At 43.1% G+C, this 72,089-nt stretch overlaps 1 protein-coding gene across 3 annotated transcripts; it reads right to left on the bottom strand.

Annotated features, from left to right (window-relative positions):
• Positions 1–4,567: 4,567 nt before the first annotated feature.
• ST3GAL5 (ST3 beta-galactoside alpha-2,3-sialyltransferase 5) lies at positions 4,568–57,512 on the bottom strand. Of its 3 annotated transcripts, XM_065422878.1 has the most exons (7): positions 57,404–57,512; positions 36,980–37,094; positions 25,891–26,005; positions 23,804–24,147; positions 19,003–19,189; positions 12,196–12,354; positions 4,568–7,226 (listed from the first exon to the last, which is right to left on the bottom strand). In XM_065422878.1, the coding sequence occupies exons 1-7, from the start codon at positions 57,444–57,446 to the stop codon at positions 6,963–6,965; spliced, it is 1,227 nt and encodes a 408-aa protein (XP_065278950.1). In that variant the 5' UTR covers positions 57,447–57,512; the 3' UTR covers positions 4,568–6,962. The 3 variants fall into 3 exon arrangements, with proteins under 3 accessions (XP_065278950.1, XP_065278951.1, XP_065278952.1); XM_065422879.1 differs by lacking the exon at positions 57,404–57,512 and having other exon boundaries at positions 36,970–37,091; XM_065422880.1 differs by lacking the exons at positions 25,891–26,005; positions 36,980–37,094; positions 57,404–57,512 and having other exon boundaries at positions 23,892–23,951.
• Positions 57,513–72,089: the final 14,577 nt, after the last annotated feature.

Here is a 72,089-nt window from a genome sequence, read left to right on the forward strand (position 1 = left end):
TCACAGTGGAGAAGCAACTGAACATGCGCTTCCAATGCAATGCTGTAACATAAACCATGTATAAACAGGGACGTAGCGAGCGGGAATAGGGAGGGGATTTTATAGGGTATCAGTGAGATCGATTTTAAAAAGAATACTGAAAAATTGGAAACGGTGCAGAAAAGAGCCACAAAAATGATTCAAGGGCTGGAGAAAATGTCTTACAGTGAGAGACTTAAAAAGCTCAATCTCTTTAGTTTACCAAAAAGACAGAGGTGACTTGATTACAGCATATAGGTACCGTCACACAGAGAAAATACCAGGTGCTGAAGTGCTCTTTAATTTACCAGACAAAGGCATAACAAGAACCAATGGCTGGAAGCTGAAGCCAGACAAATCCAAATAGAAATTAAGCACAAATTTCTAAACTACTGTGATTGGCAATTGGAACAAATTGCCAAGGAAAGTGGTAGATTCTCCGTCTCTTGATGTCTGCACATCAAGACTGGATGCCTTTCTGGAAGATATCCTTTAGTCAGACAAGTTACTGGGTTCAATTACAGGGGTAACTGGTTGAATTTAATGGCCTATGACATGCAGGAGATCAGACTAGATTATGAAATAGTCCCTTCTGGCCTTGAATTCTATGAATCCGTACAATGTCATAGTCTTGGCACTGCATTTTCCTCACTTTGAGTCTCCTAAGTACAAACAGTTCGTCCACAGAACTTTTCAGGGCACAGTGGCCAAAGCAGCAGGTAATAGCCACAAGCCTATTATGCAAGCGAGGAAAGGATTTGTTGATCCAGTTTTTGCAATGCCGATCTGTAGCCCACTTCCTCTCTTGCCCCCAGCCCTACTTAAATAACAGTGGCAAGTTACATTATATGGAGATATTGGTATTAGCCCTGCCCACATTACAACATTCCTAACAGCAGTACTCAGTGCAGGCAGTAGGTTGTATTTGGCACTCACTTTTGATTCCCAATAAATCCTGCAGTTGTGAAGCACACCCTCCACTCAGACTGGATCTCAGCTGGGAGAAAAACCATGCTCTTCCCAGTTACACAGAGTGTGAACTCTCCAGAGTTTCTTCAAGTTTGTTTTCTCGACCACTTGATTCAAAGCACTGGTAAGACCTCATCTGGAATACTATTTACAATGCTGGTCACCCACGTTGAAGAATGATGAATTCAAACTGGAACAGGCGAAGAAAGTGCTACTAGGAAGATCAAGATAATGGAGGACATAGCAATGAGTGGAGACTAAAAGAACTTGGCTTGTTTAGCCTAGCAAAAAACATAGGCTAACAGGGGATATGAGTACGCTCAGTAAATAGATCGGAGGTAAACAGCAGCATGGGAGAAAAGCTATTTAAGCTAAATGGCAATGTTGGCACAATGGATATAAAGTAACAATTATTACATTTAGGCTGGAAATTAGGTTTTTAGCCATCAGGAGTGGAAGTCTGGAACACAATTATAAAATGGGGTTACTTGTGGTAGCAAGGCACTGGACTTGATGACCCTTTCAGGGCTCTTCCAGTCCTATGTCCTTTTAGCATGCCTGCAAGAAACATAACAGCCATGGGCTTTGGAACAATGATTCAACACTACAGACCTGTTATACCACAGGTTTATCTCCATTACAGTCCAGGAAATTAGAAGAGGGCTGAATTTGATCCTCCTTCTGGAGTATAATGCAGTGAAGAAATAGGCTAAAATTGCTCCCCTTCTAAAAAAGCACAGATGAGCCTGCTCGTGAAGGGTGAAGGAGCTTGGGTAAGTGCGTACATGCATTATTCCTTGAAGTGTGTTTTTTGCTTTTTCTTTCCCTCAAACCTCACCTCTCTCCCCGCCACCAAGCCACCTTTGTTTCCCATTTAAAAATGGCACCTGGCCCACCTCCAAATTAAGGCAAAGGCATTGACTCTTCTTTGCTTTACTGGTATAGTGTTAGAAAATAACAGGTTAGGGAACAAGTTCTAAAAAGGGTTGTATGGCAATCCAGTTACACAACCCACATCAGAACAGTGTCCTGTGCCCAGCCAGAGGTAATAAAACAAAGGTAGAGTCAGCAGGGATAGCTCAGTGGTTTGAGCATTGGCCTGCTAAACCCAGGGTTGTGAGTTTAATCCTTGAGGGGGCCATTTAGGGATCTGGGGCAAAAATCTGTCTGTGGATTGGTCCTGCTTTGAGCAGGGGATTGGACTAGATGACCTCCTGAGGTCCCTTCCAACCCTGATATTCTATTATTCCTTTCTTTGAGTGTTCAAATTTCCTTTCTTTGGCTTGTGTGGCTAGGTGTGGTGCTGCTCCATCAATGTCAGCAGCAACCTGGCATTTCCCCCCCTCACTATATACACATCAGCATTCAGTTAGCATGTAAGAATTGTGTTGAGCTCAAGAGGGTCCAGGTTTCTGTCAGAGAAATGATGGCAAAGCACCGCATGGAACGGAGGGAGTTTTCAAAAAACAATGCGAAAATTATGAGATGTGGAAAGTATGATGGGATGAAGAAAGTGGCATGGTGTGACCTTGACCCCTATCTCTAAGAAATCCTGAGACAAATCACGGCTATTCCACAAAGCACTCAAAAATATCACAAGAGGTATTGTGCCAGACAGTAGCATGGGGCACACTGGGCTATCGACTTGTGTTGCACCTAACTTTACACCGACACAAGCACTCCCAGTAAGTATGCACCGCACCAAAGCCAACAGCCAAGCATGCACACTCCCGAGCAACATACAAACTCTGGTGGCTGTTCACAGATGTTACTTGTGCCAACCAAACTTCATCATGCAGATACAGCCTTAGTTACATAGAAAACAAGGCTTATGCTCTCCAAGACAGTCAGTCACACTCTGGCAAAAGGGAAAGGTTCTGGAAAGTCAACCTTAAGGAAGAGATCCCACTGCTTATTGAACCGGAGATGCATGCAAGAACCCCTGCTGCTGGTGGGAGAGAGAAAGGATGCTACCTGACCACCTCTGTGTAGTCTCTGTTGTCGCCTCTGAAAGAAGAATAGGTTTCAAGGAACCTCCCTGCCCCGCCTTGCTGAAGGACACAAGGCCTGGTGACAAAAGCCACCTCATGCTTCTTTTCTGTGCAGGTCTCTCCTTTCTATGTCAGTTGGTCTCCTCTGTTACCTCTTATTCAAGACCAGGCTGCCGCACTAAAGTCCAAGTTACCACCCGGCACCCACTGGCAGAAAAGGTTGGTCTACATTCAGTCTCTATAAACATCTCCAAGTACCTCAAGACTGGGTCATAATCCCGTTTGAATACCATTGGGTTACAGATCTTTCATGGAGACTAACACTGCTTTGTAGAATATTCTCACTCTGTATTTACACTTCTCCATTTGCCTGTATTTTACATACGTCAGCATTTTACATGTTCATAGCACTGTGCAAACTAATCGTAAGTAGCACTACCATACAAAAATCCCAAGCGGATATTGGCTTGCCTCCAGTTACATGCAGGATTCCTGTACACGCACAGCAATTAAATCCATACTCTGCATACACAAAATTGTGAAAATCTGTGAAAGCAAATTGGAATGGGCAACCTCTTTCAAGCCAAAATAACTGAGCTGTTCCTAGGTGTGTCTCTTGTGCTATCTTCTAAATAACCCCCCAAATATGAACTAAACTCAGAATTACTGTAAAGATTTTTTTAATAAAATATATTTTTAAATGGGCAAGCTAGTGCCCTCTTTAAAAAAGTAGTTTAGAGTAGATTACAGGTTTAAATACTTTAAGATTGAACAGATCATCTCGTATATCATTTTTTGCCTTTTTCAGGTGACAGATGCTGCAAGTTAACAACCTACCACCATTCAAAGTTGAAAAATGAACAAAGTTCTAGACACCAAAATAAAAACCTATCCAGTAACTATGAAAAAAGCATACAAACTGCACTGATACTGAATATGCATTTGTGCCTCCTCCCACCTATAATGCTATTATAAAAGGCAAATTCTAATGTGAGGTTTCTTTATCTTCACTCACAAAATCTTTAAATCTCACGACAAGTACTTTTAATGTAAACACATTTATAACACTTAGGACAATGCTGTAATGAAGACAAATATATTCTCATCTACATTAGCCTCAAGAAGCTGGAGAGCACATTGGCTGTGAGTAGGGGACCAATTCTCATGTACACCAAGGAGATCCAAGAATAACTCTCATGAAATTAATGAAATTAAACTGGCGTAAGTGAGAGGAAATGAGGCACTATTCCATAAGGTCTCCTCTTTCTAGATGGCATGGGATCTAATGTCAACTATTAAACTGAACCAGTGAACTCTCTAGCTATATATAATTCTTACTGAAAAAGACAGAATATGTTGTGACCTGTGAAACTACATAAATAGAAAGTGGTTCCATCTGTTTATTGCTTTTCACAACCTGAATTCCATTGTTGTTTCAGGAATGGTCAAGTCCACATAGGGGTATTCCACATAATATTTACTACTACAGAGAAAAAAGTTTTATCACAACTGACAAAGTTGGCTGGACTACAGTTTAAGCCCACATTAAAGCATCTTGTAGAGTTGATGATAAATGGAAAACCTCAAAGGACGTTACTGATTGCTTTAATAATACTTTCATTCTATTAAGTTCACATTTTCATATTCTTAAGTCATAACAGTGTGAAGTCCTGGTGAACTAACAGTTGATGTATAACAAAACGTTTGTGTAACAGCGCTTTGAAAGACTTCAGTGTACTACTGTCCATATGCACATTTTGAACTTTCCCAAACCCTTTCATATTTCAGTAATATTGAATGGAGTTAAGGTCGCTTGCTTTCATCTTAACTATAAGGGAATAATAATCAACATGTTATATTAAACGAAACACTATCTGTAAAAACTCTTTACATATCAGTAATTTTTCAAGTAAACAGTTTGATCTATACTTAAAAGCATACAAAAACATGGACTAGAAATTTATTGCTGTTACAAAAATTAGTTTGTTCCAAGTTACGAGGAGGAAGTTAGATTAATATTATTGCTGTTGCACAAATGGAGCCCTGAACACACAGAGCGTGATTTCTAATCATTCACTTTAGGGGATGTGTGGGTGCTTAGGAAAGATCAGGCTCATAGCCACTATCTTCAATGTTACACTTTGTAAACTGGCATTGTTTTATTGTCTCTCCACAACCATAGCCAGTACAACTTCTGCGTTCATACACAATCATCCATTAGACCTACTCTTCATGGCAATTATGAATACTATATTCCATTCCACGTCCTATTTTCTTGATGCAATTTAACCTGATGCTAATTTTAAAAATATGCCTAGTGTATCTTACCATATGATAAGGAACTAATAGGAAGGTTTGTCACCTGGAAAGTCAAAGTGATTCCTGTAATTCATATAATTATATTTCACCTGTTCACTTCTATTAACTTTCTGGTAAGATTTCACATTCAAATAAAGCATTTTTCACTCGCTCTGAGTAACAGACAGCACTCAAAATCAAGCAATTCAATAACCACAACTGTGTTATTTGCACAATAAAATGAAACAGTTCAGACTTGCTCACAAATCTGCAATCCCGCTTTCTTTCAATTGCATTGATTTCTGGTCATTAGAAAGTACATTTATACAGGATTTTTTAAAAGCAATCTGCACTTAGAAGACATTGTACAGTGCTAGTAGATCATACTACTTCCTCAAAGGCAATTTCTTCTTCATAAGTTATTTGTGCACACAGAATTGCCAGTTTATTAGGTGGTCTGCAAAGCAAACAATTCCACTCTCTCCCTTCCAATTAAGAAGCATACACCATATTCACAACATAAAAGGGCCACTATCAACTTAAACTATATTTGAATCTGAATTTTTATTTTACATAGTACTGTTGCAAGTTAATACCTACTGTACCATGAAGGAGATTAAATAAAATCTTTCCGTTCTTTTACTTTGTCTGTAGTCAGTTTCACTCCGACTACTACATAGTAAGTTTCTATTTCGTTTGTGGGTCTTTCACTCAGCAGCAAGGACTAAAACATTTTTATAAAATAGCAAAAGGGCAGGTGTAGCCCCAAACACTACTTTTTAACTCCCTCCCTAAAAAGGACTGGAATTCATGTTGATGCTGTTCCTGTAACAGTGATGCTTAAACCTTTTTGTGACCCAACCACATTATGACCAGGTGTTTGGGAGCCAGAAATGGGAAAGAGAAGAGTTTGGCCTCAGGTTAGATATCTACTGTAGGCTAAATCTGGTTATAACATGGTCAGGCCCAAATGTGTCAAGTGTTTAAGTGGCCAGCATTCTAATTCTAAAGCATTCACACCGGTCAATGATTTAAATACCAGGCATGATTAGATGTGGCATTAATGAACTTACTGTTCAGCTCCACTGACATCAGTTTTGCCCTTTCCTGCTCCCTGTCCCCTCACCCCCCAAAAAATAGGTATCAGCACAGAAAGGGAGTAGCCTAAATATCTGTGGAAGATTATACAAGTGGATGATCTACCAAAGAATAGCGAACCTACAAGCAACAAAGCAAGTTCTCTTACGAACACACACCTTTGCTTTTCTTTGTATGCACAGAGGAATCATGTACTGACAAATGGACCCACAAAGGCAACACCACTTCAGTGGGAACAATTCTTCTCTCCCCAGATTAGGCAACACACACCTAGGTCCGTGAGTGCCCTTCACATATAAAACCCTTAAATTTTCTGTTTTCCTTCAGATAGCTTAAAACATGACATTTTAAATGAATCTCTCTAAACTCAAAACTGTATTGATAATTACCCACAAAAAGTGTGCAAGGTAAAAACCTGGACTCAAAATAAATAAAAAAATACAACAAATTCAACTTGACATTAAAAAGCAACAGAAATACAAAGAAGAGAGATTCTTCAAAGTCTTTGTGGGATGAGAGCACTGAAAGGGCTATTGCTAGCAAGGCTGCAGGAACCTCTAATCCAGTCTGTGCTCTCAGTTCCAGTCATTAGCTTGGTTTTTTGCAGAATTCACACTGTATTCCTCCACTGAGATCTTTCACAATCCCATCTTTGATCAGTTTTTGTAGGAATTTTGTTTCAGTTGTCACATTATGCATAGTTTGTCCTTCCATTGCAGCCATGCAGAGATTGTCATAGTAGTGCAAAGGTGTGTTGGGTTGGCGGAGGTCATATCCAAATCCTGCTAAACTCACTTCATCACATAAATGTGTGGCCAGAACAACTGCAGTGACCCCAATTGTGGGAACATTCTAAAAAGAAAAATAAACATTTACAATACAACATCTCTCTCCTTTATCAGTTTTCAGAGTCATAGAAATGTAGGGGTGGAAGGGACCTCTAAAGGTCATGTAGACCATCACCCTGCGCTGAGGCAAGACCAAGTATAGCTAGACCATCCCTGCCGTGTTTGTCTAACCTATTCTTAAAAACCTCCAATGACCGGGATACCAAAACCTCCCTTGGAAGCCTCTTCCAGTACTTATTTATCCTTATAGTTAGAAATTTTTTCCTAACATCTAACCTAAATCTTCCTTGCTGCAGCTTAAGTCAACTACTTTTTGTATGGTGTCAAGTATCAGGGGGTAGCCGTGTTAGTCTGTATCTACAAAAACAACAAGGAGTCTGGTGGCACCTTAAAGACTAACAGATTTATTTGGGCATAAGCTTTCGTGGGTAAAAACCTCACTTCTTCAGATGCATAGAGTGAAAGTTACAGATGCAGGCATTATATACTGACACATGGAGAGCAGGGAGTTACTTCGCAAGTGGAGAACCAGTGTTGACAGGGCCAATTCAATCAGGGTGGATGTAGTCCACTCCCAATAATAGATGAGGAGGTGTCAATTCCAGGAGAGGAAAAGCTGCTTCTGTAATGAAGCAAATACTCACCAGCAACTACACACCACACCACAGAAACACCAACCCAGGAACCAATCCCTGTAGCAAACCTCGTTGCCTACTCTGTCCCCATATCTACTCTGGCGACACCATCAGAGGACCCAACCACATCAGCCACACCATCAAGGGCTCATTCACAGGCACATCCACTAATGTTATATATGCCATCATGTGCCAGCAATGCCCCTCTGCCATGTACATTGGCCAAACCGGACAGTCCCTCCGCAAAAGAATAAATGGACACAAATCGGACATCAGGAATGGTAACATACATAAGCCAGTAAGTGAACACTTCAATCTCCCTGGTCATTCTATTACAGATTTAAAAGTCACTATCATTGAACAAAAAAACTTCAGAAACAGACTTCAAAGAGAAACAGCAGAACTAAAATTCATTTGCAAATTTAACACCATTAATCTGGGCTTGAATAGGGACTGGGAGTGGCTGGCTCATTACAGAAGCAGCTTTTCCTCTCCTGGAATTGACACCTTCTCATCTATTATTGGGAGTGGACTACATCCACCCTGATTGAATTGGCCCTGTCAACACTGGTTCTCCACTTGCGAAGTAACTCCCTGCTCTCCATGTGTCAGTATATAATGCCTGCATCTGTAACTTTCACTCTATGCATCTGAAGAAGTGAGGTTTTTACCCACGAAAGCTTATGCCCAAATAAATCTGTTAGTCTTTAAGGTGCCACCAGACTCCTTGTTACTTTTTGTATGGACATGGAAAACAACTGATCACTGTCCTCTTTAAAACAGTCCTCTATAACAGCTCTTTACAACATGTTTGAAGACTTCTTTTCTCAAGACTAAACATGCCCCCCCCCCTTTTTTTTTTTTAAAAACCTTCCTCATAGATCAGGTTTTCCAAACTTTGTATCATTTTTGTTGATTCCTCATATCTTTTTATGCAGTTCTACCACCTACCCAGTTATTCCCCATTTTGTAGTTGTGAATTTGATTTTTTTTTTTTTTTTTCATCCTAGGAGTAGTAATTTGCACTTGTCTTTATTGAATTTAATCTTACTGATCTTAGACCACTTTTCCAATTTGTCAAAGTCTTTCTGAATTCTAATATTGTCCTCTAAAGTGCTAGCAACCCCTCCCATCTTGGTGTCATCCACAAATTTTAGACGCACATTCTCCACTCCATTATCCAAGTCATCAGTGGAAAATATTGAACAGTACAAGGCCCAGTGTAGGCCTTGCATTAACAATGAAAGAAAACAGAAGTTAATGAATGAAGCATGAATCCACAACTTAAATGTATACTCCAAATTAAAAAACATAGTAAGAGAACCAAAAAAGTGCCACTGTGGCTAAACAACAAAGTAAAAGAAGCAGTGAGAGGCAAAAAGGCATCCTTGAAAAAGTGGAAGTTAAATCCTAGTGAGGAAAATAGAAAGGAGCATAAACTCTGGCAAATGAAGTGAAAAAATATAATTAGGAAGGCCAAAAAAGAATTTGAACAGCTAGCCAATGACTCAAAAAGTAATAGCAAAAAAAAATTTAAATACATCAGAAACAGGAAGCCTGCTAAACAACCAGTGGGACCACTGGACGATTGAGATGCTAAAGGAGCACTCAAGGACGATAAGGCCATTGCAGAGAAACTAAATGAATTCTTTGCATTGGTCTTCACGGCTGAGGATGTGAGGGAGATTCCCAAACCTGAGCCATTCTTTTTATGTGACAAATCTGAGGAACTGTCTCACCCAGACTGAGGTGTCATTAGAGGAGGTTTTAGAACAAATTGATAAACTAAACAGTAATAAATCATCAGGACGAGATGGTAGTCACCCAAGAGTTCTGAAGGAACTCAAATGTGAAATTGCAGAACTACTAACTGTAATCTGTAACCTATCATTTCAATCAGCTTCTGTACCAAATGACTGGAGGATAGCTAATGTGACGTCAATTTTTAAAAAGGATTCCAGTGGTGATCCTGGCAATTACAGGACAGTAAGCCTGACTTCAATATCGGGCAAACCATAGTAAAGAACAAAATTGTCAGACACACAGATAAACATAATTTGTTGGGGAAGAGTCAACATGGCTTTGGAAAGGGAAATCATGCCTCACCAATCTACTAGAATTCTTTGAAGGGGGTCAACAAGCATGTGGACAAGGGGGATCCAGTGGATTATAGTGTACTTAGATTTTCAGAAAGCCTTTGACAAGGTCCCTCACCAAAGGCTCTTAAGCAAAGTAAGCTATCATGGGATAAGAGGGAAGGTCCTCTCATGGACTGGTAACTGGTTAAAAGATAAGAAACGAAGGGTAGGAATAAATGGTCAGTTTTCAGAATGGAGAGCAGTAAATAGTGGTGTCCCCCAGGGGTCTGGACTGGGCCTACTCCTATTAAACTTATTCATAAATGGTCTGGAAAAAGGGGTAAACAGGAGGTGGCAAAATTTGCAGATGATACAAAACTACTCAAGATAGTTAAGTCCCAGGCAGACCGTGAAGAGCTACAAAAGGATCTCTCAAAACTGGGTGACTGGGCAACAAAATAGCAGATGAAATTCAATGTTGATAAATGTAAAGTAATGCACATTGGAAAACATAATCCCAACTATACATATAAAATGATGTGGTCTAAATTAGCTGTTACCACTCAAGAAAGAGATCTTGGAGTCATTGTGGATAGTTCTCTGAAAACATCCACTCAATGTGCAGTGGCAATCAAAAAAGCAAACAGAACGTTGGGCATTATTAGGAAAGGGATAGATAAGACAGAAAATATCATATTGCCACTATGTAAATCCATGGTATGCTCACATTTTGAATACTGTGTACATATGTGGTCCCCTCATTTCAAAAAGATATACTGAAACTGGAAAAGTTACAGAAATGGGCAACAAAAATTATTAGGGGTAGGGAACGGCTTCCGTATGAGGAGAGAATAATAAGACTGGGACTTTTCAGCTTGGAAAAGAGATGACTAAGGGGGGAAATGATTGAGGTCTATAAAATCATGACTGGTGTGGAGAAAGTAAATAAGGAAGTGTTATTTACTCCTCATAACACAAGAACTGGGGGTCACCAAATGAAATTAATAGGCAGCAGGGTTAAAACAAACGAAAGTATTTCTTTACACAACGCACAGTCAACCTGTGGAACTTTTTGCCAGAGTATGTTGTGAAGACCAAGACTGTAACAGGGTTCAAAAAAGAACTAGATAAATTCATGGAGGATAGGGTCCATGAATGGCTATTAGCCAGGATGGGCAGGGATAGTATCCCCAGCTTCTGTTTGCCAGAAGCTGGGAATGAGCAACAGGGAACGGATCACTTGATGATTACCTGTTCTATTCATTCCCTTGCGGGCACCTGGCATTGGCCACTGTCGGAAGACAGGATACTGGGTTAGATGGACCTTTGGTCTGACCCAGTATGACCGTTCTTATGTTCTATAGCTCCCACTCCAGCTTTACAGCTGACCATTGATAGCTACTCTGAGTAGTCTTTCAATCAGCTGTGCACACAGCTTATAATTTCATCTAGCCCACATTTTCTTAGTTTGCTTATGAGAATGTGATGTGTCAAAAGCCTTGCTAAAAATCAAGATATATCACATCTACAGCTTCTCCCATATCCACAAAGCCAGTTATCCTGCCAAGGAAGGATATTAGGTTGGGGTTTGGCATGATGTATTCTTGATAAATCCATGCTTATTACTTATTACCCTACTATCCTTCAGGTGCTTACAAATTGATTGCTTAATAACTGCTATTTTAACCCAAGTGAGCTACCCAAGTGAAGAACTCACCTATTCTTACAGTGTAGACATATTCTTAGGCAAAATCCTCCTCAGCAAAAAAGGGACACACAAATGATTCAAAAAGCCTTAAATTCTTAATGCTTAAATGCAGTGCATGGCCTACCACAGGTACATGGTATTGAGAAGACCTGCATCCCTAATGCATTTCACAGAAGTACTTTCTTTTTAAAACTTTGGGGTATTTAAAAAAAAAAAAAAAAAAAAAAAATCACATGCAGGTCACCTTACGTGAACATAAACAAGCCTAACCCCTAAATTAAAAACTACAATGGCCCTAGATTTTGTACTTTTTCTATGATTAACGAGAACACTGAACCCCACTATTTTACAAATATTTAATAGGGAATGTTAAAGAAAATACAAATAGTGTTTGAGAAGAGAAGACTTTGGTGTTTTACAATGACTGAGAAATTGCACAAAGAGACTACACTGAATTAAAAGTCCAAACTCTTTTTTATTTGATCTTGTCGTATTAGATTTCGAAGGAGTTAAATGTATCTATCCAGCACCTTCCAAAAAAAGGTATCTTACCTTATCCCAGCCCCAAAATTTAGATCGAGGCTCAGGGTACTGTAGTATATCCAAGGCAGTCTCTTTAATGATGATCGGATTTAAAATACGAAACTGTTTTGGTGTTACAGGAATTTTCTCAGCCACCTGCTTCCAAAAAAATAGTCGCACCCATAGTGGCTAAAGAGAAAAAAAAATCAATTAAACACAGGGAAACAAATACTTTGACATGGCAAATTGATACTGGGGCCTAGCATGTAACTCAATATTATTAAAACATAAGATTGTCCACATCTCATCAGAAATTATTTATGGCAAAGACTTACTAGGACGTTGATGTAGAATTTCCAAATGCCTGAATTCTTTTAAACAAATAATACTTAAGTTGAGAGAAAGAGAAAATGCAATTCTTTATCTGTTTAGTTCATTTACTTTGAACATGTGACTGCACTTCCGTGGACAGTCACTCACCCATCCACCCACCCCTCTTGCCTCTATTTGGGCTTTCCCACAGCAACACGGTAGAGAAAGCATTTGAAAAGAGAGGAAGAACATGATCAAAATTCCACAACAGTTGGCTGAGTGACTCGCAAACAGGTGTAGGACCTGAAACTATTTTACTCACATTTTCAAATTAACTGTATTTCTAGCTGACAGTGTACATTTAAAGACAAGTGTTGTAGGATGGAAGGAGAGAAGAGCAATGAGACTCAGCGCGCCCGATTCTGATCTCATGCCAGAATATGTCAGAATGTTAAAGAAGTCAATGGATGTGCACTGGTGCTAAACTGGAGAAAGATCAGAATCAGGCTCATTTTATGTTTCTCTCCATAAATTGTGTAATAGTGAGCAAATAAGAAAAGTGATGCAAGAAGAGGGTGCCTTTTCTGTACATTGGGCACATTCTTTCCCAAAAAATCCCTATGAAAAATATTTGTTATATCTATTGCTGTAATATGACTTCTCTTCTGATATTACAAAAATACAGGGACTTTTCATTATTAGAATGTACTATATGCAGTTTTAAGCCCATAAAACGACACTAGAGCCACTAAAGTCAGTCATCAGAGGGGTAGCCGTGTTAGTCTGAATCTGTAAAAAGCAACAGAGGGTCCTGTGGCACCTTTAAGACTAACAGAAGTATTGGGAGCATAAGCTTTCGTGGGTAAGAACCTCACTTCTTCAGATGCAAGTAATGGAAATCTCCAGAGGCAGGTATAAATCAGTGTGGAGATAACGAGGTTAGTTCAATCAGGGAGGGTGAGGTGCTCTGCTAGCAGTAGAGGTGTGAACACCAAGGGAGGAGAAACTGCTTCTGTAGTTGGATAGCCATTCACAGTCTTTGTTTAATCCTGATCTGATGGTGTCAAATTTGCAAATGAACTGGAGCTCAGCAGTTTCTCTTTGGAGTCTGGTCCTGAAGTTTTTTTGCTGTAAGATGGCTACCTTAACATCTGCTATTGTGTGGCCAGGGAGGTTAAAGTGTTCTCCTACAGGTTTTTGTATATTGCCATTCCTGATATCTGACTTGTGTCCATTTATCCTCTTGCGTAGTGACTGTCCAGTTTGGCCAATGTACATAGCAGAGGGGCATTGCTGGCACATGATGGCATATATAACATTGGTGGACGTGCAGGTGAATGAGCCGGTGATGTTGTAGCTGATCTGGTTAGGTCCTGTGATAGTGCTGCTGGTGTAGATATGTGGGCAGAGTTGGCATCGAGGTTTGTTGCATGGGTTGGTTCCTGAGTTAGAGTTGTTATGGTGCGGTGCGTGGTTGCTGGTGAGAATATGCTTAAGGTTGGCAGGTTGTCTGTGGGCGAGGACAGGCCTGCCTCCCAAGGTCTGTGAAAGTGAGGGGTCATTGTCCAGGATGGGTTGTAGATCACTGATGATGCGTTGGAGAGGTTTAAGCTGAGGGCTGTAGGTGATGGCCAGTGGAGTTCTGTTGGTTTCTTTTTTGGGCCTGTCTTGTAGCAGGAGGCTTCTGGGTACACGTCTGGCTCTGTTGATTTGTTCCTTTATTTCCTTGTGTGGGTATCGTAGTTTTGAGAATGCTTGGTGAAGATCTTGTAGGTGTTGGTCTCTGTCTGAGGGGTTGGAGCAGATGCGGTTGTACCTCAGTGCTTGGCTGTAAACGATGGATCGTGTGGTGTGTCCGGGGTGGAAGCTGGAGGCATGAAGGTAGGCATAGCGGTCGGTGGGTTTTCGGTATAGGGTGGTGTTAACGTGGCCATTGCTTATTTGTACTGTGGTGTCCAGGAAGTGGACCTCCCGTGTAGATTGGTCCAGGCTGAGGTTGATGGTGGGGTGGAAGCTGTTGAAATCATGGTGGAATTCTTCCAGGGTCTCCTTCCCATGGGTCCAGATGATGAAGATGTCATCAATGTAGCGTAGGTAGAGAAGGGGCGTGAGTGGACGAGAGCTGAGGAAGCGTTGTTCCAGGTCAGCCATAAAGATGTTGGCATATTGTGGGGCCATGCGGGTGCCCATAGCGGTGCCACTGGTCTGGAGGTATATATTGTCACCAAATTTGAAATAATTGTGCGTGAGGATAAAGTCACAGAGCTCGGCAATAAGTTGTGCTGTGTCATCATCAGGGATACTGTTCCTGACAGCTTGTATTCCATCTGTGTGTGGGATGTTTGTGTAGAGAGCCTCTACATCCATGGTGGCTAGGATGGTGTTTTCTGGGAGGTCACCAATGCATTGTAGTTTTCTCAGGAAATCTGTGGTGTCACGGAGATAGCTGGGAGTGCTGGTGGCGTAGGGTCTGAGTAGGGAGTCCACATATCCAGACAGTCCTTCAGTGAGAGTGCCAATGCCCGAGATGATGGGGCGTCCAGGATTTCCAGGTTTGTGGATCTTGGGTAGTAGATAGAATAACCCCGGTCGGGGCTCTAAGGGTATGTTGATTTGTTCCTGTGTTAGTGTAGGGAGTGTCCTGAGTAGATGGTGCAGTTTCTTAGTGTATTCCTCAGTGGGATCTGAGGAATACACTAAGAAACTGCACCATCATTTGCAAATTTGACACCATCAGATCAGGATTAAACAAAGACTGTGAATGGCTATCCAACTACAGAAGCAGTTTCTCCTCCCTTGGTGTTCACACCTCTACTGCTAGCAGAGCACCTCACCCTCCCTGATTGAACTAACCTCGTTATCTCCACACTGATTTATACCTGCCTCTGGAGATTTCCATTACTTGCATCTGAAGAAGTGAGGTTCTTACCCACGAAAGCTTATGCTCCCAATACTTCTGTTAGTCTTAAAGGTGCCACAGGACCCTCTGTTGCTTTTTAAAGTCAGTCAAATATCCAGTTCAGATCAGAGGGTGCATTCGATAGTTGTTAACATAATGCTGCTATGTGAAATTGTGCAATTTTTTCTGAAAGGTGTGCTTGTGTTCTATAAAACTACACATTGCTTGGGCCCAATAGATCACTCAGTGATAGTTCCTCAAAGTTCCACAAATATAATACGTTTGCCTGTTAACTCTAAAAATCAATAATCACTCAGTGTGATATCACCAATATTTAAATTCAAAGGATAATTTAAGGATAATTTCTTCATTAGTGTCACTTGTATTATATATAAAGCATTTTTATATATATTATATATAAAGCAGAACATATAATGCCGAGCACTGTAATAAAACAGTATATTCTACCTAAATGCATGCGCAAAGTCATAGGTAGTCGTGGTCAATTCTGCAAGTCTAAAAGCCTTACATAAACTAGTTCAGGTTGCAAAACCATAGAATTTAACCTTCCTTTGCGTTATCTATAATATAATATTATGTGCACAAACTGCTAAATATTGTGACAGATTTTCTATTAAATATATCACTATTGAATAATTTATGGCATTTCATGTTTGCATAATAACTCTAATCAATAAAATACAATACTTCAGGTGTCTCTTGCATATAGATCTATTTCTTTAAATATACATTAAGCAACAAATGAATCTTCATACAGAAATTGAAAGGCAGTAACCAACGCCAGCTAATACCAACTAGTGACATTTTTATTTAATTATATCTATTACACATAACACAAACACCCCTACACGAGCATGATGTGGTTTAGCGGTTAAGGAAGGGGACTGGCAGTCAGAACACTTGTTTTCTGTTCCTGCCTCTACAACCTTAACCAAGTCACTTAACCCAAATACAAAATGAACTATACTTTACTGAGCACATAAGGTATTTTGATGTTTAGTGCGTGTAAAGGATCAAGACACTTGGATGAAAGGCATCAGTGTGAGCATACAGTACTACATGGATGTACTAACATGAACAATAACGAAGTATTGCAACAAATAGATTGCTTGCAAGGTGGATAAAAAAAGCACAAAAATTTGATTTATTTTAATTCAATTTTTTTTAGAAGATATATTTCAAATTAAATTTGAAATGATGCTATGTTATGGCCTAAATTTATTAAAATATATTACAATAATTTAAATATTAAAATAATATTCAAACAGTATATGTTTGCTGCCAGAAAAGTTAAACCACTGAACTATTTGAACTCATTGGCTATGAACCTAGAACCAGGGTTTGTTGAAGTGTTACACCAGCTTTTGACAGATCTAGCCCCTACTGCAGGTGCAAAGAAAATATTTTCTTCATTTCAGTTTATTCAAGTAGTTCAGTACAATGATTAATTCATTCAAAGTTGTGAAACCAGCTGGAAGCTTAAAAAGCAGAAAACTTGTTTTCCTCTTTTAATCTATCAATAAACACGAGGGGACAGGACGAGATCTACCAGTTATAAAATCTTGATGGACATGACAACCAGAAAGAAATCAGTTCAATTAACTACAGATAATGCTTTCGTTGTTTAATAAATCAATTGGTTTTAAATGCAAAAAAATTTGATATACTTTTTTTCTTATGTATCAAGCATATTTAAGGTAGTTTTAACAAAAACAATTTTAAAATGCTATTTTTTCGTGCATTTTTAATTAAATTCCAATTTCCATCCAAATAATACCAATAATAATATGACAACCACGTAGTCCTTATATAGAGCCTCTCATCTTTTATATCTCAAAACACTTTACAAAAGAGGTCACAGTATTACTATCCCTATTTTATAAATGAGAAAATTAAGGGACATGGAGAAGTGACCTACCAGGGTCACACAGGCCAGTGGAAGAGCCAGGAATTAAACCCACATCTCCTGAGTCCCAGTTCAGTTCTCTAGCCACTAAGCCATACTATCTCCTATATAATGCAGCTAGAAAAGTCACTGCTAAAAAAATAAATCAATCTAGTACATAAATGTGTCATTCAGCATTTTCTAACAAAAATATAAAAATTAAGAATCAGACTTAATCTATGTTAAGCTATGTAACTGCTTAAACGCATGCAAGTCATAGAAACATAGGACTGGAAGGGACCTCAAGAAGTCATCTAGTCCAGTCCCCTGCACTCATAGCAGGACTAAGTATTGTCTAGACCAGGGATCGGCAACCTTTGGCCTGCGGCGCGCCAGGGTAAGCCCCCTGGCGGGCCGGGCCGGTTTGTTTACCTGCCGCATCCACAGGTTCGGCTGATCGCGGCGCCCACTGGCCGCGGTTCACCGCTCCAGGCCAATGGGGGTGGCGGGAAGCGGCGGCCAGCACATCCCTCGGCCCGCGCCACTTCCCACAGCCCCCATTGGCCTGGAGCAGCGAATCACAGCCAGGGGGAGCCGCGATCAGCCAAACCTGCGGACGCAGCAGGTAAACAAACCGGCCCGGCCCGCCAGGGTGCTTACCCTGGCGAGCCGCATGCCAAAGGTTGCCAATCCCTGTTCTAGACCATCCCTGACAGGTGTTTGTCCAACCTGCTCTTAAAAATCTCCAATGATGGAGATTCCACAACATCCCTGGGCAATTTATTCCAGTGCTTAACCACCGACAGTTTGGAAGTTTTTCCTAATGTCCAACCTAAACTACCCTTGCTGCAATTTAAGCCTATTGCTTCTTGTCCTATCCTCAGAGGTTAAGGAGAACAAATTTTCATCCGCCTCCTTATAACAACATTTTACGTACTTGAAAACTGTTATCATATCCCCCCCACTCTTCTCTTTTCCAGACTAAACAAACCCCATTTCTTCACTCTTCCCTCACAGGTCATGTTTTCTAAACCTTTAATCAGTTTTGTTGCTCTCCTCTAGGCTTTCTCCAATTTGTCCACATCCTTCCTGAAATGTGTAGCACAGGACTGGACACAATACTCCAATTGAGGCCTACTCAGAGTGGAGCAGAGCGGAAGAATTACTTCTCGTACAACACGCCTGCTATGACCCCCCAATTTCTTTCTGCAATACTCCTTCCTAGGCAGTCATTTTCCATTTTGTATGCGTGCAACTGATTGTTCCCTCTTAAGTGGAGTACTTTGCATTTGTCCTTATTGAATTTCATCCTATTTACTTCAGACCATTTCTCCAGTTTGTCCAGATCATTTTGAATTTTAATCCTATCCTCCAAAGCACTTGCAACCATCCCAGTTTGGTATCATCCGCAAACTTTATAAGTGTACTCTCTGTGCTATTAAATATTGTGTACCCGCCTGGTTAGCGAAAAGTAGTACCACGTTATACCAACCAATGAGAATCAACCTTTCTTTAGAAAAATCATTCAAAAGTACAAATGCAAAACAGGATTAAAACTGAATATTTAAATCAAAGTTTCCTGCTTGCTGATTTAAAACAATCCACCCTGACTGCTTGTGAAGAATTCAATACAGTAAAAGAGCGACAGAACTGGAAAGTCAGTTTTCTGTGCATCAGAAAACCAAGATACGCAGGCAATAAGTCAACTGTTTATACCTACCAATGCTTCATTTTTTACCATTGCTTGAAGCCAATTGAAATCGACACTTTTAAATAAGACAACAACAAACAAGCTCTGAGGGTTATATTCATTTTCAGAAAGTGGGGCTCCCTCTGGATAGGTCATCCTTATGGTAGTTTTGTTACCAACATGATCTGTGTAGCCCTGAACTGGTGCATCATTTAATCTAAAAAAAGTGAAACAAAACACAATAAATAAACATGGTATCTGATGTCATTAAAATACCATACAAGTGACTTTAAATACCTAAGTAACACGTTTTAGTTGGCTCACCAAATTTTATTTGAATACATCAATAAATTACTCCCCTGGTAACAAGAACAAACCTCAATGGGTGGCCTCGCTCTGAAAAGCAACTGTACAAATACTATTGCAGTGTTCATGTTTCTTGTTGCCCTATAACTCAACTAGGGCTCTGAGGGGCAAACAGCAAGCTTCCTGCATATCACCACCAGTAATAAAAGGCTCTTCAAGTCAAAATTACCCATTCAATGACATCTCAGGAATCCCAATGTCCTATACGGGTTTGCACAATTCTAACTGACTGGAATTTAGGCGACAAGGTGGATGAGGTATTATCGTTTATTGTACCAGCTGTTGGTGAGAGAGACAAGTTTTCAAGTTTAAACAGAGCTCTTCTGCAGGTCTGGGAAATTAACTCAGGTCATGTGTACACTACAAAATTAAATTGACCTAACGTACGTCGGCATACAGCTGCCGCACTAATTACACTGCTTGTGTATATCTATACTTTGCTCCTTGTGTCAGCAGTGTGCCCCCTCACGGGGAGTGCTTTTATCGATTGTACTGTCAGTGTGGGGCATTGTGGGATGGCTCCTGAAAGCCAGGAACAGTCAACATACACAAAACAGTGTCTACACTGACACTGCTTCGACCTAACTACATCGACCTTGACTCCACGCCACTCTGGAGGTGGAGTTAAGTCAGCGTAGCAGGGCAGTTACAGTGACAGGAGCAAAACTGAAGTGTAGACATTTCTATAGTTACATTGACTTAAGCTGCCGTGTGTTGACCTAACTCTGTAGTGTAGACTAAGGCTATGTCTACAAAATGCGCCTTTTAGCAACACAGCTGTGCCACTACAGCCATGCCACTAAAAGGTGAGCAGTGTAGCCGCTCTTTGTCAGCGGGAGAGAGCTCTCCCGCAGACAAAATAAATCTGCTCCCAACGAGAGGCGGTAGCACTGTCCACACTGGCGCTTTTTGTCGGTAACACTTTTGTAATTCTCGGGTGTTTGGTTTTTTCACACCTGTGAAAGTGCAGTGTAGACAAAGCCTTAACATCCGAGTGTCACTGCTAAATGCAAGATGGAACAGATAGTTTAGCATAGGAAGTTAACACATATTTCAAGGGACTATTCAAGGCAAAGTGGCCCATTAACACCTTTCCAGTCAGAGGGAGGAAAAGGCAGGAGAAGCAGCTGGGAAGAGGGCTATTAGTGGGTTATAGATGGCTGTAATAAGCCATAAATCCAGTGTCTCTATTCAGTCCGTAATTTTTAGTGTCTTGCAAATCTATTGGTGACAAGAAAAGTAGTATCTCTGCAGGGCTAACGAGGGTAAAAAGCAGTCAAGACTTACTTTTGTCACTAAAATGAGCAATCAGTCTATATTTTACATTCCACTTGTCATCTTTTAATTCCAATGAGTATTTAATATGTCCTCTAGCGAGCCCATATTATTCTTTGCCCATCTCATCACTCCCAAACCTTTTCTCTTTTCTTTCTTTTAATTGGAACCTCAGAATTTTCATTTAAAGAAGACAGTGGTTTATTTCATTTTTACTGACTGTTTATTATGCTTCTGTTATACTATGTGTCTTCCAGAGTGTGTCAACGAGGCAGGTGCATTGAAAATAAAGCTATGTATCACAACTCTGAAACAGAATACTTTCTAACACTAACAGATCCACTTACCCTTTCACCTGGAACACTTAATACTCGAAAAGCAAGATAACTGATCAACTCCCCATGATAACCAGAAGATGGCACAGGTAATTTCAAGAGCCTACATTAGAATGATCAGACATCTTTTTACTTTAGGAATTTATGTAGTACCAACTTCATGCGTACGTTGTGCTTTGTCTGTGACTGCACTAATTTCTAACTCACTATTTTCATTATCCATATTGTGTGGTATCTGGTGTCTAGAGCAGTGTTTCTCAACCCACAGGTTGCTACCTAAAAGTGGGTCACACAAATGTACAAAAGGTTCACAGCCACCCAAGCCTTGAGCCCCGCCACCAGGGGCTGAAGTCATGATGGTCACATAAAAATCACGGAACCAGTGACCTCCATGACCTAGCCTTACCAATAAGCCAATCGAATGCAAGGTGGGAAGAGTTATGGGAAAAGAGTGCTTAGTAGAGTTTCAAGTGAAGTGTGTGTGTTTTAATCACAAAGTGAGTCTTTAGTTAGTGAAATGTATACATTTTTAAACTGTCCTGTTGCAACTGCAAGTACCAACGATAGTAGGAATTCATCACAACCTGAGAAGAAAAGTAATTGTAGGTACGACCCTGCTTACTTAAAGTTTGGGTTTTCATTTACCGTGGACCGAAATGGTGAACACAGGCCAGAGTGTGTCATCTGCGGTGAACTGTTAACAAATTAAAGCCTAAAACCATCACATTTATGTAGACATTTGGAGACAAAGCAGTCTAGCTATAAAGACACGTCTCTTGATTTTTTTAAACGAAAAAGCCAAATGGAAATGTCAAAAAAAACATGAACATGTATTTACTGTCCGTGAGCAAACACTGCATGCCTCTGACCTTGTTGCACACCGCATTGCAAAAAAGTTCACACTGTCGCTGAGGAGTTAATTTTACCTTCTGCTATTGACATATGCACTAAATTGTTGGGCGAGTCAGTGGCAAAAAAAATTAAAAGCAATCTCTCTCTCTCCAGCAATACAATATGGAGAAGAATCTGTGATATAGTTCAGAATACACCAAACTGCAAACAACTGATCGTCTTTCAGTAAGCGACTGTTTTGCTTTACAATTAGATGAATCTATAGATGTATCAAACCATGCTATCTTGCTGGTTTATGTGAGGCATGCACGGAAAAGTGATTTGCAAGAACAGTACTTGTTTAGTGCAGATTTGCCTATTTCTACTACTACTGCTGATATATTTGTTACACTGGATAATTACTGGGAGTCGGCGGGATTAAGCTGGTCGAAGTGTGTTGGTGTTACAACTGATGACGGAAACATTCAGTAGTTGCTCTGAGAATCCTTTTGAAAGAACCCAATGCAACGTGGAACTACTGTTTCCTGCACAGGGAGGCATTAGCAGCTAAAGACAAGGCACCTGAGCTTCACGAAACTCTTAAAAATGCTGTAAAAATAGTGAATTACATCAAACAAAATGCCAAGAATTCATTATGCTTTCACGTCTTCTGTCAGAAAATGGGCAGTACACATGTACATCTGCTTTACCATGCTGAGGTTTGCTGGCTGTCCCATGGCAAAGTGTTGTCTAATGTATATAAACTTAAAAATGAGTTGGCAGATTTTCTTGAAGAAAAAAGTCTCACCTGGCAGAGCACTTCAGTAACAACAAATGGGTTGTTTGTGCTGCATATCTGGCAGATATATTCGATCACCTGAATGATTTGAATCTGTCTTTGTAGGGCAGAGGGCACAACTGCTTTGAGCTAACTGACAAAATTGCTGCATTAAAAAAACCCCAACCCTCTCTCTGTGGAACGAACATGTTTCAAATGATAGGATGGACATGTTTCGTAACACATATCCAGAAACAAAAAATTTGAAAGATTTCACTAGCCAGGAAGCACTGAAGAAAACGATCAGTAGTCATTTAACTAAATTGCACACAAGATTCTGCAATTACTTTCCAGACGAACAACTTAAGGGCAAAGAATGGATACGGGATCCATTCGGAGTTGTGTTGAAAAACACGAATCTACCTAAGGAGGAAGAATCTCAGCTGGTCGAGTTATCTTGCATTCGCAGTCTAGAGAGAAAATATACTGAAATGAGCATTCCCCAATTTTGGCGCAGTGCTGCTGCTGGAGAATGTCCTGCTCTTGTTTGCCATGCAATTAGTGTCATTTTGCCTTTCAGTACAACATAGTTGTGCGAAACTGGATTCTCTGCCTTGACTCAACTGAAGAATAAAAGCAGGAGTAGACTGGATGTTGAACACAACCTTCAGATTGTGCTGACTAAAATTACACCCAACTTCGATAAACTTGTCAAAGAGAAGCAAGCTCAGGTTTCTCATTAAGTGGAACCTAGGATTTATTATACCGTTAATGTGTTCCTGTTAATGTTGATTTCTGCCTTTAACTTTCTGGATATTGAGCTGCTTTCATTTATTATTACTATTATTGTTATTATTATTGTTGTTGCTGCTACATATAGTGCACGATAAGTATTTTGGGGGCAAAATACGTGTGTTTTCTACTTTCTATTTACTGGAGTGGGACTGGCCATCAATGTTTACAAATGGGTCCTGGTCCAAAAAAGGTTGAGAACCACTGGTCTAGAGCACACTGAAATAATGACAGATTCCTGGTCCCTGCAGTCTGAATTTGAGTAAGTGTATCTGATTCACCATATTTTGAATATTGTAAAGACAAGTAATATTAATAAAGTACTTTCAGTTTCATAAACGAAGTAATAAATGGAGTTTGAGACTTCCCTTTCCCCTCCCAAAGAGAGAGGCTGTTTGCAAACAACACAAATGTTAAATTACTTTGTAACATTAGACAGAAGAGAAATATGCACCTTATAACAATATCAAACTCATTCAGCACATGGCCTAGCTCCAATCCATGAAGTATTCCACCACTTCCTACAACAACACAACGCTTACAGTGTTTTGATTTCAAGTTCTCTGGCAAGTCATGCTCAGGTAAGAGTTTTAAGAGGTTCTGAAGTTTATGAGAGTTCTTGTGAAATCCAAACGGGGGTTTGTATTTAAACACATCTTCATGCCTGAATATATCTTCCGTTACAAAGGGAAATATGTTCGCGCTGTACTTCTCAGCAAATAATCTGTCCATCTCCTTCTTCACAAAAGAAGGTCGACATTCTCCTTGCTGTATGAGTTTGGCATATTTTTGTGCTCTCTGAAACAAGACGGTATATGAAATTTAAGTCACACAAGCTAGTACATTTCAATATTACAAATATAGCATATCTTGTCTGAAGCAACCTCCCAGGAGGCCAACAGACATCCATAAATTAGCAGGTGTAGGTTTTAGAAAGATAAACCAAGCTGAACCACCAACTGTGGGAAATTTAAAACTAGTCAGTTAAAACAAGAAGCTACCTGTTTGTGGTGTTATCGTGAGTGCAGATTTCAGAGTATAACTTTTACATCCTTCAGGTGGAAGATTTCTTTAGGAGTAAGTTAGAGTGCAGGTGCAGTCAGAAAAATTACTATGTAAAATGGTACCTTTTTACAAAGTTCGTCTGCTTCCTGCACATTTTCAAGCAATAACTGGTTATTTTTGTTCATGGCCAATACAGCTATGGGAAAGGAAGATGGTCATCCATCAGTAACAAATTTGTCAGCTAAATTTTGATTGCAGAAACTGTACTACCAGTGACACGTAAACTGGAAAGAAAAACTCTGTCCCATCCAAGACAGGACTTGCAGCATTTTGACTTGTGAACTGATTTTAATCTAGATGTTTATGGTCATTTAAAAAAATCCCACTATAACCATGCTTAAAATGTTCACCCAGAAGTGGAGGGTCTCAAGTTCTCCTTAAAATGAAGTTGAAGTACCAATATAAAAACCTACAGTACTAGCTTTCAGCTGAATCTTCCCATGCCAAATAAATGATGATCTGTCTCTTTGAAACAAGATCCTCCTGCACATTTTTAGAGAGTAGAACCCACAAATTGCGGTCTGGTACAAGGAGGAAGCTTTAGTACAGTTCAAAGGCAAAGATGCCATTTTACCACCGCTCAACAAATTAGAGGATTTATCATAAAAACAAGAACAAAATGGAAAGGTGGGAGGAACAGAGGCAAGTAGAAAACAAAGAGATATGTTTGTGTGATATATGTGGGACAGTCAAAAATGCAAGCCTGATGTTAAGATTACAGAAAAAGGGGAACAAAGGAGAATGGGAAAAGGGGAGGATTTTTTTTAATTGCAATTACAAGAACTCCACAGATGTGCAGAACAGACCCTACAGGTACCAAAAAATGTTTAAACAGGCCCTGGTGTTTTAGAATTCTAAGCAGATATTTAGAATATCAAATTCTTCCTTCTTTCCCAACACAGGGTGAGAATCAGCAACTTTGTGTTACAGTGTAATAGCAAGCATAATGTTTCAATTTTTAGAACAACTCTCAAGCCTTCTCACTCTCCAGTGCGGCACTACTGAAGCTGTTTTTTAAGTCTGACTAATCATCCCATTCTGCAACTTCCAGCACGGTCAAAAGCATTCCTTGCATGCAACTGGCAAAATAATCAGGCCACAGAATTCTACGTACATATCTAAGTCCCCCTTTTTTTTTTTCTTGCAACCTTCCACTGTGTTAATGCAGTCAAACTTTTTCAAACTATGTATCATATCTGTGATGACAAATGTTAAACCATTGTTTTCTTCCTCCTTCAATTTTATTCCTAAAACTCTATAATTTTCTCTGTGTAAGTCTCACTGCCTACACAAGCATAAGAATTGAAAACCTCAGCCTCTCAGTGCAGGTAATGGACCATACAGAAAGGTAAATTCATCTGCCTTCATTGCAGGACTTCAGCCTACAACTCCATCACTTCAGGTCCTGCAGTGAACTTTCCAACTCTACACAACACATCAGTAACATTTGCTAGATACAGATAAAGAATAGCAAACCTTTACACGTTCAGGGTCCACATAGTGCATTTTCTTCATGTCACATTCTTCAGGGCCAAAACTTAACTTGAGGATATAAAGGAAGCACACCACGACTGCAAACAGTGCAACACGTCTAAAACGAACAAGAGCCATTGATTACTTTTAGGGCAGTAGGCCACTGCCAACAGTGGAGTTATTTCTGAACTACTCCTTTGTGAAGCTGATAAAATGTGAGCGAGTTAAAAAAAAAAAAAAAAAAAGGGTAAAGAAGCACGTTTAAGTGCAACCCACAGTGAGACACTGCACAGTCCTAATGCTGTAAACCACATTCTTCCTCACCCCATCAAAGCTTTTTGCACTAAAGTGGATCAATACTGTAGTATGGAGACTGGTGCTCAAGGATGCTTTCGCTTTGTAGCGTGGTTCTGCACTGGTATCGGTTACTTTAAACTAAATGACCTTGATGTGTCCTGCATCAAATTTGACTACATCAACAGGCTGCTCTCTGTACATTTTGGGACTACACTAAAGTGCTTTTCGATTTCTTTAAAAAGAATAGTTTTACTTCACTCTTAAAAATGGCCAAAACAAACAATCATGTAAAGAGTGCAGTTGCAAACTGGGTTTTCAGTATCAAAAATACTTAAATGTTTTTGGTGCTGAAAACCCAATTTGAAAACTTCAGAGCCTAAAATCCCAAACCACCACTTAGGTGCCGCCAAATCTATTTTGGGTTACTTGGAAGGCCAGAATGCAGGATTTATAATCCCAAATTTAAAAAGACACCCAGACACCCAACTTTCCGCCCTATATTAAAAAGCCAGCATTCCTAGAATCATTTTAATCCAGGTTTTCCTCAGTGGTTTGAGCATGGTAAAGGGCTATGTGAATGTTGAGTATTATTACTGGGAACTACTATCTGAATAACATAAGTAATAAGAGCTACCAATCAGCTGAGCACTGTTACCTTAGATGGAGTGTTATAGTTAGGGCCCTACCAAATTCAGTCATAAGATTTTAAAAAATCGTAAATTTCATTATTTCAGCTATTAAAATCTGAAATTTTACAATGTTGTAATTTTAGGCAGGGGCGGCTCTATGGTTTTTGCCGCCCCAAGCACGGCAGTCAGGCGGCCTTCGGCGGCATGCCTGTGGGCAGTCGGCGGCACGCGGATTCGGCGGCGTTTCTGTGGGTGATCTGCTGGTCCCACGCCTTTGGCGTACCCGCCACCAAATTGCCACCGAAGCCGCGGGACCGGCGGACCTCCCGCAGGCACACCGCCGAAGGCCGCCTGTCTGCCTCCCTCACAGCGACCGGCAGGCCGCCCCCCGCGGCTTGCCGCCCTAGACACGTGCTTGGTGTGCTGATGCCTGGAACCGCCCCTGATTTTAGGGCTCTTGACCAATAAAGGAGTTGTGGGGGGCGTTGCAAGGTTATTGCAGGGGGGGGCGTTGCGGTACTGCTAACCTTACTTCTGCGCTGCTGCTGGCAGTGGCACTACTTCAGAGTTGGGCAGCTGGAGAGTGGCAGCTGGAGAGTGGCAGCTGCTGGCTGGGAGCCCAGTGCTGAAGGCAGAGCCACCGCCAGTAGCAGCGCAGAAGTAAGGATGGCATGGTATGGTATTGCCACCCTTACTTCTGTGCTGCTGCCTGGCCCTCAGGCAGAAGCTGCCACTATCCAGCCACCCAGCTCTGAAGGCAGCAGCGCAGAAGTAAGGGTGACCTGGTATGGTACTGTCCCCCTTACTTTTGTGCTGCTGCTGGCAGGGTGCCACCTTGAGCTGGGTGCCTGGCTAACAGCCACCGCTCTCCAGCTGACCAGATCTGAAGGCAGCAGAGAAGTAAGGGTGGCAATACTGTGACCCCACCCTAAAATAACCTTGTGACCCCCCCTTGCAAATCCCTTTTGGGTCAGGCCCCTCAATTTGAGAAACACTGGTCTTCACTGTGGAAATCTGTACAGTATAGGGTAAAAGCACACTAAAGACCAGATTTCACGGGGGGAGACCAGATTTCACCGTCTGTGACACGTTTTTCATGGCCACGAATTTGGTAGGGCCCTAGTTATAGTACACTTTAAATATTAATTTGAAAGTATTTTAAACGATAGTTTCTGTCCTCTTATTCCACTACCATCCCTTCCCCACAGACACTAGTCAAAGCAGTACCTTTAATTTGTGACATATGAGAAAGTAATTATAAATTGTTACTATTAAACAGTTACTACTTTATGCTCCCCTGTCCCCCAGTGCTAGTTCCTGTAATGGGAACTACTCCCTAAGAATGCTAATAGACAATGTTTATTAACATTTATTCCCTTGTTCCGAAAGGGATTAAAATAAACTATAAAGAGCAGATATCTTTTGTGCTGCCAACATATGAAGGCATGTAATTGTCTGGCTTTTAACCTCACAAAGGATGGGATTAAGTATGAGAGAAAGTTACTTACTGTAACTGGAGGTTCTTCGAGACGGGTGGTCCCTACCTGGATTCCAAACACGGGTGCGCATGCGCGCCATGCGCTGGAGCCAGAACTGTTCATAGTAGTATCTGTTGACCCGCACATGCATCAACTGCGTGGCACATTCAAGGCTTTAAGAGGCTGTGCCAGCCGACACCCCTCCCAGTTCCCTCGTACCAGGAAGCAAATGGAGCCCGGAGCATAGGAGAAGAAGGGCGGAATTGGAATCCAAATAGGGACCGCACATCTCGAAGAACCTCCAGTTACAGTAAATAACCGTCTCTTTCTCTTCTTCTTCAAGTGATGGTCCCTATGTCAGGATTCCAAAAGCGGGAGAGTAGTGAGCAGTGGTCAGTATGGAAGCAGGCACAAGGGCTCTCGAGAAGACCAAGTCAGTAGGACAGCGTGACCAGCTGCTGCATCTGTCACCGTCGAGGGGGCAATGGCATAGTGAGAGGAAAAGGTGTGGACAGAGGACCAAGTAGCTGCCCAACGTATCTATTGCCACAGAACAGCCGCAGGAAAAGCCAACAGGGGTGCATGCGCCCATGTGGAGTGGTCATGCTGCAACAAGAGATCCACTTGGAGAGGCACTGGGAAGAAAGGGTGTAATTCCGACAGTGCTCCGTGATGGCGATGAAGACCCAGGGGGCCACTCGGAAGTCACGTGTGAGGTGGAAATAAAAAGCTAATGCTCGGCAGACATCAAGGGAGTGGAATACATGCTCCATGGGGGGGGCGTGTGGCTTAGGGCAGAAGACCGGAAGGTGTGTACTTTGGTTGAAGTGAAAGGAGGAAGTCACCGTGGGCAGGAACTCAGGGTAAAGATGTAAGGAGACCCTGTCTTTGTGGAAGATGGTAAATGGCAGATCCACCATCATGGCGGCCAGTTTGCTGACACGTCATGCGGAGGTGATAGCCACCAAGAAGATCACCTTCATGGAAAGATGGGAGAGGGAGCAAGTGGCGAGGGGTTCGAAGGGTGGCTTGGTGAGTACAGAGAGAACCAGATTCTGAACCCAAGAGGGGATAGGCCTTCGTAGTGGGGGAAAAGCACTGAGAAGGCTGCAGAGGAAGCGGGAGGTCATCAGATGGGTGAAGACGGAGAAGCCATCCACAGGAGGAAGAAAGGCACTGAGTGCCTCCAGGTGGATGCAGACGGAGGAGCGAGCAAGGCCTGATTGGCAGAGATGATGGAGGTAGTCCAGAAGGACAGGAAAGGAGACAGAGTCTGGAGAGAAGTGATGGCCCTGAGCCCATGCGGTAAAGCGGTGCCACTTAGCTTGATAGCAGATTCGACTGGATTGGTACCTGCTATGAGTGAGGATGTCTTGGATGGGGTCGGAACAAGCCCGGTCTACATGCGAGCCCCATCCAAATACCAGGCCATGAGGTGCAGAGGGCTCGGGTTGGAGTGCTGCAGCCAGCCATGCACCTGCATTAGGAGACCCGGGAGGGTCAGAAGAGGAATCGGAGGGCAAGCACAGATTGGTGTACCAATACTGGTTAAGTCGGGAGAGAGCTACGAGGATAACCGTCACTCAGTCCTTCCACACTTTGCGCAGGACTTGGGGAAGGAGGGGAATGGGTTGGAAGGCGTAGTGGAGATCCGAGGTCCAGGGAATGAGAAGGGCGGTCTGTGACGTTGCACTCTATATGATTTTATAAAAATATGCTAATAAGTAAATATAATGTAACTAAAATATGCTTCATGAAAAGGTCTCTTGTAAGGTATTATTACAAAGCTTATAATCTATTGAGTGGGGTCATCCTATTTGTATAAATGTATCATTCTTGTATCTGAAACTAGAAATATGAAATATAACTGAGGGCCTATGGTAATTATGCGAAGTGTGGGCCATTAATGGTGGTTTGAAATTTTGATGGCTCCCATCAACCAGGACAATTGACTGTGGATTGCTCTGTTTGCAGGCAAGCCTTCCTGTGAGTCAGGCTGGGAGGAATGAAGGGTTGGGTGACATGAAGGTCTTACAGTGACATGTGATCATGTCACCTAAACTAAAATCCATCTTTAACCTAGTGCTTTTTCATTGGGGGGTGTGGGTGGGGGTGAGGGTTGGGAACCCAGAGGGACAAAGGATTCCCGCCTTATTCAAAAGATATATGGGTGATACAGAACAAAGAGGGGAGCCATCATGAGAAATCCCCTAGCTACCACCTGAGCTGGAACAAGAGCTGTACCAGAATTGTGCCCAGGCCTGGAAGGTGTCCAGTCTGAGGAAAAAACTTACTGAAGCATCTCTGAGGGTGAGATTATCTGTATTCAGTTTGATTAGACATAGATTTGCGTGTTTTATTTAATTTTGCTTGGTGACTTACTTTGTTCTGTCTGTTACTACTTGGAACCACTTAAATCCTACTTTCTGTATTTAATAAAATCATTTTTACTTATTAATTAACCCAGAGTATATATTAATACCTGGGGGACAAACAGCTGTGCATCTCTATCAGTGTTATAGAGGGCAAACAATTTATAAGTTTACCTTGTATAAGCTTTATACAGGGTAAAATGGATTTATTTGGGTTTAGACCCCATTGGGAGTTGGGCATCTGAGTGTTAAAGACAAGAACACTTCTGTTAGCTGCTTTCAGGTAAGCCTACAGCTGTTAGGGGACGTGATTCAGACCTGGGTCTGGGTTTGCAGCAGGCTAGAGGGTCTGGCTCAAACCGGGCAGGGCACTGAAGTCCTAAACTGACATCAGGTGGCAGCTCCCAAGGGGGGTTCTGTGATCTAACCCGTCACAGCATCACCCTGTGAGCCTGGGCCCAGGGCTCAATGGGAGCAGAAGAGGGGAAAGCTTCCAGTTCTCCAACGTCACAGAGGTCCCAGTGCAGTGTGCTCCGCCAACGAAAGATGGACTAGTTGGCGTGGAAGGACCGGCTGAGCCTGTCCGCTGGGGAGTTGCTGGTGGCTGGGAGGTGCACAACATACAGGGTGATTCCGTGCTGGAGGCACCAGTTCCAAAGACGGATGGCCTCCGTGCAGAGGAAAGGAGACCTGGTCCTGCCTGTTCGTTGATATATACAACCTTCATCATACTGTCAGACAGGAGCTGAACATGGCAGGAACAGAGGAAGGGCAGGAAGGCCTCACAGACCAGGTGGACTGCCCGTAGTTCCAGGACGTTAATGTGCATCTGCACAACCTTTGGTGACCAAAGACCCTGAGCAGTGCCGCCATCAAGGTAGGTGCCCCAGCCAATAGTGAGGCATCCGTGTTGGAGAGCGGTGCTAGGCGTGGGGGACATGAACAGAATGCCTGCTAGAATCACGGACGGTTTGTACCCCAGGTGAGGGAAGCCAAAACAGTGGGAGGGATGATGACCACCTTCGGCAGATGGTCTGACTGCGGATCATAGATGCAGCAGAGCCAGAGTTGAAGGCAACACATAGGGCGGTGGGCATATGGCATGACTGCAGTGCAGGCCACGATATGGCCCAGGAGGGATAGGTACTGAAGGACGTGCGTTTGCGGGCGGCGGTGGAGCATCGCGATAAGAGAAGTGAGGAAAGCGAAGCCATCCATGGGAAGAAAGGTACGGGGTGCAGAGTCCAGGTGTACCCCCATGAAAGTGAGAGTGCAGGTAGCGATGAGGATCAATTTTTCCTCATTGATGTAGATCCTCACGCTGCTGAGGATGGCGTGAAGGGTCCGGATAGAGGTAAGAGGGCGCCACAAGGAGCCAGTCGTCCAGCTAGGGGAAAGAGGGAATGGCCCTGGTGGCACATATAGGCCACCACAACCGCAAAGACCTTCATGAAGATGCGGAGGGCGGTGGTGATTCTGAAGGGGAGGACGCGGAATTCGTAATGGAAACTTCTCACCTGGAAGCGGAGGAATTTGCGATGAGCAGGGTGGATGTCTATGTGGAAGCATTCATCTTTCATATCGAGAGCAGTGAACCAAGCTCCATCGGAGAACGAAGGGATAATAAGGGGGAGAGTGACCATCCTGAAGCGAAACTTGTAAATAAACTTGTTCAGAGAGCAGAGATCCAAAATGGGATGAAAACCACCCCCTTTTCTTAGGGATGAGGAAACAGGGAATAAAAACCACGGCCACAGTAGCGCCGCAGCACGGATTCTATGGTGTTCTTTTGGAGGAGGGTGGTTGCTGCCTCACAGAGGAGATGGTCCTGGGAAGGGTCCGGAGGGTGGCCACTGAGCGGATGATGAGGAGGGAAGGAGAGGAATTCAATAAGGAGGCCTTGGTGGATGATGTCCAGCACCCAATGGTCAGAGGTGATCCTACCCCAGTTGTGAGCAAAGAGGGAAAGACAACCCCGATCCATGGTGTGGCCAGAGGGATCGAGGAGGGTTCACGGTTCTCGAGGAAAGAGTCAAAAGGGTTGCTTAGATGGATGATGATGGAAGCAACAGAGGAAGAACATCGAGGTCGCTGGGAGCAAGGGCGATGCAGGTCAGGTGGCCATTGAGGGTACGGCTGGTAAGTGGCAAAAGGGCAAGGGCAGAAGGCGGGTCGGAGCCGGAGTAGAAATGCCCAGAGACTGGAGGGTGGCATGAGAGTCCTGGAGGGAGCAGAGGGACTCGTCCATCTTGTCACTAAATAGCTTATGATTGTCAAAGGGAAGGTCCTCAAGCATTGTCTGACCTCCATAGGGAAACCACTAGACTGGAGCCAAGAGTAGCGACGGAGCACCACTCCAGATGCCAAGGAGCGTGACGCAGTGTCGGTGGCATCAACAGCAGTTTGGAGAGATACGTTGGTCACCAGTTTTTCCTCATCCAACAGATGCTGAAATTCCTGCTGCTTTTCTGGAGGAAGGAAGTCCTGAAAGTCCGCCAGCTTGGAATAGGACAGGAAATCATACTTTGCGAGGACAGCCTGGTAGCTGGCAATGCGGAATTGTAGGCCCACGGACTAATATACCTTGCGGCCCAGCAAGTCCAGCTTTTTGGTAAAGCAGTCAGGACAGGTGGATTTAAAGTGTTGCTGATGGGTGCGCTCCATGGCCGTTTGGACTACCAGGGAGTTGGGTGGTGGGTGGGTAAAGAGATAGTCTGTACCATTAGAGGGCACAAAGGAGCAGCGTTCTGCCCGCTTTGACATAGGAGGCTGGCATGTGCCCAACAGCCTGAGCTGGCTGCAAGATGGTGTCATGGATGGGCAAGGCGGTATGGAAAGGCCCCAGAGGCTGGAGAATGTCCAGGAAGTGGTCCTGGGAATCACGAACATCCTTCACTGTAAAATTAAATGCAGCAGCCATGCAGCGGAGCAAGCTCTGGTATTGGGTATGGTCGCTAGGCACCGAGAAGGTGGGTGGAATGCGGGCATCGTCCGGGGACGAAGAGGCGCCTGTGAGGACTGAAGGTGTCAATGGCGCGGCTGGTGCTGACGGTGCAGGAGCATCCAGAGGTTCCTCGTGGAAGATGGCGGTATGGGCGACAGATAAGCAGTGATGCAGGCAGTACATCCCACGATCCTGGTAGGGGTCTCAAGCGGGCCAGTAGGGCCAAGCATAGGGATTGCCAGGCATCGGCGGTGCCCATGGGTAGCGGAACCATGGGTCAGCCGAGGGACCGCAAGTCTGTGGGTATGACCGGGGCCGAGAGTCAAGGCTCTAGGACTGGGCAGAAGAGAAGGCTGTGTCCGGGACAAAGGACCACTCTGATTCCGAAGAGGGGTCCAGTAGAGGAGGGGCCATCAGTGAATGCGGAATTGGTGGCGCAAGACGAGGTCCGAGAGGATGGTCAACAACTAGAAGGAGCTCGTCCGTCACCAGAGCCGGCGGAGAAGGATGGAGCAGGAGGGGCTCGTCCACTGGAGAGGGGAGTCTCGGAACAGGCAAGGGTCCAGAGCGCAGGGGAGAGCCAACGAAAGGCAGCATGAGCTCATCTGATGGCATCAGGGGTGATAAGCGTGCCAGAATGCGCAGGACTGGGTGGGACAGGCCAGAAGGTCCTGGCAGTGTTGACGGCACCGAGGGCAAAGGAGGAGGCCCAGGTGCTGGAGCAGAAGACAGGGCCAGTGGCATACAACAGCATTTGGAGCGGTGCTCCATATAAGCCTTCTTAGGAGCAGGAGCATCCACAATTGCACATGACTTCTCGCCCAACCTAACATGGCTCGGGGAGGTAACACTGCGTTTAAAAGCTGTCCCCGTCGGGGAGCCGCTCTTATGCCCATGCTTCTTGTGCACCCAGTGGGGTTTCGGTGGGTGCGGCAGTGCCGCACGGGAGGGGCCCAGTGAAGCGCTCACCACCAGGGTCGGGCACTGTTCCAGCAGATCTGGTGGAGCCATGTCCAGTTATGCACGTGGGCACATTGCCTCCTCCATCAGATATTTGCGGAGGTAAAGTTCACGAACTGCTTGAGTCCGGGCAACAAGAAACAGTACAAGGCAGTAAAGGCAACCAATGTGCTCGTCTCTCACTGAAAAAGAAACAAGGGCGCAAGTCACAGTTCTTGAAGCCGGCTTGTTGGGGCATAGTCCCCAGGCCAGGGAGAAAGAAACCCCTGAAGGGAAGAAGTCCAAGGAAAAACTAGCTAACTACTAAAAACTCAGGGATGACAACTATATACAGCAGAAACGAAGAGCAGTTCTCTTAGCGAGAAAGAGAGGTTCCGACTCTGGCCATGTGGCGGTAAGAGGGAACTGGAGTGGCGTCGACCCGCACAGCCTCTTACAGCCTCAGACGTACCACGCAGTTGACGCACGATGCACATGTGGGTCAACAGACACTACTGCGAACAGTTCCAGCTCCAGCGCACGGCACCCATGCGCACCCGCGTTTGGAATCCAGATAGGGACCATCACTCAAAGAACAACCTTGACTTAAGTGTTAGTTCACATGAAATGGAGCTAATGGAGGACTAAGCCTCAAAGGTGGATGCACCATCCAGCACTTTTATGCTACTTAACAGCATCCTTTTTTTGGAAACTCAGCTTATTCAAAAGTACCATAAGTGTATGTGTTGTATTTGCCTTTTATTTTAAAGCTACAGAATCCAGGAGTGTGCTAGATGGTTTACAATTAAAATAAATAAATAAATAAACACACACACACAAAGCAGCAAGCAATGCCCCTTCATTAAAGTGCTTACAATTGAGATTCTGCCAAGACAGAGTAATACACAATCGAGAAGAAGGGATGAGAAAAACAAAGGCTACAGTAACAAGATCACACATTTAGTCCGTTTTGCTAATAGGCACACCCAGTGTGTTACGTTAGGTTTTTTTTTTTTTTTTTTTATAATTAGAAATATGTAGGTCAATCAAAAATTGCACAGCATTTTACAACCCACCGCACAAGTTCTGCAGAGACAAAAAATTGATGTTATATCATCACTGCTGCAAAAAAGTTTCAATTCACCTGCTATTGCTGCTGAGAAGGCACAGCCAAGGTGTTTTAGACTGATGGAGTCCTTGCCAATACTCAGCCATAAAAAGGGCATTTTCCTAAGAACTGATGATTTTATTTTTTATTTTTTACCCAGAACAGAATAAATAATGTTAATTAAGTACTTTCTGACAAAGACTATTGTATAACAGTAACGTTGCAATGTCAATAGTCTGATTTGTCATGTTAAAAAACAAAACCAAAAATAGTTATCAAAATGTTATTTGGTCATTGATCTCTTAGAAACACTCATATGCTAAAAAATAAAAATATTTTTAAATTGACCATTACAAATGCATATTGTTCTTATTCTACTTGGTAGTTAATTTGAATAATTTCTTGTTATTAGGAAATCTGGCTATTGATTTTAGAGGTTTAGTTGTTCATTTATTCCTATGGAACAAAAGCCAACCACAACAATTTATGGATTTTTATACACAAATAAATATTAATTGTCAGTCACTTAGAGTAGCATAGATAATTTTTAATAAACTAATGACTGTATATTTGGTTGCTGCATGTCAGAAGTTAATATATAGTAAAGCCAAGATTTTCACAAATGAGTGACTAAAGTTAGGCTCTGAAGTTCTATGTGAAAAGCAAAGTTTGCTAATCCACACTCTAGTAAACCGGCAGGTTCTCCATACTTCACAAAGATTTAATGGCCCACACTGTAATGATGTGTCTTAATACAAATATATATTTATTTTTATATAATTTAGCATTTATACTAATATACTACTAGCTGTGAAGTATTATCAAATTAAAACTAACTACAAGGGACAAACATCTTTTGTGCAATATTTTTAAAAAACACAATTGTGTTCAGCAAGTAAATGAACATTCAGTAATCCACAACGCGTTTCCACTGTACTCTATTTTCATCAAGTACCACACTATGGAAGTGTCTTGGCATGATGATTTATTGGACACAAAATAAAACTGACATTCCAGGGTTTGCTGCTAAATTCTTATTGGGAGGTGGGGGACGGGGTGGGGGGAAATGGGTTGTGTATATTATATATACAAAGAGAGACAGAGGCTGGCATCTTGAAAAAAAATAACACAGGCACCCAACTTCCATTGGATCTCAATGTGATTGGGTGCCTAACTCCCTTTGGCAGATGTGACAATTCCATTCCCTAAGCTTTTATACCACACATCACTGAGGTATCTTCAGTGCCTACACCATGCAGCATGTTTGATTAAACAGCAATTTAAATCTAATTTATCACGACAGAGACACACTTACTTGAGAGTACCTTTTAAAAAACAGCTTGGTCTTTTCATCTTCATGTGTGACCAGCTTATACCATTGCACAGAGGGTACGTGATCACTTTTCAACTTCATACAATTATCTTCATCATTCAGCATTGCTGTAAAGAAAAACACACACTTTAAATAAGAATCTTGTTGCTATGCATTCAAAAAGCTTCTGAAGGCATCCAATTACTATGAGCAATTAAAGTGGAAAGTTTCCTGGAATAGATCCTGGTTTTGTTTACCCTGTTGTCAATGGTGAATTGCCGTTTTAATTTCTCTATTGTTAAAAATTACTTCATCCCAATGGGTTGCAATGAATGAATGAATTCATCCCAATCAACTCTCAACTGTACTGCTAGGAAGCAATTCTAAAAATATACAAGTGTTACTATTTACAAAGCATAGATTTCATGCGAGTTTAAATCATAGGAGATACAACATTTTGAACTATATAAATTACATTATACAGAAGATATATAAAGCTATCACAAAACACAATAACTGACTATAGTCTACATGTACTATATACACATATATACACACATTATATATAATCAATCTACATACAAGCCCTATGTCATCTATTCCAGCATTACATCACGTCTCTGACTGCAAACTACCCAAGGCAATGATTGTATCTCTAAATTCTATTCAGCATCACATACATCTATGACAACATACAAGAAAGTAATAAATATTTCAAGCAGGGAGCCCCTGTAGAGAGAGGGTAGGTGTGATGTATTAAATGACCAAGTTCCAAAAAGAATGTCTAAACAGAGGGTAAACCGAAGAGTAGGTTTCAATGGATTTATAAGAAAGCAGGGTTATCTAAAATACAGATAAATATTGTAGTTTATCCAAGAGCAGGTTAACAGGTAACTTGATCACAGTCTATAGGTACCTATATGGGGAGAATATTTTTGATACGTAAGGGCTCCATAAATCTAGCAGAAAAGGGCATAATAAGATCCAAAAACTGGAGGCGGAGGCCAGACAAATTCAGACTAGAAACAAGGTGCAAATTTTTAACAATAAAGATAATAGACCATCGGAGCAACTCTGTCATTTGAAGTCTTTAAAATCAAGAATGGATGCCTTTCTAAAGGAACACTCTAGTTCAACCGGAAATTACAGGATTGATGCAGAAAGTCAGCCTAGATAGTCATAATGGTGCTTTCTGACCTCAAAAACTATTAATAAAAATTGACTTCATCCTCTGGAGTGGATTACGGTTTTCTGTTTCTTAAAGATAAATTGTGCCTCCTATACAAGTGTAATTTTCTCCATTCTACGTTATTTCTTAAAGATTCTGCTGCTATTTCGCTTGGATGTGAAAAACGCTATGCTGTTTAACTGCATTTACATACTGCAGGTATCATTTTGCAACACATCTGTATGCTGGTGAAGTGCTCAGTCTCCCTTGTTTAGCCAATTTGAGCATTAAGAGACTGAAAATATTTAAAAACTGTCTTCAAGATAATCTCTCTTAATTTGTGGGTTTTTACAAACTGATTTTCCATGGATGAATATTCTGTTACAGAATCCTGTGCAGTTTCTGATTCTGGCATTGATGTTTTAGATTAAGAAATGTATTTACTATCATCAGGCTCTTAAAAGGAAGAGAGAAGCCCCGGGCTGCCAGAACCCCAAGCCACCTACCTCTACCCCACCCCTGCCGCCACAAAAGCCCTGGGGCAGCCCAAGTTGGCGTCCAACCCGAGCAGCCCCAGCGGGCCCGGGGCTGGGCCACCCCAGCCGCGCCAGAGTCGCCCTAGTGGGTCCGGGGCCACCCCAGACGCCCCGGCCGGTCCCAGCCCGGCATCCCACAGCAGCGGCTGCAGCCAGGAAAGGCAGAGCCTTCCCTGGTCTATTATACTTGCCGCCCATGATAACAAATGATAATAATAATTATGCCCAGCTCTTATATATCATTTTTCATCAACAGATTTCAGAGCACTTCATATTATTTAATATATTAATCTTCACACTACCCCAGTGAGCTGGGGGGGGGGGGTGCTATTATCCCCATTTTACAGATGGAGAACTGAGACACAGAGAAGGTAAATGACTTTCCCAAGATCACACAGAAAATCTGTGGCAGAGCAGAGAATTGAACCTAGGCCTCCCAGGTTATAGACTAGTGTCCTAACCACTGGACCATCCTTCCTAACAAAATACCTTCACACATGGCTCTTGGATCTATTTCACATTTAAACAAAAAATATTCTCACATAACTCAGTGGGAACACAAGAGTACTCAGCAAATTGAAGTACCCTCAGCTAAAAACGTTTTTACTTTGCCTGACTATACTGACTGTACAACAGTGTTTTATTTGTGCAGTTTGAAATGGCTGTGAGAGGAGGTAAACAGATTCAGAGCTCTTTCCTCATGTGCTTTGTAAGAATACCTGCCATTTTGAGCACTCTTCTTTATGCCATTTGCTTTTCAGATGTATTTTCAATAAACCAAAGACCACAGAGTTAAATAATCTGTGATAGGAATAAATTAGCAGTAACTGTTGAGTGGGTAATGCCATCAGAAGCAAAGAAATTATTCCAACCTTTCTTTCAGTTATGTGACAATTTTCATAGAATCATAGAACTGGAAGGGACCTCAAGAGGTCATCTAATCCAGTCCCCTGCACTCATGGCAGGACCAAGTATTATCTCTAGACCATCCCTGACAGGTGTTTGTCTAACCTGCTCTTAAAAATCTCCAATGATGGAGATTCCACAACCTCACTAGGCAATTTATTCCAGTGCTTAACCACCCTGACAGTTAGGAAATTTTTCCTAATGTCCAACCTAAACCTCCCTGGCTGCAATTTAAGCCCATTGCTTCTTGTCCTATCCTCAGAGGTTAAGAAGAATAATTTTTCTCCCTCCTCCTTTTAACAACCTTTTATGTACTTGAAAACTGTTATGTCCCCTCTCTGTCTTCTCTTTTCCAGACTAAACAAACCCAATTTTTTTCAAATCTTCCCTCACCAATCATGTTCTCTAGATCTTTTATAAAGGTGTTCCTGTAAGCTGCCCTTAGACCATCACTGCAAAGTTTACAAACAATGACCCATATAGAAAAACTGTATCAGATTTCAAGACCATCTCAAAAAGGCACTTCAGTGATTAAAACAAAATGTGTCAGTTTTTTTCTGATGGAAAGGTCAGTATTTGGATTTGGGATTTCTCCTCCTATTTAGCATCATATGATAAATTAGGATAGTACCAAATTTCACCATTCTAGTTGAGAACTGGCAAGTCAATTATATTAGTTAAGATCTAAATTGTATTAAATACAGTTCTCTTTCTCAGTAATGCATTTGTTTTGTTCCATAATGTTAGAGCCAGGCCTGAATTTCACAAGTTCCTTTTTTTTTCTCCCCAGCCAAGAAGTTTTCTACATTACACCTGAATTATGCAGCAGAATAGCACTGAACAACAGGCGAACTGATAATTATGGAACAATGTTAACCGTTCAGCAGCATTTTTACAACCATATCATCTAACCCTCCATGACATGGTGGAAAAAGTTACATTTAAGTTTAAACAACCAGTGGCTGCAATGCCAGAATTTTCTAGACCAAGCAGGGCCTAACAGAAATTTGTAATAGAGTGGAGGAAACAATTCTAGACTCAACTTCAGGAGTTATAACCTCTTTGAGATGGATGATGGGATTTAACCTCAAATTTGTGACAGACGTGGAAATGCCATGAAACAATCTAAGAACACCGAGGAGTAACAATTTTAACAACACTGTATGTGACCTTGTCAATGAGGGGAAGTTATTGTATACTGGGTTAAGACTTTCCTGTATGAATGCACTGATCTAGAGGCTGTGGGAAGAACAAACAGGGAAGGCAACACAATGGCTTCCCACATAAGACCATCCAGGCACAAACACAAAAGACAATTGGGAAAATTGTATCTCCAACAAGTTACAAGCCTTGTATGTATGTCAGCCTGGGGATCAAGAGAACACTAAACAGTTAATAAAAGCTTCTCAGGAGAAGAGAGGCCAATTGTCAGAAGCTGTTAGGGAGACAGGCTAACACAGGGAAAGACTCTGCAGATGGAGTTTGAAGGAGGTGGGCCTTCCCAGAAGCTAGGAAATCATAGAAATGTAGGGCTGGAAGAGACCCTGAGAAATCATCAAGTCCAACCCCCTTTGCTGAGGGGCCAGACCAAGTATATCTAGACCATCCTTGACAACAAGTGTTTGTCCAACCTACTAAACCTCCAAAGATGAGGATTCCACAACTTCCCTTGGAAGCCTTTTCCAGAGCTTAATTAGCCTTGTAGTTTGGAAGTTTTTCCTAATATCTAACTTAAATTTCCCTTGCTGCAGTTTAAGTCCATTACTTCTTGTCCTACTTTCAATGGATATGGAGAAAAATTGATCACAGACTTCTTTATACTATCACTTGATGTATCTGAATAATGTTTTCAGGTCCTCCCTTCAATCTTCTTTTCTCAAAACTGAATATAACCTTTCCTCATAGGTCACATTTTCTAAACTTTTTCTCATTTTTGTTATTCTCCTCTTGACTTCCTCCAATTTGTCCACATTTTTTCTAAAGTGTGGCACCTAGAACTGAACACAATACTCCAGCTGAAGCCTCACCAGTGCCAAGTAGAGCGGGACAATTATCTCCTGTGTCTCTCATATGACATTCCTGTTAATATATTCCAGGATATTAGCCTTTTTCACAAATGCACCACAGACTCATTCAATTTGTAATCCACTATAAACCACGGATCCTTTTCAGCAGTACTACCACCTAGCCAGTTATTCCACATTTTGTAGTTGTATATTTGATTTTTCCTTTCTAAAGTACTTTGCACTTATCTTTATTGAATTTCATCTTGATGATTTCAGGCTAATTCTCCAATTTGTCAAGGTTGTTTTGAATTCTAATCCTGGCCTCCAAAATGCTTGCAACCTCTCCCAGCTTGGTGTCATTTGCAAATTTTATAAGCATACTCTCCACTCCATTGTCCAAGTCATTAATGAAAATATTGACTAGTACCAGACCAAGGATCGACCCACGAGGAACCCCACTAGATAAGTATTCCCATATTGTGAACCACTGATAACTACTCTGAATACAGTCTTTCAACCACTTATACACCCACAGTCACATTCTGCAATGTAATACAAACTAATGAGGGGTTGTGTCATCAACTTCCCTGTAATTCTGGGTGCCTTAAAATACTCTGCTGCTGTAGCTCCCTTGTATGGACTCTCCCAGCCAGCATACAAGCATGTACTGAGTGTCTGTGTGACAAGCAGCCCCAGAAGCTCTGACTTCAACAGCCTGCTTGTTTCACCACAGCCACACTCTGTCCTCCAACAGCCTTGGTTACACCTGGCAAGATGACCCCAACACCCCCCAGTTCCAAATTTTCCCCAAACCATGTGCTCTGTAATGTCCAGCCCTTTCCTGGATCATTCAGAAGAAGGTGGTTTGTTTGCTCCTCTAAAGAGACAAAATGCACAGCTTATCTCTTTAACTGGAGTTAGTTAAGCACTTCAATTCAAACACAGCAACAGGTTGGTTTAGATTAAAAGTACAGCAAGTTTATTAACAAGTGGTAATAGGATTTTAAGTGAGTTCAAGGACAGAGTTACATGCAAATAAAAATGAAAAACACTTTCTAGAAATTAATACTTAATCCAACTAGTCTTTGTACAAGGTAAGATTCTTACCATACTATCTTACAGCAAGATGGCTGACCACCTCTCCGGTCTGAATCTCTCTCAAAGTCCAAAGTGCTCTTTGTCTTAGCAGAGAGAGAACTTGGGGTTTGTTGCCCCTCTCTTTTATAGTCCAGTGAACCTCTGAAATGGATTCTTCAGAAGGTTATCCCCCAAAATAAAGTGCATTCAAGCTATGAGGAAGGAGACACGGAGTCTCGTGGCGAAGGAAGTTCCATGCTGGCTTCTTCCCTCACTGGTGCTTTCTAAAATACAAATTGATCCTTTCGTGCTCTCGCCAATGCAAATGAATGACCACTTGACACATGATTGCTAATTGGCTCTGAAACCACCTGTTTACCCATTCCCCAGATGTAGCTCATAAACACATTTTAGTTCCACATTGCCTTCATATTTGTATGGCCCCTTGGGCATATACTGTACATACACCATGCAAGAACATTAATGATCAGTGGGTTATTAGTTTTCCAGTGATACCTTACATGACACATGTTAAGGAAAGTTTGCTTATGTAACTCCATTTTGGTTTGGGTCCGCCCTTAGCTAGAAGCAAGCACATCGCGTACCAGGAGACAAGGGGGGAGGAAGGGGGACATCTGGACACAAAGAGATAAGGGCAACAGGGGAAAAAGCTAACCGCATGCCTAAGTAGTTGCAACCCTAGGCAGCACGGGCAAGGGCCTAGCAGGAATAGGTGGTAGATAAGAAAAGGGCTTGTTTATTGGCTAAGGCTTACGATGCACGAGGGCAGCATGCCTTGCTTAAAGGTATATAATCTTTGTGCAACCTCCATTTTGGGTCCCTTCCTGATTAGCAGGGGGGCACCACGCTCGGGCGTAATAAACCTGTTATCTTTGGATACTCTGCAGTCATGGATTTGTTTATGTGCCTCAGCCTAGATTCGAACTGCGCGTGACCTATAGGTATAATTCGCAACACACATCAGATATAGTTAGAACACTAGTGAATTGGGACACAATGAATGGGTCAGGCCAGCTGAAAATCACCACCAGATACCAGTGAATCTCTTGCAATGGGATTCTGTTCAGGTCACACCCACTTTATATAAATTTCAGCTAAACCACATTTCCCCAGTTTGCTTATAAGAATGTCATGTGGGACTGTATAAAAAGCCTTAGTAAAATCAAGATATATCATCACTACTATCCATTAGGCCAGTAACCCTATCAAAGAAGGAAATTGGGTTGGTTTGGCATGTTTTGTTTTTGAAAAAAACCATGCTGGCTATTTCTTTGAACCCTATTAACTTCTAGGTGCTTACAAATTAACTGTTTAATAATTTGTTCTAGTATCTTTCCAGATATTGAAGTTGGGCTGACTGGTCTATAATTCCCTAGGTCTTTGTTCCCCTTTTTAAAGTTAGGTACTATGTTTGCCCTTTTCCAGTCTTCTGCGACCTCACTCATCTTTCATGAGGTTTTCAAAGATAATTGCTGATGGTTCCAAGATTGCTTCAGCTAGTTCCTTAAGTACCCTACGATGAATTTTAATGGGCCCTGCTGACTTGAATACATCCAATTTATCTAAATATTCTTTAACCTGTTCTTTCCCTATTTTGCTTTGTGTTACTTCCCCCTTGTTGTTAATATTAATTGTGTTAAGTATCTGGTCATCATTAACCTGTTTAGTGAAGACTGAAGTAAAACAGCCATTAAACACATCAGTCTCCTTGATGTTATCCATTATTAGCTATCCTTCCCCACTAAGTAGAAGACCAACACTTTCCTTTGTCTTTCTCTTGCTCCTAATGTATTTATGGAATCTTCTTATTGCTTTATACCCTCTGATAATTGTACCTCATTTTGTGCCTTAGTCTTTTTGATTCTGTCCATACATGCTTGTGCTATTCTTTTGTACTCCTCCTCAGCAATATGTCCATGTTTCTACTTTTCATAGGATTCCTTTTTGATTTAACTACCCTATGTTTCTTAAAATTTTTCCTTCATTGCCACTACCAGTTCAACAGTTAGGAAAGGGATAGATAATAAGACAAAATATAATGACACTATAGAAATCCATGGTATGCCTGCATCTTGAATACTGTGTGCAGTTCTGGCTGCCCCATCTCAAAAAATATATATTAGAATTGGAAAAAGTACAGAGAAGGGCAACAAAAATGATTAGGGGTATGAAACAGCTTCCATAGGAAGAGAGACTAAAAAGTCTGCAATGTTCATCTTGGAAAAGTTTGAGGGGAGGATATGACAGAGGTCTATAAAATTATGGAGTGGAGAAAGTGAAAAAAGAGTGGAGTAGAGTAGAGAAAGTGGGGGGGGGGAAGTGTTCTCCCCCTTCACATAACACAAGAATCAAGGGACACCCAATGAAATTAATAGACAGCAGGTTTAGAAACATAAGGAAGTACTTCTTCACACAACGCACAATCACCCTGTGGAATGCGTTGCCAGGGATGTTGTGAAGGCCAAGAGTATATAACTGGATTCAAAAGAGAATTAGATAAGTTCCTGGAGGATAGGTCCATCAATAGCTATTGGCCAAGATGGTGAAGGACACAACTCCTTGGTCTGGGTATCCCTAAACCTCTGACTGCTAGAAGCTGGGAACGGACAACAAGGAACGGATCACTCGATAAATTGCCCTGTTCTGTTCACTCTGAGGCATTTAGCAGTGGCCATTGTCAGAAGAAAGGATACTGGACTAGATGGACCTTTGTTCTGATGCAGTATGCCATTTTTATGTTCTTAACTACACTAGCAGTAGCAAGGTGAGAAAGTGTTAGTATAAATAAGCCTCCAGGCAGCTCGGGGCATTCAAAGCACTATGACATCTAACACTGTTCAGAGCCGGTCTACCTGGCAGTGCTTAGAATGCCAGCAGCCTCCTGGAGTCTCTTCTACAAGTAGTGCACTGTTGCTACAACCAGTGAAGCTGAACCAGTGATGGGAGTTTTTAAAGAAGTGAGCCTAGGTTAGACAAGGCTAAATCTCCATTTGGGCTTGCAGGAGAGGAGCAGTTTAGAAGCAGCTTCAATGTTTTCCCTCATCATGGCATGGACGGTAACGATCAGTGGACACATACACAGAATTCTTAACACCATGTTTATACTGACCCCCACAAAAATAAATAAATCAGGTGCATAGTCATCACCAATGATAGCAACAGTGGAAGCTGTGGGCAGGACACTGGCCCCCGTTGGTTAGAGGACACAGTAATAAAAATGCCTGCACCCTCTTTACACTACAATGTCCACTCTTACTACTACCAGTGAAAAATTATGGTTCTGATTTTTTTTAAAATTTTCTGTAGACACAGCCATGGTGCTAGTAATTGTAACACAGATACTAATTTTGCTAGTACAAAAACAGGCAACCATTCTTGTCTAGCAACAGAACAGTATGGTAATGAATCTTTAATTATACAAGGTGATCTCTCTCCACTTCTCATAGTGACGAATTATTGCACTGCCTTCACATGAGTTACAAAGGACAGATTTTGAAAGTTAGGGCTTGTCTACACTGGGGGGGGGGGATCGATCTAAGATACACAACTTCAGCTACGCGAATAGCGTAGCTGAAGTCGAAGTATCTTAGATCAAATTACCTGGGGTCCACATGGCGCGGGATCGACGGCCGCGGCTCCCCCGTCGACTGCACTACCACCACTCGCTCGGGTGGAGTTCCGGAGTCGACGGTGAGCGCATTCGGGGATCGATATATCGCGTCTTAACAAGACGCGATATATCGATCCCGGATAAATCGATTGCTACCCGCCGATACGGTGGGTAGTGAAGACGTACCCTTAGACAAATGTCCAAAGTTGTTAACACTCTGAGGCTCCCTGCTGAACTGCAAACTCTACAGAGAATAATTGTGGCAGCTCTGACTGTGTAATATGAATAGAATGGGTATAAAAGAGGACCCGCCAAAACCTACTATGCTCAAAATCAACCATTCAAACTCTCCTATCCATCAGTTGGACTGTTATAATTAAAAAAAAAAAAAAAAAAACACGAAGTATCTATTTGAAGTACTCTCTGCTATTTAACATGCGCCTTTATCACTGAGGTTAGCCATTCCGAAAATGAGGTTAACCTAACACACGGGAAGACTTAAGTTACAAAACTACACTACACTAACATAACACTGGCAGCAATGCCAAAAAAATAAGAAGTGAGACTGTTCAATTCCTCAAAGGTCACACAATGAACTCATCAGACAAAGCTTAAGCTGAAGGGGGGTTCCAAAGAGGATGGAGCTCAGCTGTTCTCAGTGGTGGCAGATGATGGAACAAGAAGCAATGGTCTCAAGTTGCAGTGGGGAAGGTCTAGGTTGGATATTAGGAAACACTATTTCACTAGGAGGATGGTGAAGCACTGGAATGGGTTTCCTAGGGAGGTGGTGGAATCTCCATCCTTAGAGGTTTTTAAGGCATGGCTTAACAAATGAATTAGTGGAATGAATTAGTTGATGTTGATCCTGCTTTGAGCAGGAGATTGGACTAGATGACCTCCTGAGGTCTCTTCCAACCCTAATCTTCTATGATTCTAAAACAACAGAAGTGTTCAGGGAATTTTGGAAAGGCTGTGGAATTTCTTGCTGCAGAGTTTCTTTTGCATTCAACTCTGCAGACTTCCTCTGTTGGACCTTATCCCCTGAGCCCTGAACCCACCGAACCGAACTTCACCATATGAGGGTCATCCTATCCTCATTACCCTGCCCGCTTATTTATACCCATGATTGCCTGTAACTCATGTATGAGTGATGTACCCCCACTGCTTGTTGACTGTACCTTGATTTCACCCACCGTATACCCCCCCCATTGGGGATATTGCAGACTGTATGTGCTATGTGCTATCCATTATCAAAATACTAACATCCCCCTATACTCTGTATGTTACCCCCGATGACTAATAACTGACGTTTCAAACACTCTGTATCATCTATTTTTAAACATTCTCTAATAAAATTTTAAACACCATGTGACTCTTGGATTGTTCATATTATTCAGCTGTTATTTTATGCATGTTTTATCATGTTCTTGGTGATTTAGCTTCTGTAATTAGATACCCCTACCTGCATCTACAACAGGGGTGGGCAAACTTTTTGGCCCGAGGGCCACATCTGGGTGGGGAAATTGTATGCAGGGCCATGAATGTAGGGCTGGGGCAGGGGGTTGGGTTGCAGGAGGGAGTACAGGATGCGGCAGGGAGCTCAGGGCAGGTGTGCAGGAGGGGTCTCAGGGCAAGGGGTTGGGGTGCAGGGTGCGGCAGGGTGCTCAGGGCAGGGGGTTGGGGTGCAGAAGGCGTGCGGCAGGGGGCTCAAGACAGAGGATTAGGGCACTCAGGGCAGGGAGTTGGTGCAGGAGGGGTTTGGGGTATGGGCTCCGGCCCACCGCCACTTACCTCAAGCGGCTCCAGGGTGGCAGCGGCACGCAGCGGGGCTAAGGCAGGCTCCCTGACTGCCCTGGCCCCTGCTCCCAGAAGTGGCCAGCATGTCCGGCAGTGGCTCCTTGGGGTGGGGTGGGTAAGGCGGCGCCTCCACACGCTGCCCTCGCCAGTGGGTACCACCCTCAAAGCTCCCATTGGCCGCGGTTCCCCGTTCCCGGCCAATGGGAGCTGTGGGGGGCGGTGCCTGCAGGCAAGGGCAGCGCACAGAGCCCTCCCCCTCCCCACCAGGGACTGCAGGAACGTGGTGCCAGCCTCTTCTGGGAGCGGCGCCGGGCCAGGGCAGGCAGGGAGCCTGCCTTAGCCCTGTTTCACCACAGAGCTGGCAATCCCGCGGTCCGGATTGAAAGTCTGGATCCAGCCCACGGGCAGTAGTTTGCTCTCCCCGATCTACAACTTGGCCTCTACACAGTGTAGTTAAACTCAGATTCTTAGACTTTAGATGAACACGATGGTCCCATCTGGCCTTAGTCTGACCTCTTGCACACTGCAGACCACAGAACCTCACCCACCCACTCCTGTAATAGACCCCAACCTCTGGCTGAGTCACTGAAGTCCTCAAATCATGATTTAAAGACATTTAAATCTGCAAGTGTCCCAGGCTCCATGCTGAAGAGGAAGGCAAAAAAAAAAAAAAAAGGGTTTCTGACAATATGACCTGGGGGGAAATTCCTTACCCACCCCAAAATATGGAGATCAGTTAGACCTGAGCATGTAGGCAAGATCCACCAGCCAGACACCTTGAAAAGAATTCTCTGTAGTAACTCAGAGCCCTACCTATCTAGTGTCCTATCACTGGCCATCGGAGATATTTGCTGCTAGCAGTCGTAGATCAGTTACATGCCATTGTAGGCAGTCTCATCATACCATCACCTCCATAAACTTATCAAACTCAGTCTTGAAGCCAGTTAGGTTTTTTGCCCCACTGCTCCCCTTGGAAGACTATTCCAGAACTTCACTCCTCTGATGGTTAGAAACCTTTGTCTATTTCAAGCCTAAACTTGTTGATGGCCAGTTTATATCCATTTGTTCTTGTGTCCACTTTGGCACCCAATTTAAATAACTCCTCTCCCTCACTGGTATTTATCCCTTTGATGTATTTATCAAGAGCAATCATATCTCCCTTCAGCCTTCTTTTGGTTAGGCTAAACAAGCCAAGCTCTTAGTGTCTCCTCTCATAAGGTAGGTTTTCCATTTCTCAGATCATCCTAATAGCCCTTCTCTGCACCTCTTCCAGTTTGAATTAATCTTTCTTAGACTCCTTTCAGCATGACCCGTTGTAGTCTTCCCTTTATCCAGTCCCTTACCCACCTTTCAATTCTCATATAAATCCCCATCTTCTCCAATTTAACTAATAATTTCCCATGTGGAACTGTATCAAAATGCCTTACTGAAATCCAGGTACATTAGATCTACTGCATTTTCTTTGTCTAAAAAAAATCAGTTATCTTCTCAAAGAAGCAGATGAGGTTCATCTGGCACACTCTACCTATTGAAAAACTATGCTGTATTTTATCCAAATTCCCGTATACCTCCATGTCCTTAACTACTTTCTCTTTCAAAATTTGCTCCAAGACCTTGCCTTGCATACAATTGAGGTCTTGGAACAAATTACTTGCAGGCCTGTAGTTTCCTGGATCACTTTTTTCCCCTTTCTTAAAAATAGGAACTATATTAGCAATTCTCTCGTTATAGGGTATGTCCGCCAAGTTTACAGATTCTTTAAAAATCCTTGCTATTGGGCTTGCAATTTCATGCGCCAGTTGCTCTAATATTCTTGGATGGAGATTATCCGGGGCCCCCAATTTAATCCCATTAAGATGTTTGAGTTTGACTTCCACCTCAGATGTGGTAATTTCTACTTCCATATCTTCATTCCAATAGCCACCCTGCCACTACCCCTAAGTGCTACACTAGCTTTATTAAAAATTAAGGTAAGGTATTCATTTAGGTGTTGGGTCATGCCTAGATTATCCTTAATCTCCACCCTATCCTCAGTGTTTAGCGGTCCCACTTCTTCTTTCCTTGTTTTTTTTTTATATAAATGGCTATAGAACCTTTAACTATTTGTTCTAATTTTCTTTGCAAGGTCCAACTCTGCTTGGCTTTTGGCAGTTCTCATTTTTCTCTCCTCTTTCTGATTTCCAAAAGGTAGCTTTCCTTGCTGATCCTTCCCATCTTCCATTCCTTATAGGCTCTCTCTTAATAACCTCTTTTGAGATGCTTGCTCATCCAGTTTGGCCTGCAACGCTTCCCTAAGATTTTTTTTCCCATTGCTTGGGATGCAGGCTTCAGATAGTTGCGGTCCAGCCTACTTCCCTAACTAATTCCCTTAATTTTTTTAAGTTTGTCCTTTTGAAATCTAGTTGCAGATCTATTTTTGTTTAAGTGTGTGTTCCAGGTATCTCTTTGTTCTTTAACATTAGGCTTGGAAGGATTAGATTTTTATTGGAAACTTTTAGAACTGGGTGAACTATGGTTTTAAATTGAGTTTGAATATTAGCATAGGCGATAAACCCAAAGCATGTGACCACATATAATGAAATCATGAGAAAGAAGAGTTGTTTGTGTTAAACTTGTAGTGATCCTTGAAATACCAGCATTATCTTATTTAAGGTTAAGCTGAGGTAATGGAAACAAAGAAAACATGCTTAACTGGATATCAGGTACAGTGTTCAGTCTTAAAACTCCCTCATCTGGCTTTGGCAAAGGTCCAATAACGAGCAGTGACATCACTTGTTTATTATAGTATATAAGCAGCAAGTTTTTCTAGGGGTTTCTTTGACAGAGCTTTTCCTTAACCCTTTGGAGTCATGCCATGATGGAAAGGTATCTCCTAGGCCTGTTCCTGTTGAGAGTAGCTGCCAATGTTTATAATTGTATTGTTGCTAGAATGTGGTATACAAGTGCATATGTGCTTGTATTTGTATTTTGGATGTAACCAACACCAACTGACCTTTGGACAAATAAATGAATGCTTGTGTGGAAACTGAGTCATGCTAAACCTTAAAAAACTTATTGGAGAAATTATTTCCAATATTTGGTAAATGTTGCTTTCACTGTACGCACACAAACCAATTAAAAATATTTCCATAGATGATCGTCCAGATTTACATATAGGCAAAGAAAGAAAAATGCAGCTGGAGAACTAGAGTTTGATTTAAAGATAGTTACTTTGTATATTTTGACATGTGATGTTGACAATTTTTGATTTAAGTTATAAAGCTTTAACTTTCTAAATCTCAACATCTAGTCATTACATAACTATTGTCTGACACCCCTCATAATTCTCCGCAACTGTGAAAATTTAATTTGATAAAAATTGAAGAAAATGCTTAAAACCCATAATTTTGCACAATTGTGAACATTTAAATGGATAAAAATAAAAAATGCTTAAAAATAAAAACATTGCTATATTATCCATCAAAATTACAAAAAAAATCAAATTGTGCCAAGCCTATTTTCATTATACGTGGCTATAAGACTTGAAAAGTTCAAAGACACCAAGTAGTCAGAAGTCAGTACGAAAGTTGGAGGGGAAGCAATGCAGTTCAAGGGCAGCAGCTTGGTTGGAATCCCAACCCTGGAAGTTACTCAGAGAGGTGAAGACAATTTTTTTTTCCTCCTTCATTTCTTACCTACAACCCTTTCTTTTTGGTGTGTGAGCATCTCCATTTCCCAGTAAGTTTTCTATATGCCACTATCAGACTTTATTAAAAGAAACATATGAATATAACAACATAGAGTCTAAGTCAATAATACAGGAAAGAGAACACTAAGTGTAAAGTCTTCCTTTTTCCAAATGCACTGGTCCACTTTCTTTTTCAGAGGCAAGAAAGAATCATTTTATAAAAGAAAATAGTATGTTGGTGTATTTGTTGTATTTGGAAAAATCAAATCAATAAAAAATAAAAATAATTTGCAGAAAACATGTCAAAAATTTTTAGAAAATGGAAATGCCACCTTTGATCATGATTAGGGATAATGAAATTCCAGTGTAGAAGTTTAAGCAATAGGAGGTGTTGAATCTGCAGGGCTTTTCGCATAAAAGTTAAAAAGAAGAAAAATAATATGTTCTATTTTGTAAAGTTATGAGTGTATTAATTATTACCACACCTTAGGTTATACCAAAAAACTATTTCTGTGTAGTCAAGACCATAGGACACCTGGTTACAGACACCTGTACACATGAACCACCTGTTGGGACACTCACCTTATTTGTTTAATAAAACATGCATCGATGACACCTAAGAAAGGGAATGCTTTTCTTTATCGTCTCTACCACATTACACAAAATAAGAGCTTCACAAAATTATAGAAGAGGTTCAGTACCATTTCTGATTGCTGAAACAGTACTGAACATGTATCCTCAACTACACTTTCAGCTAAACAACCATTCTCCTGACACCTGTTGCCTGTCGCATCTGTTATTTCTAGCGTAAAAGCCAAAACAAACTTGCTTTCACTTCCAATTTACAACCACCACCAATGCCCACATTCAGTTCTTCTAAATCCCATGGGGGAGACAACCTTCCTTAGACCTCAGATAAATATTTTACCACCAGATTTTACTTAAAGAGTCTTACAGCATATTAGGTCGGTGTGAACGCTGTGCTTGAGTTAAACTATCCACAACACCCCCCACAACCCACAATGTTATTTGTAAACCAAATTTATTCAACTATGCCATAGACACCACATATAATTGGAGACCTAAGCCCAGGGCTAGTCTAAGTTTAGAGTATCATTATCAGAATTTAGCTCAAAATTTAGGTACATAAAATAAGTTTTTACAAAAGCTAAGGCCATGAGAAACATTTCCATTATCTCTCTTTTTAAGTCCAACAGAGAGTATTTTAAATATAAATATTTCCTTGTAGTATCTGCAACCCAAACACTAAGTCTCAGCATGTAAGAGCCTGAAATTGAAGCCAATTAGTCCATGTTCACTGTCCAGAGAAAAATATAAATAAAAAACCCAAATGAATAGTTAATCAAATTAGACGTTTTAACTGTTCATTTTTATTAACCTAAATTTCCATTTGCAACACACAAATACATTTCTAACCCTTACAATATCTCTTTAAATGTGGCAGAATAAAGAAGCACACACACATTTTGATCACCCTTACAACTTCTGAGTTGAAAAAACAGAAATCATCATCCAGGAAGAAAAAGGTTGTTTTCCCAAAAGAAATTCTTAAACATTTCTCCCCTACCCTCACAATTTTAAAAGGTCCAAAGTAGCATTTTACAATTGTAAGTTAGAATGGCAAAATGCAGAAGATAAGCAGAATTACCATCTTCCTGGAGTACTATTAACAAGGCCAGCCTTAGGGAAGAAAATGGAGCCCCGGGGCAAACTTGTATTTTGGAGCCCTTTCTTTGAGTTTGAGTACAGCACCGTGGGGCTCAGAGCACAAGGGCCAGCTCCTGGCCCCGGAGCCCAGCCAGGCTGAACAGGGAGGAGTCCGGGGCTCCCCTGGCCATGCACCCTCTGAAGACCTAGCAGGAGGAGAGTGGGTGCGCAGACACCACCCATACCCACAGGAAGGGAGGACCCAGGGGCTGGCCCAGTGGCTCCGCAGGGGCGAGCCCTGCTGCCTGTGTCTCCCCACCAGGCTGGCAGCTCAGGGCAGCATTGCCCACCCCCTGCCCAGGGGCTCCAGCCCCGGGTTCACCCACACTCACCCTGCTCCAGAAGCCCAGGCCCGCCAGCTTGCAGCACTCAGACAGCACTCCCCTGACTACAGCACCCTGGGTGGTTGTTCACATCACAAGGCTTTGTAAGGCTGGCCCTGACTACTAAAGAGGGCCAAGGCCAGGGTCAGGGAAATGTGTTTTAATAGCAGAAGAAGCTATTTCTTTCCGCCTTGCCTCTTTACTGCTTCAAATTACAGCAGCAAAAATACACACAAACCACACACTCAAATGTAAATATATATGTTTCAGGGGAAACCCAAAACAACGTAAGCCAAAAAAAATTCTCTTCTCAAAAATAGTGCTGAGAAAGACAACTGGTTTCCACCATCTGTTACGGACTCACATCCACAATCTTGGCACATGTCTATCATTTGGAGAAAGCCTTCCTCGCTCTAGATTAAAGGCAGTTTTTAAAGTTTTGCTATCTTTTACGGCGAAAGGTTTTGTAAATTACTCTTTCATTTTGAAAGCCATTTAATCTCTTTCAGTTTCTAGTAGATCCTCAACCCAATTTATAAAAAGCAACAGAGGGTCCTGTGGCACTTGAAGTGAGGTTCTTACCCACGAAAGCTTATGCTCCCAATACTTCTGTTAGTCTTAAAGGTGCCACAGGACCCTCTGTTGCTTTTTACAGATTCAGACTAACACGGCTACCCCGCTGATACTTAACCCAATTTAGAGCATCAGACCACACGACAAAGAGAGAAATGATGCAACAGGATAGGATTTTATTTATTTTAATGGCAAAGCATGCAGCACAGACAATTATATAGTCTACGTGTTCCACCCACTCACTCCTGGTTAAAATAACAGGAGTACTTGTGGCACCTTAGAGACTAACAAATTTATTAGAGCATAAGCTTTCGTGGGCTACAACCCACTTCTTCGGATGCATATAGAGTGAAACATATATTGAGGAGATATATATACACACACATACAGAGAGCATGAACAGGTGGGAGTTGTCTTACCAAGTCTGAGAGGCCAATTAAGTAAGAGAAAAAAAACTTTTGAAGTGATAATCAAGATAGCCCAGTACAGACAGTTTGATATCTTGATTATCACTTCAAAAGTTTTTTTTCCTCTTACTTAATTGGCCTCTCAGACTTGGTAAGACAACTCCCACCTGTTCATGCTCTCTGTATGTGTGTATATATATCTCCTCAATATATGTTTCACTCTATATGCATCCGAAGAAGTGGGTTGTAGCCCACGAAAGCTTATGCTCTAATAAATTTGTTAGTCTCTAAGGTGCCACAAGTACTCCTGTTATTTTTGCGGATACAGACTAACACGGCTGCTACTCTGAAACCTGTCACTCCTGGTTGGGCAACAGAACCCCAAATCAAGTTTGCTGCAGCTTCCACAATTTAAATGAGAAGCTCCTATTCAGTAGGATATGCCCCCAATACTGGTACTTTGGGGTTTTGTGGCCAGCACTATGGCAGCCCCTTACTGCACCATCACCCATTCAACTGGGTGTGTTCCAGCTATGCAGCTTGGTCACTTACAATAGCAAAAATGGGGTTTAGAAGACCCCACAGCTAGTTCCAGCTTGTGTGATTGAATATAGCAGGTACCAGGGATGGTACAGCTGAGAACTTGATCCATTTAAAGAGGTAAATTTACCCCATAAACAGGATTTTCCCTTCCTCTGAACCAAATAAACCACTTCTCACAAACTGCCCTCTCCAAAACCAAATCCCCTGCAATCCATCCCTTCTAAGAACACTCCTCTTCTCCCCGTCTTACCAAGTACCCCAACACTACCCCATTTCCAAAATCTCCAAACCTTCATTATTAGCCACCAACATCAAAACTTCTTCAATAACCCTCCCCAGTCCTTCCCTAACCCAACAGACCCCACACAACACTTCCATAACCCCATACAAACCCGGTAACATCCCATACAAACTCTCCGACCACCTCACAGCACCAAAACCTTCCCAAAAACTATGTAACTAGAGCGGGGGAGGGGGGGGGGGAGAATTTCAGCTGACCCAAAACTATTAGTGAATTCGTGTCAAATTCACCAAATTTTTTTTTTTTTTTGGTTTGGTCAAAACTGCTTTGACATTACCAAAACGTCATTTTTTTCAGGTTGGAGTAACAAAACAGCTGAAGGAAGGGGTGGGGGGTGCCCCCTTTATAAAGTTTAGTCCAATGGTTAGTGTACTCACCTGGGACTGTAGGAGAGTGCCCTACCCACTGGGCTGGATAGTCTGGTGTGGTGGGGGGGTCTCAATCTAGATAATTAATCAATCATTGGAGCAGTGATTGAAGTTGGGTCTCCCACATCCTGGGTGAATGCCCTAACCCCTGTGGAGCCATAGACTCATTCCCTTTCCCTGGCCCACTGTCATTATGAATAACTATGAATTGATAGTATGAATGACAATGAACAATTGGACCAGGGAAAGAGAATGAGAATGCCTTTATAGCCCAGGGGTGTAGGGCACTCACAGGAGATGGGAGATCCAAGTTCAATCCCTGATTTGAGGACTATTTAAACAGAATGAAACAGTTTCAACAGGAGAGAGACCCACACCAGAACATCCAGCTCAGTGGTTAGGGCACTCTCTGCAATGTAAACAACCCAAATTCAGAGAGAGCAGAATAGAACTTGGGTCTCCCACATCCCAAGTAATAAGGGGAGCACCACCAGCCACCACCTCAATCTCCCCCTCCCTGGTTTTGTGAGTACAGTCATCCCTTAAAAAAAATGCCTGAAATCAAAACAAAAAAGATACGAGTTGGCTTGAAGAAAGTGTTTCATTCGACCCAACTAGAAATGTTTCCTGATTTTTTGTATATGCCCAAAGAAATTATAAAAAATTTGTTTTCAGTTCAACCCAAAACAAGATATTTTCAGACTTGCCAGAGTACTGAAAAATCCATCCCTAACTGAATTCTGCCCATAACATTTCCTTACAAAGTTTCTGAACACCACCCTCGCACCCAAACCTGCCCAATAACCGCCTACAGACCCCATAACATCCCCTACAGACCTACCACCACCCCAGAACCAACGTGCCCACAGCCTCCTACAGGCAACTAATACTCCCAGCCAACACTCCTGTAACCGCTCACAGAACCCCCAAAATACCCCCACCAACCCCCATAACGCCCTTCACACCCCAAAATATCCCCTTCAAAACCACCCCATAACCCTAAGGCAACCAATACCCAACCCCCACATAACCACCTACAGGCCCCCCAACGTACCCTAAAAACACCAGCCCAGCCCCCTACATCCCCTACCAAAACTCTCCCCAGAACCCCCCACTGGCAACCAATACACCCCCACAGACCCCCAACAACCTCAAACACAGCCCCGCCCCCCATGCCCCATAACTAGGGTGACCAGACAGCAAGTGTGAAAAATTGGGACGGGGGTGGGGGGTAATAGGAGCCTATATAAGAAAAATACCCAAAAATTGGGACTGTCCCTATAAAATCGGGACATCTGGTCACCCTACCCATAACCCGCCACAGCCCCCCGCGACCTACCCCCCAGCTCATCCCGCCCCTGCAGGCCCCGCCGCTCCGCCCCCGCGGCCCCCTTCCCAGCCCCTACCTGCGCTGGGCTTCGCGCCGGCCTCGTCGCGTTTCCTCTGCATGGGGGGGAAGCGAAGCAAAGCGCCCGGCAGCCCCAGCTCCGCTCCGTCCGCGGTTGCACTGGGCTCCGCGGTAACCGGCTCGGGCAGCCGCTCGGCTGCGGGCACGCGACACGTGGGGCGGCCCAGCCAATCGCACCGCGCCGACTCTGCGGCGGAGAAGGGGAGGGGGCCGTGGGTCGGGGGAGGACGAGGGAGCCAGGCCGTGAGGGGAAGGGACACAGGACAGGGCAGTAGACCCCTGGGGCGGCTGAGGGGCTCTTCCCCATAGACATGGGGCGGCCCCGCCACCCGGGGCACTTCTCGTGGGGCAGAGGCAGGCGAGTGGCCTCCCCCGGCAAAGGATTCGAACCCCCACCCCGGCGTCCCTAGCAGAGCGGATCCCTGCCCCGGTGGGACGCCCGCTAAACAGCTGCGCAGCCCTCCTGCCTTTGCACTGAAGGACAAGCGCCCTCGGGAGACGTCTACACTACAGAGCCCCCTGGTAGAGGCGGCGATCGCCAGCGGGAGTTCTGCTGGTGTGGACGCAACCTCCCCCTGTGACGCTCGCGGTGCAGACAGAAGCACTCTTCTGTGGGCATTGTTGCATCCAGACCGAGGGTTTTGTTGGTCTCGCTGGGTTGATGGTGGGTGCCGTTTTTTTCAACGCTCCTGGCTGACATGACTATGCCCGTGTCAGGTTTTAAGTGTACAGTAGACCCGTCTTCAGCATTCATTAGTGGTAATACGGTACTTGTCTTCTCCCAGCAGAGGACTGTGATGCACAGGCAGAGCCTTTGAACCTGGAGCACTTACTGTATTTATGTCTGTGCACGCAGTATTGTCAGCCTCAGGTGTTCAAAAATCATGGCAGGTCGGGGTGGGGGGGGGAACATGAGCTTGGCTTTAAAATCATAAGTTTTTTTAGAAATAATACATGTTTGGTTCTTTTCCTTTCCAGTTTTTAAGTCTTTAGTTTATATTTGGTTCATGTTTCCAAGAGACAGGGAAGTGTTAGTACTATTATACAAGGCACTCGTGAGACCTCCTCTGGAATAGTGTGTGCAATTCTGGTCTCCCATGTTTAAGAAAGATGAGTTCAAACTGGAACAGGTGCAGAGAAAGGTTTTCCATTTCTCGGGTCATCCTAGTAGCCTATCTTATGAGCGGATTCTCAAAGAGCTTGGCTTGTTTAGCCTAACCAAAAGAAGGCTGAAGGGAGATATGATTGCTCTCTATAAATATATCAGAGGGATAAATACCAGCGAGGGAGAGGAGTTATTTAAGTGCCAAAGTGGACACAAGAACAAATGGATATAAACTGGCCATCAACAAGTTTAGACTTGAAATTAGACGAAGGTTTCTAACCATCAGAGGAGTGAAGTTCTGGAACAGCTTTCCAAGGGGAGCAGTGAGGGCAAAAAAACCTAACTGGCTTCAAGACTGACCTTAATAAGTTTATGGAGGAGATGGTATGATGAGGCGCTAGATAGGTAGGGCTCTGAGTTACTACAGAGAATCCTTTCATAGGTGTCTGGCTGGGTGGGTCTTGCCACATGCTATGGATCTAACTCAGGGGTAGTCAATAGGAGGCCCACGGGCCAAATCCAGACCACCTGATAATATTTGGGGTTGTTAAGGAATTTTCTCCCAGATCAGATTGGTAGAGACCTTTGGGGGGTTTTGTCTTGCTCTGCAGCATGGGGCCTGGGTCACTTGCAGGTTTAAACCAGTGTAAATGGTGGATTCTCTGTAACTTGAAGTCTTTAAATCATGATTTGAGGACGTCAGTAACTCAGCCAGAGGTTAAGGAGTGGGTGGGTGAGGTTCTGTGGTCTGCAATGTGCAGGAGGTCAGATTAGATCAGCAGTTCTCAAACGTCATTGCACCGCGACCTCCTTCTAACAACAAAAATTACTACATGACCCCAGGAGGCGGGACCAAAGTTTCAGCCCACCTGCGCACTGCCACCCTGGGTGGGGGACCAAAGCTCAAGCCTCACCACCCCATGCAGAGGCTGGCGGGGACAAAGCCAAATCCCAGGGCCTCCGCCCCAGGCAAGGGGCTGTAGCCTAAGCCCCACTACCCAGGGCTGAAGCTGACGCCTGAGCCCTGCAGCCCAGGGCTGAAGCCCTTGGCTTGGCTTCAGCCCCAGATGGTAGGGCTCGGGCTTCGGCCCCGGGCCCAGCAAGTCTAACACCAGCCCTGGTGACCCCATTAAAACGGGGTCGCGACCCACCTTGGGGTCCTGACCCACAGTTTGAGAACCCCTGGACTAGATGATCATGATGGTCCCTTCTGACCTTAAAATCTATGAGTCTAAGCTTTTCTCTGCAGCGGTGAGAGCTAGAAATGTAATCATTTAATGAAAGCAGCGATTCTCAAGCAGTTTTCTGAATTCAGCAGCTGTGGCTTATAGAATAACTCCAAATATTAGACTTGTAAAAAGAATGTGCAAGAGTTGGCAGCATTGGCACAGTAGGTGTAGAATATCACCCCTCTGATTTGGTAGCAGTTTGCACAGGTGCAGATGACTGCAAGTTGCAAGGGAGTGAAAATTAGGCCCATGGACAAATCAGTAAATTGCACTGGGAGACAGACAAAGAGCATGAATAACAAGCAACTTGAACCATGAGCAGGTCATGCTGAACACACGGGAGCAGAGAGCCCACATACCAGCTATGGGAGAGAGCAGATTAAACAACAAAACCAATTAGATTGCTCCAGATCTTGCTAAGTTTTTTTATATATAGTGCCTATCACTGTGGTAGCTAAGCACTGATTTATAAATAGAAATCATATTCTATCATAACTGATTAATACAAACAGTAAAAATAATTCCAGACATAGGCAGCTCCTAACCAAGTATAGAACTTGTAATCAGCACTAGGAACTGCATGCACTATAATAACTATGACAAGGGATCTGGTTACAATAAACTTCCTCCCAGATATATTTAAAACATGGTTCTTTCTTTTAATGTAGATGGGACCGAACTATTTTCAAACTATTCCCTGAAAGTTGCGTGGACAGAAGAGGGCTAGTAGCATGGTTCAAACATTATTAGGTCCTATCTACAAGGCAGAACCACGTTTTTACTGTCTCAGGAAATGGTGTTTTAACACCATTGACATGGTTGCTAAGCATGCAGGAAAAGAGATAGAGTATGAGATCACACCCACCCACCCACCCCCCTTTGGTCTAGTATCCTGTCTCTGAAGGACCAATAATAGATACTTCAGAGGAAGGTGTAAAAACCCTTGAATATACCAGGGTGGATTTGATTTAAATCGTGATTTAAATCACTAGTCAGGAAGACTCGATTTAATCATGGATTTCTACATAAAAGTGCATTCTTGTTGGTTGTTATAACCTTAATACATATTCTTCACAACTCAGAGATAGATGTAGGTTTCATTTTTAGAAGGTACACACTATACATTTTTAAAGTGATTTATTTTGAAAACTTTTCAGATTAATTTTACAGCTATATCAGAAAATGAATGATCGTTTGGTTATTTCATTTACCAAAGGTAATTGAAGCAGATATTTATGAAGTAATTGGGAGGTGACAGGTTAATCATTAATATTTGGAGGATTTTCTTCCCATGCTGTATTAGGAGGAGAACATCACCAGACAGACATTTAAATTGTTTTATTTAACTAAAACACAACGTTATGTATTCTGGATTTTTTTCTTCAACAGCAAACATAGAATATTTTAACAAAACAAGCATATGAATTTTTGAATTTAGTTAAACATTCAAGTTTTTTAAAATCAGGTTTGTTGTTGTTAAAATTGTTTTTAACTAAAATAGTTAAATGAAATATTTAAAAAAACAAAACAAAAATTAAATCGACTGTGTCAGCCAGGTCAACATGGGAAACTTAAAATATTGGCGTCTGCAGCTAACTTAGTCGTCTTCACCTTCATTTTCCTGTTTGTTCATAATCTGGAAAAGAAAAACAAGCTTTCCTGCTTTTTCAGGTCCCAAACGATTTCTCAATTTGGAATGAATTAGTTCAAAGGAAGAAAATAGTCTTTCTACACCGGCAGAAGAAGCTACTGCTGTTAAAAGTGAGATTATCACTTCAACAGTCTCTGAATCCAAGTGCTTAAGTGACTTCCATCAGTTCACTGGTGTGACTTTCTTTCAAACATCATCAGCAAACATATATTTCTTGAATGGTTCTTATTCCCAAACTGGGTCTCTTTTACGGCCTGCTGCCATTATAGGTTTTCTCTTCTAGTGAGAGAATGGTATGGTAGATCTCAAATCAATGAAGATTACACTCAGAAAGAACTCAAGACTTTGGGAATATGCTGCTCAAACAGTTTCACTTTTGTTTCTACTGCCTGTCCCTCCCTTCTCACATTTATCTCCAGACTTCTTCTCCTTGTCCAGATCTATTCCGCCCCCAACAATCTTCTGTTCATTGAACTTTTTGAAATTTTGCACTTTTAGAGAGAAGTCAGGGATTGACTCTGTGTACACAAATTTGCAGAGGGACAATAGGGTTGAGGTCTGTTATTTTTCACCTCTATATATTATTTATTTTATTTATTTATTTAAAAACATTTTTGCTGTTAACAAGCGTGTTATCTCTGGAGACACAAATCCAGAGTTTGAGAACTGCAAAACTAAGCATCTCTGATGCTATCTTCTAGACTGAGCACTAAGTCCCATTGGGTAGATAGAAAGATTAACCTAAATAATCTATACAGAAGCCCCTGGAACCCCATAAAATTGGGTCCCTAATCCATGAACTATTGGAACTCATTTACAAAACTTTTCTTAAACATTACATGAATATATTGTCTCATACTATAGAATGAGAATTTATAATCCCTATTCCATGATGAGATATCTTTGAGCTATAATGTATCTTAATTAAAACTATTTTTAGATAGTTTTTTTCCTAAAAAGCATTCTATAAAAAAAATCCGATTTAAATAAAAAAAATCTAATTTAAAAAAAAAAATTTTTTTATCCACCCTGGAATGTACAATCATACACTAACATGAACATAAAGAACGTTGCATCTGAAGAAGTGAGGTTCTTACCCACGAAAGCTTATGCTCCCAATACTTCTGTTAGTCTTAAAGGTGCCACAGGACCCTCTGTTGCTTTATAAAGAACGTTGTTTTATAACCACAAGCAGTTATTGATTAGTTTATGTCCTGAAGCATGAGGGTTTATCTCCCTTATAGGTTTTTATTTTTTCTTATGTAATTGTAGATATACTCTTATTATCCATCTAAATGTCTAATCCATTTTTTTAAATCTTACTAAGATATTTCCCTTAATAGAATTGTAGAAATAGAGGGCTGTAAGGAACCTCAAGAGGTCATATAGTCCAGCCATCTGCACTGAGGCAGGACCAAGTATGCCTAGACCATCCCTGACATGTGTTTGTCTAACCCATTCTTAAAAACCATCAGTGATGGGAATTCCACAATCTCCTTTGCAAGTCTATTCATTGCTTAACTATCGATATAGTTAGAAAGTTTTTCCTAATAGCTAACTTAAATCTCCCTTGCTGCAGATTAAACTGTTTACTCTAGGAATTATTTTGGAGAAGTTCTATGTCCTGTGTTTTACAGGAGGTCAGACTAGATCAGGGGTTGGCAACCTACGGCATGCATGCCAAAGACGGCACGCAAGCCGATTTTGAGTGGCATGCTGCTGCCTGCTGCGGTCCCAGCCCCACTCAGCCCCCCCCGCCCACCGCTCTCCCCTGGGGGGGGGGCAGGAGGCAGAAGCTTGGTCCTGCGGCAGCCAAGTTTCCCCCCTTCCCCGCTTCTTCCCCCAGCTTGCTGCTTTCCTGCCCCTCCTCCTCCCCTTCCCTGCGCCGATCAGCTGATGGCCTTTGCGAGGGGGGAGGGGGAGAAGTAGCAGCGTGCTCGCTGCTCCGTAGAGGAGGCAGAGAAGAGGTAGGGACGGGGCCTTGGGGAAGGGGGTGGAACAGGGCATATCCCTTCCAGCCCCCTGCCTTGAGCCATTCAGGGCAGGGGGCTGGGAGCACCTCCACGAGCCGAGCACCCCAGCCCTCTGCCCTGACCCCTGAACCCCCCCACACCTCCACTGCCCTCTGCCCTGACCCCTGAACCCCCCCCACACCCAGCCTTCTGCCCTGCACCCCCACACCCCCAGCCCTCTGCCCTGACCCCTGAACCTCCCCCCACACACCCAGCCCTCTGCCCTGACCCCTGAAGCCCCCCTGCACCCCCAGCCCTCTGCCCTGACCCCCCCCACCAGGTCTGGGGTCCCAGATGCCAGCCCCTTGCCAGCCAGCGTCCCTGCCGCAGGCCCCGCTCAGCCTGCTGCCGGCCTAGGAGAACTGAACCCCAAGCTGGCAGCGGGCTGAGCAGGCTGGTGGTGTAAGATCAGCATTTTAATTTAATTTTAAATGAAGCTTCTTAAACATTTTGAAAACCTTGTTTACTTTACAGACAACAATAGTTTAGTTATATAATATAGACTTCTAGAGAGAGACCTTCTAAAAAATGTTAAAATGTATTACTGGCACGCAAAACCTTAAATTAAAGTGAATAAATGAAGACTCGGCACACCACTTCTGAAAGGTTGCCGACCCCTGGACTAGATGGTCATAATGGTCTCTTCTGGCCTTGGGATCTATGAATATATACATGGCTTCTTGTCCTACTTTCAGTGGGCATGGAGAACAATTGATCACAATCTTTTATAAAACTGCCCTTCACATATCTAAAGACTTATCAGGTCCCCCCTCAGTCTTCTTTTCTCAATTAAACATGCCCAGTTTTTTTAATCTTTCCTCAGAGATCTGGTTTTCTAAACCTTTTATCATTTTTGTTGTTCTCCTCTGAACTCTGTTCAGTTTGTCCACATTTTTCTTAAAGTGTGGTGCCCAAAACTGGACACAATCCTCCAGCTGAGGTCTCATCAGTGCTAAGTAAAGTGAGACAGTTATCTCCCGTGTCTTACATACGACACTCATGTTAATACATCCCAGAATGATATTAAAGTGTTTAGTAACTGCTTCACATTGTTGACTCATATACGATTTCCATTCCTTTTCTGCAGTACTACCATCTAACTCACTATTATCTGTTTTGAAGGTGTGCACTTGAGTTATTCTTCCTAACGTGTAATACTTGTGCTTGTCTTAATTGAATTTCATCTTGATTTCAGACCAATTCCAGCTTGGAGTCATCCGCAAATTTTATAAGCATACTTGCCACTCCATTATCCAAATCATTAATGAAAATATTGAATAGTATCGGACCCAGGAGAGACCCCTGCGGGATCACAGTATGTACATCTCCCCAGTTTGACCATAAACCATTGATAACTACTCTTTGAGTATAATCTTTCAACCAATTGTGCACCCACCTAATGATAATTTCATCTAGACCACATTTCTCTAGTTTGCTTATGAGAACATCATGTGGGACTTTTGTCAAAAGCCATGCTAAAATCAAGATATCCTGTCAAAGAAGGAAATTAGGTTGGTTTGGCATGATTTGTGCTTCACAAATCCATGTTGGCTCTTACTTATCACCCTATTATCCTCTATGTGCTTACCAATTGATTGTTTAATAAGTTGTTGTAGTATCTTTCCAGGTATTGAAATTAGACTGACTGATGTATGATTCCCAAGGTCCTCTTTTTTCCTCTTTTTAAAGATAGGTACTATATTTGCCCTTTTCCGGTCCTCTGAGACCCCACCCATCCTCCATGAGTTCTCAAAGATAATAGTTAACAGTTCTGAGATTGCTTCAGCTAATGCTTTAAGTACCCTAGGGTGAATTTCATCAGGCCCTGCCGACTTGAATACATCTAATTTATCTAAAATCTGCTTTAACCTACCCTTTCCCTATTTTGGCTTGCATACCTTCCTCCTTGTTGTTAAGATTAATTGCGTAAATTATGGTCACAATTTATCTTTTCGGTGAAGACTGAAGCAAAATAGGCATTAAACACTTCAGGTCTAGTCTACACTACAAAATTAGGTCGATGTAAGTCACCTTGTGTCAACCTATTTGTGCTTGTCTACACTCAAATTTGTCTCCGGCCGACATAAGCACTCCATTACAGTAGTGTAGTAAAACCAGCTCCCTGAATGATGTGAAGCTATGGCCACCTAATGAGGTTGACACAGTGCCACTGTTAACACAGTGGGACCTGTATCAGTCGTAACAGTTTTCCAGCAGCTGTCTAACAAGTTAAAAATCACTTAGAAAAGTTAGATGCCTGCAAGTCACCAGGGCCTGATGAAATGCATCCTAGAATACTCAAGGAGCTAATAGAGGAGGTATCTGAGCCTCTAACTATTATCTTTGGGAAATCATGGGAGACGGGAGAGATTCCAGAAGACTGGAAAAGGGCAAATATAGTGCCCATCTATAAAAAGGGAAATAAAAACAACCCTGGAAACTACAGAGGAGTTAGTTTAACTTCTGTGCCAGGGAAGATAATGGAGCAAGTAATTAAGGAAATCATCTGCAAACACTTGGAAGGTGGTAAGGTGATAGGGAATAGCCAGCATGGACTTGTAAAGAACAAATCATGTCAAACCAATCTGATAGCTTTTTTTGATAGGATAACGAGTCTTGTGGATAAGGGAGAAGCTGTGGATGTTGGTATACCTAGACTTTAGTAAGGCATTTGACATGGTCTCGCATGATATACTTATCGATAAACTAGGCAAATACAATTTAGATGGGGCTACTATAAGGTGGGTGCATAACTGGCTGGATAACCGTACTCAGAGAGTTGTTATTAATGGTTCCCAATCCTGCTGGAAAGGCATAACGAGTGGGGTTCCGCAGGGGTCTGTTTTGGGACCGGCTCTGTTCAATATCTTCATTAACGACTTAGATATTGGCATAGAAAGTACACTTATTAAGTTTGCGGATGATACCGAACTGGGAGGGATTGCAACTGCTTTCGAGGACAGGGTCATAATTCAAAATGATCTGGACAAATTGGAGAAATGGTCTGAGGTAAACAGGATGAAGTTTAACAAAGACAAATGCAAAGTGCTCCACTTAGGAAGGAACAATCAGTTTCACACATACAGAATGGGAAGAGACTGTCTAGGAAGGAGTACGGCAGAAAGGGATCTAGGGGTTATAGTGGACCACAAGCTAAATATGAGTCAACGGTGTGATGCTGTTGCAAAAAAAGCAAACGTGATTCTGGGATGTACTAACAGGTGTGTTGTGAGCAAGACACGAGAAGTCATTCTTCCGCTCTACTCTGCGCTGGTTAGGCCTCAACTGGATTATTGTGTCCAGTTCTGGGCACCACATTTCAAGAAAGATGTGGAGAAATTGGAAAGGGTCCAGAGAAGAGCAACAAGAATGATTAAAGGTCTTGAGAACATGACCTATGAAGGAAGGCTGAAAGAACTGGGTTTGTTTAGTTTGGAAAAGAGAAGACTGAGAGGGGACATGATAGCAGTTTTCAGGTATCTAAAAGGGTGTCATAAGGAGGAGGGAGAAAACTTGTTCACCTTAGCCTCTAAGGATAGAACAAGAAGCAATGGGCTTAAACTGCAGCAAGGGAGGTCTAGGTTGGACATTAGGAAAAAGTTCCTAACTGTCAGGGTGGTTAAACACTGGAATAAATTGCCTAGGGAGGTTGTGGAATCTCCATCTCTGGAGATATTTAAGAGTAGGTTAGATAAATGTCTATCAGGGATGGTCTAGACAGTATTTGGTCCTGCCATGCGGGCAGGGGACTGGACTCGATGACCTCTCGAGGTCCCTTCCAGTCCTTGAATCTATGGATCTATAAGAACAGCTATAGACCAGCTGTAGAAAAATGGACATTTATGAACAGATTGCTCAGGGGATGCAGGCAAAGGGGTCTGACAGGGATAAGCAGCAGTGCCACCTGAAAGCGAAGGAACTGCACCAGACGTACCGCAAGGCTAGGGAGCGCAATAATCAATGTAGTGCTGAGCTGCAGACCTGTTGCTTTTACAACACGCTGCATACCATACTTGGCGGAGATCTCACCAGCACCCTGCAGACCAGTGGCGTAGCCAGCTTCTCAGTGCAGGGGGAGCAAACATAAAAAAGGCGCCCCCCCTTGGCGGCTCCTCTGGCCACGCCCCCCTTGGCTCCTCCTCTGGCCACGCCCCCCCTTGGCTCCTCCTCCGGCCGCTCCGCGCCCCCCCCCTTGGCTCCTCCGGCCACACTGCGGCCATGCTGCGCCCCCCCTCGGAGGGGCTCGGGGGGGGGCCGGGCGCGGGGGAAGGGGTGGCGGGCGGGCACTGTTCGCTTCTCCCAGGAGCTGGGGGGAGCGGAGCAGTGGGGCGGGCAGCAGCTGGCGGGCAGATCCCCTCTCCCCGGCAGCTTCCTGGTTCCCTCGGCCCGGGCAGCCCAGCATTTTTTTCAAAAGTGGCGCCTGCCGGGCCGCCGCTGGGCTCCTGCAGGCAAGGGGGGGGCAGCACGGCCGGACTCTGGAGGAGCCATTGGGGGGGGCGGGTGCGGCCGGAGGAGCCGGCTCCTCGGCCAGCGCGCCCCACGCTCAGCACGGCCGCCTCCTGCGGCGGCTCAGGGCTCGGCGGCCGAGCGCTCCGCAGCTGGCGGGCAGATCCCCTCTCCCCGGCAGCTTCCTGCTTCCCTCGGCCCGGAAGCAGGAAGCTGCCAGGGAGCGGGGATCTGCCCGCCAACTGCGGAGCACTCGGCCGCTGAGCCCTGAGCCGCCGCAGGAGGCGGCGGCGGCGGCGATGTTGGGGCTGAGGGGAAACGGCTGCTTCCCCTGAACCGCCCTAGCTACGCTATTGCTGCAGACCACTGTGGATACCTCGGAGGAGCCCAAGATAGAGAACCCTGTGGGAACAATGAGGAGGAGGAGGAAGAAGAGGAGGAGGGAAGAAATGTGGTAGGGGGCTTTAATCAGTTCATGCACCATGACCTGTTCGAGACTCCACCAGCGTCTAGCCAGTCCCACCAGGCAAGGACAGATGAGCACAGGGAAGGGGAAGTGACCTCAGGTAAGTGTGTACAAAGGTGCCAACCCCGTGGGGGGTCCAGGGCTCAAGCAGCCATGGAAAAAAAAATAGGGCTTGCTCAGCACCCACCAGCCACAGTGGTTCCTGCTCGTGGCTTATCGTCCAGCAGCTGGTCAGCGGCCTGGGGGCTGGCCATCAATCAGCTGTTCAGCAGGCGGTAGGAACTTGAGGGCGGTGAAGAGGGAGGAGCGGGTGAGGGAAAAGGCAGAGCGAGGGCAGGGCCTCAGGGGAAGTGGCAGAGCAGGGGCGGGAAGAGGCAGAGCGAGGGTAGGACCTTGGGGGAAGGAGCCTCAGGACAGAACGGGGATGGAGCACCCACAGGGAAAAATACAAGTCAGATCCTGTTGGTGTGTGCATGCATCTTTCCTTACTATGTTTAAATGTAAAGATGGAACCCAGCCCATCCCCAAGTTAACAAGACAAATGTATCAACTTTTCATTGTTTTACTCGTACAAGAAAAGATAGCTGTACGACAAACAGAGGTAGAGTTGGCATGTGCTTTTCTTTCCCCTGTTGGGTTAGGGCAGGGGGGATGGGACAGAGCATGTGAAGCAGTTTGCTTGTACACGTAGGGATGTCCCTTGTATCCTCCTGAGAGATCTTGATGAAACTTTCATGGAGATACTCTGCAATCCTTTACTGAAGGTTTCTAGGGATGGCTGCCTTATTTCTTCCTCCATGGTAAGACACTTTTCCATGTCACTACACAGTGAATTCAGTTGGCACCATTGCAGTAAACAGGTTAGCAGCATACAGACACAGGTGACTTTGGAATGCCCGTAGCAGCTGTGCTCTCTGTGCCTTTGTTTACCTCAGGAGTGAGATATCAACTAAAACCACCACCACCTGTGGAAAATAGTGGCAATATTCAGTGCCATTGCCCTGTACTTGTACCCATGGAATAGGGACTGAATTTTCATTGTTTCACACAACCCAAATTCCTCCCTCACCCCTTGCAGGCCATATTCACCACGGCTGGGACTGGGGAGCAGTGCTCTGCAGAGCTGCTCCAAAGTTGAAGTATCAATAAGAAAACTTTTAATAGGACATTCATGGAAATAAGGGAAGGAAGTTTTGAAACTTATCTTTTCCTTTCCATTGTGACTGTAAATCCAGTGATACTTCTATCTTTTCTTATAAGCATCTGCTGCCGTTGCGGTTTGAGGGTTGCCTCCTCCACACATGCAGAGTGCCTGACCCTGATGGGGAAGAGAAAGAAAAGGACTAGGGAGGAAATGGTCAGCAAGAACCTACAAGTCAGTGCTGCATCGGACTGCAAACAAAGAGTCGGGGGGAGGGGGCAATGTGGCAGATAGCGTGAAGAAGGAAAGAGTGGACAGGAGAAAGGGCCAGGAATTCCAGCAGGAAAAGTACAGCGAGATGCACCAGGATATAATGGTAGCAAACCCAAATGCTGCAGACCTTGGTTGACCTACAGGTCTCAAAATCCCAGACTCCCCATCCTGTACAGTTGTTGGAGAACTCCATGGCAGCAGAACCCTCTGACTGTCAACATTCTGTGTGGCATCACAGACCCTATCCTTACCCCTACCCACTCCACGCCAGGGGACAGTCAGAGAACCACAGTTGGCGTATGTGTAGACACAACGGACTAGTGACTGACTACACTGCCCTGAAATGGACAAAAATGTTTGCTGCCTTTCCAATCTTACTGTTCCATTCCATTAATATAAGTAAAAAGTTTGTATTGTATTGCCTGTTGATTTTTGCATATATTTTTGCACTGCTTTTGACACTAAATTAATTTCCATATTTGGAGAATAAAGTTATCTTTATTAGTACACAACACATATTGCAAAATGCATAGTGGTACTTAAAGCTCACAGTACTGGTAAATGTACAGCAAACGCTGTATAACTCATAAGTTCAGGAAAATATTTATAAATGTCCAGCAAGCACCACATGACTCAGGTTCCAGAAACATACAGTTATGTTTATAAATGTGCAGCAACAGCAAGCACTACACAATTCCTAGCAGCACCCAAATCTCCAAGCCCAGACAACAGTCCAGCAGAGAACACTACTGTGGCTAAGCGTTAAGTGCCCTTTCAAAGTTCTCTCAATTGCACAGTTCTTCATAGAGCTCTTGTAATGTCCCTTTGTCTGGCTGTTCAAAGTTAACAGACAACCTCTCCTGCCTGGCATCAACTTTTCCCCCTTTGCCTCACAGTTATTATGCAGGACACAACAGACAGCTATAATCAGTGGGATATTTTTCTCGTTCAGATACAATCTAGTGAGTAAACAGTGCCAGTGACCTTTCAATCTACCAAAAGCACATTCAACTGCACCTGCTGAGCTGGTAGCTGAATCTTTCCTTGGTGCTGGCGAGGTGACCAGTGTACGGTTTCATGAGCCGGAGGTGAGGGGGATCGGCTTGGTCCCCCAGATCACTGCTAGCATTCCCATACTGCCATAATGTACTGGTCAGGTAAGAATGTCCCTGCTTGCAGCTTTCTGAACAGTTTTGTATTGTTAAAGATGTGAGCATCATGCAACTTACCTGATCAGCCCACAGTGATATTAGTGAAGTGTCCCCGGTGATCCACCAATGCTTGCATAACCATAGAAAAGTAGACCTATCTATTGATGTACTCTGTGATAAGGTGGGCGGTGCCAAACTAGGGATATGGGTGCCATCTGTTGTCCCACCACAGTTTGAGAACCCCACTGCTGAAAATCCATCCACTATGTCCTGCACATTGCTGAGAGTCACAGTCCTTCATATCAGGAGTCAATTAATGGTCCAACTGTGACAGACTGTACCCCTATCGTCAACCACTTTTACAAGACTATGATCAATTTTGTACAAAGTATGCCTTGTGGGGTATCATTTGAAAACTCATACTCTACTGAATATTATTTTCCTGGTAAAATGTGTGTAGCAACATCGTATGTCAAATTATAAGATTTTACTGTATGACATTGCTGAGACATGCTCCGAGTTTAGAAAAGCAGCCCAAATCAGTTCCTCGGAGACAAAAGGTTAACCAGCACCTCAGCCAGGTGTCAACTCAATCAAGTGAACTATTACTGGGTTGAGCAGACATTCTTTAGCAAGAAGAAGGGTGTGAGTGAGAAATTTACATTTTGGCAATGGAACAGCTGCAGGTTTCCACGTAAGCAGACTGGCTGTTGCCTGAACCCCAGCTGCAGAGGATGCTCAAAGAAGAAGAAAAGATATAAAAACGAGGAACAGAAGACACAAATCCTCCCCTCATGGCATCAACAAAGTTTGAAAGACAAAGGAAGCATCAGTGAACTGGGGGAGTGGTCCTGACTGAAGGAGTTCAGGCAGGAAAAGCATGTGGTGAGAAAAAAACCTTTGCTTTGAATTCACTTAGCTTGATAAGTTCAGGGTTACTTTGCATTTTTCTTTTTATTTCTTTGGCCTGGTCTACACTAGGAGTTTATGTCGAATTTAGCAGCGTTACATCGAATTAACTCTGCACCCGTCCACACAACGAAGCTATTTAGTTCAACATAGAGGTCTCTTAAATTCGACTTCTGTACTCCTCCCCAATGAGGGGAGTAGCGCTAAATTCGACATGGCCATGTCGAATTAGGCTAGGTGTGGATGGAAATCAACGGTAATAGCTCCGGGAGCTATCCCACAGTGCACCACTCTGTTGACG

This window comes from Emys orbicularis, assembly GCF_028017835.1.
Source record: "Emys orbicularis isolate rEmyOrb1 chromosome 5 unlocalized genomic scaffold, rEmyOrb1.hap1 SUPER_5_unloc_1, whole genome shotgun sequence".
In the NCBI taxonomy this organism is placed as follows: domain Eukaryota; kingdom Metazoa; phylum Chordata; order Testudines; family Emydidae; genus Emys; species Emys orbicularis.

What these genes read in the sequence shown, in the direction of transcription:
- ST3GAL5 (XM_065422878.1), bottom strand. Translation starts at nt 57,446, where the DNA reads ATGCAGAGGAAACGCGACGAGGCCGGCGCGAAGCCCAGCGCAG. An exon ending in GAGTTTGATATTGTTATAAG is followed by an intron (nt 19,190 to 23,803) that starts GTGCATATTTCT and finishes CACTTTTTTTAG; the next exon opens with ATTAAATGATGCACCAGTTC. An exon ending in TGGTAAAAAATGAAGCATTG is followed by an intron (nt 12,355 to 19,002) that starts GTAGGTATAAAC and finishes TTTTCTCTTTAG; the next exon opens with CCACTATGGGTGCGACTATT.